At 40.4% G+C, this 72,089-nt stretch overlaps 1 protein-coding gene across 1 annotated transcript; it reads right to left on the bottom strand.

Moving 5' to 3' along the window:
• Positions 1-23,581: 23,581 nt before the first annotated feature.
• On the bottom strand, positions 23,582-71,304 carry calcrlb (calcitonin receptor-like b). Its single transcript, XM_055213551.2, has 13 exons — positions 71,151-71,304; positions 61,925-62,010; positions 58,084-58,228; positions 55,388-55,501; positions 55,189-55,301; positions 38,728-38,819; positions 28,340-28,466; positions 27,927-28,080; positions 27,776-27,836; positions 26,163-26,229; positions 24,764-24,982; positions 24,546-24,587; positions 23,582-23,820 (listed from the first exon to the last, which is right to left on the bottom strand). Exons 1-13 carry the CDS (start codon positions 71,278-71,280, stop codon positions 23,602-23,604), a joined length of 1,569 nt encoding a protein of 522 aa, XP_055069526.2. The 5' UTR covers positions 71,281-71,304; the 3' UTR covers positions 23,582-23,601.
• Between the last annotated feature and the right edge of the window lie 785 nt (positions 71,305-72,089).

Below are 72,089 nucleotides of genomic sequence, written 5' to 3'. Positions count from 1 at the left end.
AAATGCAAACCAGGCCTTCCTTACCTTGCTGTTGGTGCTAGTTTTGAAGCGGCAATAGTTTTGAAGTTTTAGTGGTTAGACTAATTTTTTCAGTGGAGGCGTGTTTATGACGTAATTACGCAGTGTTTTTCACATCCGAAACCCACTTAATAAAAATATAAACAAATAAATTACTTAAAATGTCCTTATATGCATAATATATATTTAATTTGTAATATATATAGTGTATTGTGTTTTTGTTGTTTTTATACCACTTGAGGTGGTGGATCCGCGCAGATAGGTACAGGAACAAAGACAGTCAAAAGCCGAGAGGTCCTGGATGTTGTTCCGGCTCAAATGAATCCCTACCCCCATCGCTTGAGAGCAGAATGCAACCTATTTTACAAGATTTTAATAATTTATTTTATTTACTTTCCGTTTTTTCTAGTGGCGCTTTTCCATTACATAGTACTCCACGGTTTGGTTTAGTTTGGGTCGGGTCAGCTTACTTTTGGGAGCTTTTCCATTGGGTGCAGTACGTAGTACCCGATACTTTTTTTCATACCACCTCGGTTGGTGTTCCAAGCGACCCGAGCTGATACCAAACGTGATGCGAAAACACTGTAGGTCACTGATTGGTCTGACAGAATCGTCACTGCAGCGTCATCGGTATAATGTAGATTAGCTTTACCTGTGCTAGGCTAGCTTGCGCTGTCTCGAGCAAATATTTTGTCATCTGTGCTCTGCTATAAGTTCCCAAACTCACGAACAAACATCCACAGTTTGAGAATCAGGGACACCATAACAGTTCTTTCCAAACTTGCAGTTTGTGGCAGAACATTTGCGACGAGCACGTCAGCATTATATGCTAAAATGCAAATTCAATGAGGCTCAGCGGAGCGCCGTCGACTGACGCCGCGGTGTTTGAACGGAAACTGTCATGTGAGACTGAGGTAACGTTAGTGATAAACGTGATGTGCAAACATCTATTTGTGGTGGCCAATTTTAATTTTGTGGCGGACTGAGAAATAATAAATGTATGGGAATGTACAACGCTCTCACTTGTATGGTGTCACAGCAGTAGGAAGCGCAAATATAAAGACACGGCTATAATCACTCCCACTGCGAAGTGTTACTAAACTCGATGGAAAAGCTAACCACGCCAAAGTGAGGTGAGCTGACCCGACCCAAACTAAACTAAACCGTGCGGTACTATGCAATGGAAAAGCGCCATAGGATTCAAATTTGGTTGGGTGGTTAAAATCACATTTAAAGACACACTATGCAGTTATTTTACCTTAATATAACAGCTTCAAAGTTATTTCAGTGGTAAACAAAGTCATAGTAGGGCGAATCATCCTCCTGTTGAAGCTCGGGGAGGACGCCGCTAGCAAAACCACCAATGTAAGCTTGAGAGAACCGCCCCTGACAAATCTCGCGAGAATCACGACTTGCTTTACGGCAACGACGTCACATACCTTAGGCTTGTTCGACTTCGTGTGGCGCTGCAAGAACCGACTGCCGGATGACGTCAAAGTACTGCGAGAATGATCCGAGACGGCACTTTGACGTCATCCGGCTGTCGGTTCTTGCAGCGCCCCATGAAGTCGATCAAGCCTATAACAACAACTGCACGCGCAAATTTGAGACGTGAGGCTAAACGATTTAAAAGTTAAGAAAGCGCGTTCGGTAGAGAGTAGGAAAAGGAAAAGAGAATCTGACCGCGTTAGGAACCGGACAAGAGTCCCACTCGGTCAGGCTTTTACTCGTTGGCGTGAGCTTAAAGACAGCACTGGATTCAACAGGGATGGTGATCTGGCGATCTTGTTGATGGACTAGTAAGTAAATCTCTCATTTGTAAACTTGTTTGCGGTCTATGTTGTATGTTGTTGCGCTTGCTTGTAGTATGTCATGCGATTATCATGACAACAGTTGTCAATATCTCACATAATTATCAGGACATAAATAAGCCTAGAGGTTGTAAATAGTGTAAACATGCACAATTTGCAAACTATTATGATAAATGGCAATAATCATGTATAGTGACATAACAAACAACGTTATGAAGTAATGCAACATACACAATTAACTTTGTCATAGCATTTTGTAATGTTTACTTGTGATTTAGCTGCAATCATGTAAAAACGCTATAAGCTAGCAAACACGGTACTTTATTATTATATGCACTCTACACTTGAAATAAACTTCTTATTATCCTATTATCATCATCTGTAGTTGAGTAGACTATGCAGTAGCCTAATATTTGTATGAAATTGTGAAACATTACCTGGTCATTATCTTCGAAGTACTAGAGTGGGAAATTACGACAGTTGCAAGTATTCTCCAGCAACTCTAGGGGTCGCTGTTTGACAAAAACGCTGAAAATGCATAGAGCGGCTTTAATAACTGACTTTACAGGGACTTTACCAAAACTAAAATAAAACAACAACAGCACACTTCAAACTAAAAATTATTTTACACAAAGCGCATGCAAATTTAAATAAAATTTAAAGTTTAATCCTTATACTGCATCCTAACCAAGCCAATGTGCAGAACGTCCTTGTTGAGGCCACAGCTGGTTAGAACAAACAATAAATAAAATCATAATTTTAATAATTTATTGTATAACTTCCAAAAAAGATAAAGCCTTCGTGTCGAGACATACAACAAACTTTATTCAGAAAATGTGAAAAATATTAATACAACACTGTTATGCAATAACTATGATTAATAGTGAAGCAAATTTGATATACAAAGAGTCAACGGTGTTTGAAGTGTATTGTGAAGAAACCAACAAACTTACGTATGAACAAAAAGCAATGCGCAAATGCAATATTGCAACGTGGGAGTCTGAGCTTTCAGCTGTTTAGTTCAGTACGGTTCAGCCAGTGTTTCTCGTTAAATAAATCAAAGTTAAATGTGCTGCGGATAACAATGGCTGGTTTGATGCCATAAAAGTGCAGCATGAAACGGCATATGGTAAACATGACTTCTTTCTGAGAATTAAAAAACTTGGTTCGGATTCTCCCAAAGCATTCACATGTAATGTGACAGACGCTTTTATCCAAAGTGACTTACATTGCATTCAAACCATGCAATTCATCAGTATGTGTGATCCCTGGGATCAAACCCATGACTTTTGCGTTGCCAATGTAATGCACTACCTGAGGCCCCTTCAGACATGGGATGGAAAGATTTAGGTCATCAAGTCCGTCTTCAGTCAAAACCCCACCCGTAGCCTTCTCCACCCGCACCCCGCCCCTCTCAACTGCCCTTCAGGGAGGTAAATAATTCTCGTTTCCCGGGGAAGTGAATATAGCAGTGGCTAAATTTGTTCAATCTCCGCCCGATTCCCAGGGCAGACTTTACGGCCTATCCACCATGGACTAAGCAACCCCACCAGGCCCTTCCTTGAGCCTTACCTACATTGACGGCAACCGTGCCTTTACCGTGCCACTGCTTGTGTGTGTGTATGCGTGCAAGCTTATGTGTGTGTCTTTTCCCAGCTACCCTCCTTATCCTTCCTGACTCTCAGTGCCCTGAAGAACTCTGGGAAGGACACTTTCCCACCCTCTCAAGGGGTTCACCTTTTGCTGCGTGTTTTGACGCTGTGCGGTCTGACTTTTTTGTGACTACAAAACATTTAATATGCGGCTGTATAATAAGCCCTGAACGCACGCCAGCTCTAAACATCTGTCTTCCGTTAAATGATAAAAACAAACAATGCTTCAGGGTTGTAAAATCTTACGTAATTTGGTGACTTATAACCACTCAATGTCTTGAAGGAGCTGAAGTGCGACAAAGAGCGGGCGGCTAGCGTCATCTTTACGGCAAAACCCAACTGTCAAGGGAGGATGTTTAAGTGCAGTGCTCTTCTCCAAAGGCTGTGTGGTAAATTCTCAGACAATGAGTAAAGCTTTCGATTAATTTCGGAAGAAAACTTTAATAGCTGGAATAGCAAGGGTTTCCCGAAATGAACCAACAATAAATGTGTGTGTGTGTGTGTGTGTGTGTGTGTGTGTGTGTGTGTGTGTGTGTGTGTGTATGTGTATGTGTGAAAGAGTGGAAAGAAGAGAAAATCAAAGACATAAATGCGTTACAGCCTCTTTTTTCACCTCCACATCTGTTTTTAAACGCCCGCACACAGCGCTGGCCATTTGTATGTCTTATTCGAAAAGGAGACACAATTTCATTTACGACTGTAACGTTTGCCATAACCGATATGAAACTAACTTGGTTTGACCTAAAAAGGATGCATCAGGCCCTCGAATGAATCCATTGGCTTTCTCTCCCTTCTTCTTTCCTGGTAAAAAAAAATGATTAAGAGAGCTGCGCCGTATTTCGGTCTGTAACACAACAGCATCAGCCTCATCTCCCGGGACTCCGGACCTTCATTACGAAGGTTAAAGTTCATGGGCGGCCCTGTCTATAGCTGTGGTGTTTGGCTGGGGTTCCCGCTGACAGACAGGAAAGACTGTGATTTAACATTCCACCTTTTTCCCAGATAACGCCACGGCCCTGGTGGGGCTTCGCAAGCCCAGCGCAGAACAATCGCAGGAAACCGCAAATGATGAAAACGTGCTCTCTCTCGAAGCCATACAGCGGGCGTACCTATGAGAGAGAGCATGGGAGGGAGAGACGGAGAGAAGAGCAAAGAGGGACGAGTGGAGAAAATGAGAGCATAAAGAGAGGAAAAGCACACTCTCATCAGTGGTAAAGGGAGGTGCATTATGGGTATCTGACAGCATGTGCTTAAACCGTCCTGTTCTCTCACCGGGACGAGGACTTCCTGCTCTGAAGATTCCATTTCCTGTGCTGGCTGACGGGAGAACGAGGATACAGATCTTCGCTTCTGAGCACACCATATGTTACGTGCTTTTATACAGTGGAAGAACCATTTTCGGCTGTATGGTTCTATGGAGAACCTTTCTGTTTCCCAAAAGGTTCTTTGTAGTAGATGAAGGTCATTCAGACTATTAAAGGGACATTCCACTTTTTTTGAAAATATGCTAATTTTCCAGCTCCCCTAGAGTTTAACATTTGATTCTTACCGTTTTGGAATCCATTTAGCTGATCTCCGGGTCTGGCGCTAGCACTTTTAGAATAGCTTAGCACAATCAGTGACTTTGCTGATGTAACTTGGCTGCAGCAGGCGTATGTTACACACTGCCCAAAAAATAGTCCCCTTGGTTACTTTCAATGGCAGAGGACTATTTTCGGGCAGTGCTTAATATTACTACGCTTGCTGCAGCCATGTTACAGCAGCAAATCCTTGATTATTACACCAGAATGAGAGTATAGTTCCTGGCCGTATCTGCCTAGAAAGTTGCAACTTTTAATTTCCATTGGTCTTAGTACACAATGTAACTACAGAAGAGTCAAGTTTTAAATAGGAAAAATATTGAAACTCTTTGGTTATTTTTTAGCGCGATGCTAATGGTCTAATCAGATTCAATGGATTGTGCTAAGCTATGCTAAAAGTGAATTCAACCTATGACCTTTGTGTGGCAAACTGTACGTAATGCTCTACCAATTAAGCTAAAGATCCAATAGCTATCCTATTTAGTTACACTTAGTGAGACTCATGTTTCTTGTTCTTATTGTTCCCTAAGCATACGCACACAAGCAGCAAATCGAAAGAATTCCTGGAAAGATAGAGAAAGTCTCACAAGGATTGGAAAGCTCCATCAGGAACTTATCAAGACAGAGGTTCTGTATGGTTCACCTCAGTCACTTGGGTCTTTGAGTTGTACTCATCCTCGCGCCAGATGTGGCCCGTCCCTGGCCGTGGAATTTGCTCCATTGTTCTTCAGGCTTGGAATCCCATTCCTTTCCTGCGTCTGCTTTTCCAGATGTGTGTTTGGTTGGTACAATTCAGTGGCATCACAGTATTTCGATTGTTTGTGGTTTACTCCAATAAATGTGTCTTAGGAATTTCTCAAAGTTAAAAATGATGAATATACACTGTATCTACTTTCTTGGCTACTAATGAACAATTCCAACATTATTGCCCAGGAAAAATGTGAAAATTTGTGAAAAATTGTCAACGGCTGTGTCTGTCGATTTTTTACCCAATGCTGGGTTGAAAAGAACCCAGGATTTTATATAGCGGCTTAAGAGGTCTCTTTGTTTTAGTGTCTCACTGAAGAAAGTTTATATATCAGAATTATACAAGACAGGAGATAAGGGTTTCCTGAAACGTTTCACATACTCAAAGGAAATTAAAGCTAAATCCTCTCAGCAAAGAACTTGTATTGGTAAACAAGAAGGCACAGAGCTAGAAAAGGTATGATCAAAGCAATTCATGTACAGTAATGTTATTGTGACAGTGTAATTTATAAGTTATTTGTAAGCTTTTCATCATGTTTATAGCTGTAAAAAGCAAAAATACATTTTAGAAGAAATAGTGGACTGGTGACACAAGAAAAAGTATACTAAGGATTATTGTGAATGGATGCCACATGTCCAAAAAATACCACATCTCTGGTCCCTGTTGACTTGGGAATATCTTGATGGAAAGATGACTGAATTGGTGATAGGTATATCAATTTTAAGGTCAGATCAGAAATACCACAGTTATTTCATCCTAGGCCTTGTACCTAGACAATGTAGCAACTACTATTGGTATACACCATCCTAAGCGGGTGTGCACACCAAAGCTTTTAAACGCGGCTGAAATGCCAGGTGGACGCCGGCTGCCAGCCATTTTTTCGCCGACTGACAGGTTTCTTCAGCTGAGGGCTTTGTTTGATGTGATACTTCTCCTTTGTTTATCAGTTGTTGTATGATGCACCGTTTGGTTGTTGTGATATTTGTCCTACCCCTCCTCCACTGTGATTGGAAGGCCGTGTGAGAACTAACATTGACGAGCTGAGCTTTTCACTCAAAGTTTAATATTTTTCAACTCTCGGCACTCAGCCACAGAATGCCGGCTTTCACTTTTTTGAAAAACACTACACTTCCACTGGAAACAATTGAAAACATATGCAGGCCGCTGGTGTAAAAGTTTTGGTGTGCACGCCCCCTTAGACCATGAGACATTTAGCCACTTGCTGATATATGCCTTTCGAAGATGCAACTTTTCAAAGCATTACACTTTTTTCAGTATATTCCCTGGTTTTGAACCCATGACCTTTTGCTCTGCTAACGCGATGCTCAACCACTGCGCTATACACAATGAGCAATAATGATTTACCAATGCTAAATCTCTGTAAAACAAACTAGAGAATCTTGATTTGCTTCTAAAATAAAAAATATATTGTAAATGAATGTGTTACCATCTCAGCTGCAGTCTTGAGGAACCACACTTCACATTTTAGATTCCCTTTGTAATCCACCTGATTCAAATCATCAGCACCATAACACAGAGCTCCATGAATATGAACTGGGTGTGTCGGAAACCATAATTGAAAACAAATACACTAATCAGGAGACTGGAATATGACAGTGTTCTCTTTGTTGGAAGCTTATAAAACAAGAGCTGGTTTCAGAGGGAATTACAGTATGGGCAACCCATCCACAATCATTCCTTCACTAAATTCAAGAAGAGAGGTGGGTGTGATAAATTCACACATTGCCTGCTCCTTTTTTTCAGCAGAGGAACCAAATTCAGCTCAGATGGATCAAAGAAGAACGTACAGTATGAGACCTGGAACTCCTAATAATGAACAAAAAGACATTTTGTGTCATTAAACATACTGATGTATTGCTTCATTTGTTTGCTTCATGTGATATTCAGTTTTTAAACCAGTAAAATCAAACCATCGGTAAAAAAGACACACATTTGTGTTGGAGTTTTGATACAGTTACTGAGATATAGTATTGTGGCCACTATGTGACAACTTACCCCAGGTCCTCCTTAATATACATGAAAGTGCGAAGACCAAATTCAAATCCCTTCTCAGTCCTAAAGAATATGCTTTTATGTTGCAATTGAGCTCAAAGGTTTACACATCCCTTGCAAAATCTGCAAAATGTTTCACAAAACAGATGCTTACATAAAAAACAGTTCAAAAGTTTACATCCCCTTGAGTTTTAAAACTGCATGCTGTTACCTGGTTGATCAACGATTGTTTTTATGTTTTGTGATCCTTGTTCATGAGTCTCTTGTTTGATCTAACTGGTCTTCAGAAAACTTCTTCAGGTCCTGCACATTCTTTGATTTACAGCATCTTATGCATGTTTAACCCCTTTCCAACATTGACTATATGATGTTCAGATTAACCTTTTATTCAAAGTGAAATGCAATATAATATACATTCTGGTCATATAATTAGTATATCATCAAAAAGTTGATTTATTTCACTAATTCCACTCAAAATGTGAAACTTGTATATTATATTCATTCATTACACACAGACTAATATATTTTAAATGTTTATTTCTTTTGATTTTGATGATTATGGCTGACGGCTGGGGAAAGTCCCAGGTTCAGTGTCTCAGAAAATTAGAATATTGTGAAAAGGTTCAATATTGAAGACACCTGGTGTCACACTCTAATTAGCTATTTAACTCAAAACGCACGCAAAGGCCTTTAAATGGTCTCTCAGTCTAGTTCTGTAGGCTACACAATCATGGGGAAAACTGATGACCCCACAGTTGTCCAAAAGACGACCAGTGACCAGATGACATATGCGGTCGACCAACCAGACTTCCGGAGAACACACCCGAAATCCTGTTTGGGACGTGTCGGGCGGAACTGGAACGAATGGCCAATCTACCAGTGACACCTTGCGAAAGGAGGGCAAGACACAAAAGGTCATTGCAAAAGAGGCTGGCTTTTCACAGAGCTCTGTGTCCAAACACATTAATAGAGAGGCGAAGGGAAGGAAAAGATGTGGTAGCAAAAAGTGTACAAGCAATAGGGATAATCGCAGCCTGGAGAGGATTGTGAAACAAAACCCATTCAAAAACGTGGGGGAGATACACAAAGAGTGGAATGCAGCTGGAGTCAGTGCTTCAAGAACCACTATGCACAGAGGTATGCAAGACCTGGGTTTCAGCTGTCGCATTCCTTGTCTCGCTTCTGGACTGCTGCTGAGTGGTCCAAAGTTATGTTCTCTGATGAAAGTAAATTCTGCATTTCCTTTGGAAATCAGGGTCCCAGATTCTGAAGGAAGAGAGGAGAGGCACACAATCCAGGTTCCTTGAGGTCCAGTTTAAAGTTCCACAGTCAGTGATGGTTTGGGGTGCCATGTCATCTGCTGGTGTTGGTACACTGTGTTTTCTGAAGTCCAAGTTCAACGCAGCCATATACCAGGAAGTTTTAGAGTACTTCATGCTTCCTCCTGCTGACCAACTTTATGGAGATGCAGATTTCATTTTCCAACAGGACTTGACACCTCCACACATTGCCAAAGCTACCAGTACCTGGTTTAAGGACCATGCTATCTCTGTTCTTAATTGGCCAGCAAACTCGCCTGACCTCCACACCATAGAAAATCTATGAAGGCCAGTTTCAGACCAACCTGGGCTCTCATAACACCTGAGCAGCACCACAGACTGATTGACTCCATTCCACGCCGCATTGCTGCAGTAATTCAGGCAAAAGGAGCCCCAACTAAGGCTACGTTTACATGGAAACGATCTGAAAAAACCCCTGCAAAAGCAGGGTTGCGTTATCACTTTTTATTCCGCGTTTATACGAGCGTTTTGAGGGGGAAATCTGCGTGCATATGGTGACGCAAAAGTGTGTGATATTCGATGTAGTATGCACTCCAGGCGGCTAGGTGGCAATGTGAAGCACTGACACACAAGAACACCAAGTCCGTGTGCCTGCGTACAACCTTGTTCCTGGTTCTCCCAGGTCTCGTCCAAAGCCGCCTGGTTTGCCTCAGACGAATTGGCGCCTTCTCTGATCAGTAATACTAGCTGTGAATATTTCGCACAACTGTTGGAAAGGCTTGTATATTTATCAGAGCTGTTATGGCAACTTGAAAATCCGACATATGGAAATAATCTGACATGTTTGTTGTTATTTTCCTGAACTGGCGCATGCCTGTGACGTAAACGCGTACCGTAAAACTTCAAATAATAGCCCGAGCTTTTATTTTCCCAAACCTGTCGTCACACCAGGCGTCTAAAAGAGACAGGCGTCTATAAGAGACAGGCTTTTAATTTAATTGTTCAAGCATGACAGCAGGAGTTTACCACACATTACGTTTTATTTATAATTTGAATGTGTTTAACAAATTTGTTCGTGTCAGAATAACAGTCTTAAATTATTGGCAGCATAAATAATGCAAACGAGGATATGCTTTTTTATTGGTTGTTGCATGAAATCTTACCCAGATACCACAGTGCTATTTTCTGATTGGCTGTTGTGTTGCCTCTTTTTTTTCTTTTTTTGATTGGCTCGCTCGACTAGAACTCCAGGGGAGACGCACTTGATAGAGAGAGCTGCAGCCAGATACATTTTGGGCGCTGCAGCATATTGAATATATGATAAATAGTGTTTCCTCATGAGAAATACAATGTGTGGCGGGAGTGCATGCATATCAAAAGAGTGAAAGCCCGGCTATTAGCAGCAGCCTCAAAACACTACCGGCCCACCGGGAAAAGTCCCGACTCTCCCGATTGCGACTTGGCTACCGGTAATCAAAACTTTAGCGTGTGCAATCTGCACAATAGAACTGGCTTAAACAGACAATCTGACGGGTTTTAGAAGATTAAATACAACCCGAAACAAAAAAAAAGACCAGGCCTTTATTTGAGACAGGCGTTTATTTACCCAAACCTGTCGTCACACCAGGCGTCTAAAAGATACAGGCGTCTATTTGGGACTCGGCTATTATTTGAAGTTTTACGGTACGCGACGAGAGCCACCGTGAGCAGACTTTTGCGTTTTTACTCTTTAGACGAGAACACAACAGTAGATCGTTTTTAAGATTTCCACTCTGAAGGAGTTTTGCGTTTTTAAGCCCCCAAAACGCCGTCGCCGTGTAAACAAAAGGCACATCCGATAAAATATTTGTACGTTTTCACCCTCGAGCGTTCTCGTGTAAACAGGCCCTAAGTATTGAGTGCTGTACATGCTCATACTTTTCATGTTTATACTTTTCATTTGGCCAAGATTTCTAAAAATCTTTTCTTTGTGTTGGTCTTAAGTAATATTTTAATTTTCTGAGGTACTGAATTTAGAATTTTCCTTAGTTGTCAGTTATAATCATCAAAATTACCTTACAAAATGAACTGTATTGTTTTTATTACCTTAGAATAATCTGTTTTTATCTACATACAGTGCGGGTCCCCTCACATGGAAGTCGCTGCCATGTTATACTGAGCGCGTTTCATGGCTACGATGTCACAGACGACGCGAAGCTACCGTAGCTTCTCTTTGCGAAAATCAGGTTGGTTGCAAATTGCAATCTCACCACTAAAAAACCCACAATGGACCTTTAAGAACCTGGGGTACAAAAACTGTCGAACAAGATGATCGGTGTAAATTGCTAATATTTTGTTTTCACAGAAATATTTTAGGTTCTGAAGGGCTTTACTTAATAAAAAAGGATCTTTAAACAAAATAATAACAATTAACACAGATCATCCTGTACAAAAGATTACATACAGGGGATGTAAACTTATGAGTTTAACTGTATGTCATTAAACAAATAAACATATATATTTCAGGTGTATCCTTGTCCTTTTTTCCCGAACCAAATTCATAAATGGTATCAATCAAAGCAGCCATTAGACTGGGAAGCATTTGTTATACAGCTGTTTTACATCAGGAAGGTTATAAAAGATGAAAGCTGTGCGACTACTGTGATCCCTGCAGCAAGGGTTCATGGGAAATATTCAGTGCTTTAGTGCACACACATTAATTAATCAATACGAAGGATTTAACAGGAAACTCGAGCACTTCTAAATCCTCTTTACTAAACAATGAGGTGGATGCTTACTAATCAGTGTTCTTTAAAAACATCACAGTTTGCCAGTAAGTACACACAATCAGAGGAAGATCATTTCTCTAATACGTTTTTGGCTGTATGATTTATAATTGATGCTTCAGATAAGGGGCATAAATGGACTGTAGTTTACTTTGAGCCCCCTCATCTTTTAAATGACCGAGGCTTCCCCTGCACGTATGGGCCTGTAAAGTGTTCCTGAATTGTGTTAGAAATGCCAAAGTCATGGGTTTGATCCCAGGGAACACACAACGACAAAATTTATAGATTGAATGCACTGTAAGTTGCTTTGGATAAAAGCATCTGCCAATTGCGTTAAAGCAGGGGCGTCAAACATATGACCCGCGGGCCGAACACGGCCCACAGAGGTGTCCGACCCATGTGATGATTTATTATTAAATATTACATACATATTTTAAAAACCTTATTAGGCGGGACACGGCAGTCTTTCTGCTTTAACAAGCCGCGATGGCAACATGCGACGAACAGCATGGGTTTAGGTTAGAAATGTTATTTACCATCCGGACCTCAACCAAAAATGACACCGCTGCGTTAAAGGGATACTTTTTACCAGATTAACTCAAACCCAAGCCATCCAGGATACACACGACCATATTCTTTCAGACAAACACAATCTGAGTTATATTAGAAATTGACCTTCCAAGCTGTCTTGGGTAACTGATGTGATTTTGTAGGAACAATATGCATATTTAAAACTTTATAAACTATAATGACTAGCTTCTGGTATCTTCCAAAGCGCATTCCGTACTGGACCAGGTCTATATTTTAAATGATCAGTTGGGATCGGGTCAGTCCCAGTTTAATTACTTCGGGTACTTGGTCTGATTACCATTGTGTGTTAAACCCGAGTCGATCTGAGAACACACGGATGTGAGAGTCAGTCTGTGCTAATGCGTTAAAACTCATTTAAGCTGCATTAAGACTAACCGTGCATTCACACCGCCACCGGCGAGAGCGTCAATAAAAGCTCTGGCTCCCACTATCAACACTATAAAAAAGGTGTTGTGGAAGCTCTTACGCTTGAATGCATTCTCTGGAATCCTCTCAAGCTGAGGTTTTCCGCCTTCCGATTGAACTGCCTTAATTCTACGTAGCATTGATTCAACAAGGTGCTGAAACCATTCTTTAGAAATGTTGGCCCATATTGATATGATAGCATCTTGCAGTTGATGGAGATTTGTGGGATGCACATCCAGGGCACGAAGCTCCCGTTCCACCACATCCCAAAGATGCTCTATTGGGTTGAGATCTGGGTACTGTGGGGACCATTTTAGTACAGTGAACTCATTGTCATGTTCAAGAAACCAATTTGAAATGATTTGAGCTTTGTGACACAGTGCATTATCCTGCTGGAAGTAGCCATTAGAGGATGGGTTCATGGTGGTCATTAAGGGATGAGCATGGTCAGAAACAATGCTTAGGTAGGCCGTGGCATCTAAACGATGCCAAATTGGCACTAAGGGGCCAAAAGTGTGCCAAGAAAACATCCCCCACACCAATATACCACCACCACCAGCCTGCACAGTGGTAACAAGGCATGATGGATCCATGTTCTCATTCTGTTTTACGCCAAATTCTGACTCTAACATCTGAATGTGTCAACAGAAATCGACCTCATCCGAAAACTGTCCAATTTTTGGTGAGCTCTTTTTTCTATTTGTAGTGGAGATGAGTGGTACCCAGTGGGGTCTTCTGTTGTTGTAGCCCATCCACCTCAAGGTTGTGCGTGTTGTAGCTTCACAAATGCTTTGCTGCATACCTCAGTTGTAATAAGTGGTTATTTCAGTCAAAGTTGCTCTTCTATCAGCTTGAATCAGTCGGCCCATTCTCCTCTGACCTCTAGCATCAACAAGGCATTTTCGCCTACAGGACTACTGCATACTGGATGTTTTTCCCTTTTTACTCCATTCTTTGTAAACCCTATAAATGGTTGTGGGTGAAAATCCCAGTAACTGAGCAGATTGTGAAACACTCAGACTGGCCCTTCTGGCACCAACAACCATGCCACGCTCAAAATTGATTAAATCACCTTTCTTTCCCATTCTGACATTCAGTTTGGAGTTCAGGAGATTGTCTTGACCAGGACCACACCCCTAAATGCATTGAAGCAACTGCCATGTGATTGGTTGATTAGATAATTGCATTAATGAGAAATTGAACAGGTGTTCCTAAGAATCCTTTAGGTGAGTGTATATACTGTATGTTAATATAAAAATATATAGTTTGAAATATATGTTAATATATGAATGTTAAAACTATATTTTATTTTCAAATTCAAAAATAAATTTAATAAAGCTTTACTTAAAATATATTTGGCATATATTTAATGGGCAAAACATTCAATAGGACCTTTTTTAAAGGCACCGTCCTAGTGACAAAAAGTACAACTTAGTACCTATTTTCTGAGAGTGCAGGGACTCAATAAACAAACATGACATTGACACAATGAACCCGTCAAATACTGTATTGCACTGAAAGATGTGCTATTAAATGACCTTTTTTCACTTTAGCAAAAATATGTATGAGCTTCAGAAGCTTTGGATCCATTCGAAGCACATAGACAATTATATTTTCTTAAAAAACACAGTCCTGCTAATAAAATCCCGAGGGAAACGTCTTTCCACAGCATCCTAGACATCCCAACAGCAAAGGTCAGGGAATGTAGATCAGCTGATGGAACGGCGAGCCAAGATGTTTTGATTTTGACGCCTGTGGTGTTTGGCGATAAGCTAATGACTGTTGTCCCAGTGAGACCAGGTCTTTCTCGAAGAGCAAAAGACTTCTGCGAATGTCGGACGGGTGCAAGAGTTCACGTAGGACAAATATAGAAAAGGAAGTCATGCAGTTCTCTGCCAGAAGATTTGATTAAAGAGAGGACTAAAGTGTGTTCTGAAAGTGATTACTGTACTAGTTTCTGTCTAGAATGATGATTTTTATATATTTTGATCATAACATAATAATGTTGGTTACAAATAATTGTTTTCTCAGCTTGGGCTGCATTATGTCCATGATTTTGATCATTTTTACTTTATTTTGCTGTTAACGCTGATAAGGTTATGATAAGGTTGTATTTGTTAACACTTAAAGGGGCCATGACATGAAAATCAGACTTTTTTCATGTTTAAGTGCTATGATTGGGTCCCCAGTGCTTCTATCAACCTAGAAAATGTGAAAAAGACCCAGTAACTTAGTTTTGGTAAACCATTCTCTACAAGCACATGAAAAATAGGTCGTTGAAATTTGGCTCTCCTTATGATGTCATAAGGAGGTCTTATTATAATAATACCACCCCTTAATCTGCACTCTCCAACCACAGCACTGCCATTTAGTGCAGAGAAAAGCACAATTGAGTTTTAATTGCAACAAACCACCATCATTGTGATCAGTGTTTGAATTTCAGCAGCTCATTTGCATTTTAAAGGACACACCCAAAACACACCTACAAATGGGCAAATTTAACATGCTATAATAAATTATTTATATGGTATTTTGATCTAAAACTTCACTTATGTGCTCTGGGGACACCAAAGATTTTTTTGACATCTTAAAAAAGTCTTGTGCCATGGCCCCTTTAAAGGCGGAGTCCACGATGTTTGAAAAACACTTTGGAAAAGGAGACCGGCCGACTACCAAAACACACTTACAGCCAATCAAATCAAATCAAATGTTGGGTTGCGTATGTGTGGGGTGGGTCTATCAACAGAAGGTCCAGATTCTATTGGGGTTTGGGCGTGTTTGTTTAGGTGATTTCAAATATCAACATTGGCTTTCAAACAACATGGACTCCGCCTTTAATGCATTAGCTAACATAAACTATCAATAAGGGCTGTCAAAATATTAATCTAAAAAGAAAAGTTTGTTTTTGCATAATATATTTGTGTGTGTATTGGGTGTAATTATTTTGTATATATAAATACACAAATACATGTATAAATTTAAGAAAAAAAATATTTATTTATATATATGAAGAGTTTCGTCCCAAAACGAGATAACTCCGATTTTAAAATTTTTGTCAAAACATGTTTATTATTGTGTTGTCATGTTATTATTTTGTTTTATGGTGCTAGCTGTATTTTTTAAGTTATGAAGGTTTAAATCAAAACATACCAACTGCAGTTTAATTGATATTAATTGGAATGCACAACTAAAAATCGAGATTTTTATATATATATATATACATTTAAATGTTTCTTAACATACATACATGCATGTGTGTGTATTTATATATACAAAATAATTAAACACAGTGCACACATACATATATTATGCAAAAACAAACTTTTTGTGCGCGATTAATCATGATTAATCTTTTGACAGCCCGAATAACCATGAATTTATCTTTGTTAATGTTAGTTAATCCCCAATGAACTGAAATAAATAACATTTGTGTTAACTCATACAAAATGCTGAAAGTAACATTAGCTAAGGTTAATAATTGCTGCAAAAGTATTATTCATTGTTAGCTAATGCATTAACTAATGTAACCTTAATGTAAAGTTTACCAATTTGTTGTTTATACAATTCACATTAAAACAGTTTTCATATGTGCATCATATAATTTTGCAACTTTCAAATCACTTTTAATCATTTGGGAAAGGTGCTTTATAAATATAACGTTTTATTTTATATTTTTATTATATTAGTTTATCTATTTTATTATCTATTGTCTATAAGAGTAATATGAGAGTGTAACGGCCTCTATACTTCATGTGACTTTGTCACTGTGTGTTGCACATCTTTCAATGAGGTGGTTGTCATTATTTTTTTAATTAAATGCTTGAAAGAACAGAAAAAACCATCATTGTCATTTAACAAGTAAACAATATGCCAGAGTCCAACAGTCTTTCAGTCCAGATTAAGTGCCAAGTCACAAATGAGTACCGTTCACTCCAGTAACTGACGTAAGAAGGATGGCGTGTCACATGCACTCCACTGCTTCGCTCTCATTGGCAGTCGCTTCCAAAAATCGCTCATCATTTGCATAAAGTTAAACTTTTCTTAACCTTCTCACATCGCGAAACTACCATTGAAATGAAGACGATTGCGTTGCTTTGCTACTGCTTGTCGCTGGCTCTCTGAACGGGGTGAAATTCGTCTGTTGGGAGGACAGCTAATGACATCAAAAAGCCCTTCCCACATTTGGAAGCAATGCCGAGCAGTCATAAACTCTCAGTTGTGATATAATAAACTGCAATATTTACAGAACAACATGTCTCACATCTACAAACAAGAGCAGCAAGACATCATAGTGTCCGGCATGGCAGCACCAAATCTGTAGCTTCTTCCTGTGCTGATCCCATATGGCAGAGACACATGTCAGCTGTCTGCTGTTTACTTCTACACTTTGTTTTTCACTGTGTGTGTGTGTGTTCATATGTGTATTAGTAAGGAAGCAGAACTTCCTGTTGGATCAGTTACAGGTCCTTTTGTGAAGTGACCTCCAACTGTATCTTTAGTAATCTGCTGCATGTAACAGAATATTTTTCAAGGAAATGCGCTCAGTCCAGTACTAACTGGAATAATGCCATCTTTGCTTAATATCTCTATCATGGTGACAGGACTATTACAGTACATACATACACATCAGGGACAGATTCAGATGCTTTCAACACTGTAAATGTGACCCGGGAGCACAAAACCAATGGTTTGTGAGGATATGACAATATTTGGCCGAGATACAACTATTTGAAAATCTGGAATCTGAAAAATATTGAGAAAACCGCCTTTAAAGTTGTCCAAATTAAGTCCTAGCGACACTTATTACAAATGATACATTTCATCATTTCATTTTTATCGTAAATTATACAAAAAATCTTCCTGGAACATGATCTTTACTTAACATTCTAATGTAAATGGCATAAAATAAGGGTTCCCACACCTTAGTTAACTTCAAATTCAAGGACCTTTCAAGGACTTTTCAGGCCCAATACCCTCAAATTCAAGGACTAAATGTGGGGATACATTTCAAGCATACCTGTCAAGTAGGCCTATCCCGTTTTGGCCGGAAAAAGTCCCGTATTTTACCTTTCCCGCGGTCCTCCCGTATTAGTATTTTCCCGTAAATCTCCCGTATTTGAACCTCCGTTATTACAAAAATAATAATGCTCGGGCGGCGGAGTAATAAAAACATTCCCAATCTATCTGAGCTCTGTCACTAGCCTCACGCAAAAGATCCACAGATTCCGCCAATCCACTTCGTGTTTTCCCACCCGCTCCGCAGCATCTCTGTGTTCACTCTCTGCCTGGAGAGCGAAGATGACAGTTTCTGAAGTTCGTTGCATTAACAGGTAGATTTATTACATTATATATCAGTTGTTAAACAGAATTACTCATTTGGAAGTATTTCTTCCGGCAATGATTTTCTGTCGGTGTTCTAAAAGTGCTAACAACTTAGCAAGTTAGCAACAACAAAATAACCACATTCTTAGTATTATCGCTTGTCTAATGGATTTAATGTTCCCGATCAGATCTAAGTTAATATAAACACTAAATTTGCTGTTGTTGGCACACTTTGAAGACAAAAAAAAGGTAAATCATATAGAATATTTATTGTCACGCTTTAATTTTTGTTATTTATTATATTTCCCATTATAATCACTTGTAATCACTTGTCTAAGTTAATGCTAGTAATATATATTTATAATACTTTATTAAAACCATACTAATAGTACCACCCCCCTTAGGGCCCTTTTTAGTTTGGGCCACTGCCCCATCTAGCATTTTCATTTTCTAAATGACTGTTCTCATTACAAAGAAAAGTGAATGGTTTATAAATAATTTTGCAATCAAGGTATAATGCAAAAGAAGTTAAATACAATCTAATCTCAGTGGGTTTTGTAAAGATGCTAATTTGTGTGTATAGTATGTACAGTATGAGTGTGACTTATGAAATGTAGTTTTCACAGAGCTGTGTGTTTCACTAGTTTTCTTGCTAATGAATTAGTTTGTTTAGTTAATTTTAACACAATTATCAGCACACTATGGTTTTAAAAAAATTTCCAGCCCTCACATCATGGCGTTATTTACCATCCGGCCCTCAGCGTAAAATAAGTTTGACACCCCTTATATATACCACTTTCTGTTGTTATTTAGTCTAGCACCAGTCTTAAAATGTAAGGAATACTGGAGCTTGTTTGGGTTGGTAGGACTGCTCGCAGTGGGCGCCAGAAAATTTCCCTTTTTTTCAAATCCAAAACTTGACAGGTATGATTTCAAGTGAGAGTAAGGTTACATCATGTTACCTTTTAAGATACATTGTTAAAGATTCCTTTCGAGGGAACTCGTGCTGCGTCACTACGGTAACACTTTGGGGATGCCTCCAGGGGTAAGTGCGTCTGAATGTGTATATCAAATTCAACCAATGGTGAGGCTTAACGACAAAGGCAGGGTGACACGAGAGCCAGGAAGTATATCGCTATCTGAAATATTGCCAAAGATGGCGTTACAGAGATGCAGAAAGTATGGCAAAGGAGACGCAGCGTCTCGTTCCCTTCTCAGGGAACAACAGTTACATACGTAACCTGAGACGTTTTCATTTGTTAAACACAACTATGCAAAAAAGCATTTTGGTAAGAATCAACATTGCATACAAAAGATATAAGCATTTAAAGTAAACAGTTTAGCACGTTTGATTAAAAAGTCTAGAATTTTTATGATATTATCCTACACTACATAGGGAATAATATGGATTTTTTTCCAGAAAACTTCTTGCATGAAAATAGATTCAAGCACCTTCAATTACCTGTATCTATGTATGTATATTTTCAAAAACTTTCCAGGGCCTTGAATTTTTTTACCCAAATTCACAAACTTTCAAGAATTGGGAGGACCCGTGGGAACCCTGTAAAATGTATCATTTTGACCCGTATAGTTGGCTATTGCTACAAATATACAACTTAAAGCTATATGTTGAAAGTCAAGTAGGTAATAATGCTGGTGATTTAAAAAAAAGATATCTCATAGCTCCAACAACAGACAGTAACACAACCTTGTAAGATGTTAAAAATCTGTATTTGTCTTTCAAGTGCTTATACTTCCACCAACTCGCAACTACAGTGACACAAACATATACTTTACAATAAAATAAAATAAACAAAGAATTACAATTTTTACAGAATTGAAGGGTGGTAGTGGTACATCTGAGTAGTTGCCATTTTGACTCACAATAATCAGTGTAGAAAATATAATGACATTTCCACATTAACACATGATGATCTGGAAGCTCAAAGTTGAAGATGCCCTACTGAATGAATTGGTAATACACATAAGAACGTTTATAAATATATTTATATACAACACAAACATTCATAGCACACTTATTAATACGTATGAATGTATTTACATCTCAAAATATGAATGTATATTTATCCAGCATGTGCACATAGACAACAGTGATGAAGCGACAAATGCATCTATATGTTCCAGACATAGAGACACTGTGGATTGAGACCAAATCTTTGTTTGTAGATCTGTTCCCCCAAACAAAACTCATATACTGTATGAGCTCTATACCAATATTCAACTACAGATAAATTAAACAATAAGAATGTTTCCATTCTGGCCCAGTACTGGTCTACCTGGTGAACCATGAATTAAAACTTTACTCAACCTCATGTTGTTTAAACCACTAATGAATAAGAACCCAAAGGCAGATCTTTTTAAAAAAGTACCACTACCATGGTAACCAGAAAACCCTTCAAGCTTCAAAGTGACCCAAAAATTAATAACATCACTCGACTTGTGTCATATATTTTAAAAGTGCCATGAAGACAATTACACCTCTACTTTCTTGCTGTGGATATTACTGTTGGTTCAGTTGTTACAACAGTTCAGTACACTAAAAGAGAAGCAACACTTTTTTTTAAATCTGCACTTGGGTTCACATTTAGACATGAGGGTGAATAAAAAAAGAATGATTTTTCATTTTTGGGAGAACTTTCCCTTTAAGTGGGTTGACCAATGGCGCTTCCAAAAAGCTGATTCAGCACTGACAATCTCTCAAAATGAAGCGTTTGGTTCCAAAACGCAACAAATCCATTTTGACTCATTTTGGTAAAAATGTGTTTTCTATACCAAGAAAGTGACAAGATGAAAACTATTTATTTTGTTACAAACTTTCACATAGCATCTTTAGGTTATAATAACATTAAAAATTCTAATCCATAATTTGATTTTCAAAGATTTATTATAAAAACGTTTTTTTTTTTCGCAAAATGCAATAAATCCATGCCAAGTTTTTTAAATCTATTGAATCAATATATAAATGTGCATTCATATTTGCCATGTTATATTCATTTAGTTGACTAGTGGTATACACTGATTTTAAAAAATAAACATTAATGGCATTAATCAAAACCCTTTGTCATATTAAGAACACTGTCATTGCGCTGTCATCGTTGTGACGTCATTGCTGAACTTTTTTGATAGCGATCAGCTGTAAAATGTTTTGGTCCTGCTCAATTTTCGTTGACTTCGAGTAAAATAATGGAAATTTTTTATAAGATCCACTGGGGTCAATGTGTTAGCATGACAGAAGCTTGATGCTGTCGGGAGAACAAACAACAGCTGGCATTTTTCCTTCGGCCGAGTGCCTCTTACGTAAATTATTCAATTTTGATAGCTTATGTTTCTTCTCCGCTACAGAAAGCCACCACAGGTTTATCAATGCCATCAAAATTACTATTTTGTTTGTGTTTGTTTGTTGATCACGAAGTACAAAGTAGATAAGGAAAACTAGGATTTTGTGTGTATTCAACGCACCGCCATTATTGTATACAATGCGTGGAATGGTGCGCTGTGATTTGTTAAGCGGATTTATTGCATTCTGCAGAGAAGGAGGACTGCCGTTTGTCGCAGTTTGGAAAAAAGGGAGAAAATATGACAGAATAGCACGGCGGATACCGGATTTTGCGTAAAAATGAATAATTTACTTTTTAATACTGACCTTATCGCATTTTGGAACCAAACTATTCAAATACAACATAGGCCTTTTAGCAGAGAAATTTATGTTGACAGTGAATCGTTTGTAGTTTCTTTAAATCAAACACGTGCACACAAACACACACACACACACACACACACACATTTTACATGGGGACATGCTATGGATGTAATGACTTTTATACTGTACACACTGTATATGTGGCCCTGAGATTTATATTATCTGAAAGCTGAATAAATGAGCTTTCCGTTGATGTATGGTTTGTTAGGATAGGACAATATGAGATACAACTATTTGAAAATCTGGAAACTAAGAGTGCAAAGAATCAAAAGTCCTTAGGAACACATATTACTAATGATAAATGCATTTTTTATATATTTATTGTAGGAAATGTACAAAATATTTGATCTTTACTTAATATTCTAATGATTTTTGGCATAAAAATCATTTTGACTAGTGATGCACCGATGTATCGGCCGCCGATATTTATCGGCCGATTTTTGATGAATTTGAAACCATCGGCATATCTGCAATAGCACGAGAAAGGCCAATACTGATTGTTTATTAATTAACTGCATAAAGAAATCCATTATATGTAAAAAAAAAGAGTTAATGTTGTGAATAAAATAAATGCTGAATAGCTAAAACCACCTTTGAAGGTTGTCATGCTGTCTTATTATATTTGTTTTAGTTTAATTTGTGCCTCTCTTATTATGTTGGTCAGTTGAATGTTAAGTAGATCCAATACATGTTCAGTAAAAATAATTTGATGCAGAAATAAACTAGCTAATAGACCAACTATATAGTATTGTATACAAGTGTTTAATATCGGTATCGGCCAGAAGTTGTCTGTTTAAATCGGTATCGGCCCAAAAAAATCCTATCGGTACATCCCTAATTTTGACCCATACAATGTATTTTTGGCTATTGCTACAAATATACCCAAATATACCTGTGTTACTGGTTTGTGGTCCAGGGTCACATATTCTATCCCCTTCAATTACCTGACCCCTAAACCAACAGTAACCCTTACAGAAAACTTTTTGCTATTTAAGATAAAAAAAAATTAATTCTGGTACATTTATAAGCTTGTTTCCTCATGGGGACCAAAATGCCACAAGGTAAAAAAATGACTTGTATACCCATCTATGCGGGAACAACACTGTAGGGATTCCCAGGTACACACACACACACACACACACACAAACAGAGGGAGAGAGACAAAGAGAGAGTGAGAGAGAGAGAATCAAACAAACAACAAGATGAACTTTCATGAAGTGCAGGACAATGTCATCAGTATCTTCTGGAATCAGATCATGTCATCCATTGTTTGATAACATGCTCACTAAACCAGCATAATCCACAGATTCTGGGTTTTCTTTGGTGCTTTATCATTCCCTGTTCAAGCTGGAAGCCATTTTGTTTGAGCAGTGGCACAGAAACCTGCGTCGACGTCCCTTAAACAACACAGAATCAGTCTGGGTCCTCTGAAGAATAAGGAATAAATTTAAAGTCTTCAGGCGAGAACTTCCTGCACGGAGCTCCACTGCGATCCGGGAGGAAATTGCTCATATTCCTTATAAAAACAGTACTTTCTCCAGTGAAAAACATAAACTGATAATTCCATCCGTAAAAGGAGCTGTTTAATATCAGGAATGAGTGTAATGCTCCTCAATGTCCATGTAGTCGGTAGAAATCCAGATGTATTTCTAGTAGGCCTAAGCTCCATTCGGTTGTCCTCATCCTTAAGGTCTCTCACATGTACAGGTTGTCTGATCTGAGAATGGTGGTCTCCAGATTGTGAAAGCTCTTGCCGTTCAGCGTGTCCATGTGGCTGTCAATGCTGTAACAACGATGAACTTCCGTCATGGAGGAAGCGGCGTAGGATGCAGAACGCAATGCATCCGTGTTCGCAAAAGTGCTGCCAAACTGGATTCTGTACTGGTTCCAATGCCGTCTTAACACACTCTGCACCTACAGGACAAATCATTGAATGGACATTTAAACATTAGTTATAAATACTTGAAATTACTTATCACTTAAAAGGGCACCTATTATGCAAAATCAACTTTAACAAGGTGTTTAGACATAAATGTGTGTTGGATGTGTGTGAACACCACCAACCTACAATGAAACAAATCCACCCTTTTCTTCATTTTTAATCCACATTAAACCAAAGCAGTCTCAGGCTGTTTTAAATCTCTTGTTAATGTGACGTCACACTGATAAAGCCTGAAAATAGTCCCCTTGGTAACTTTCAATAGCAGAGGACTATTATTGCGCCTTTTGCAGCCATGTTATAGCAGCAAAGTCCTTGATTATTATGCCAGAATGAGAGTATAGTTCCTAGACATATTTGCCTAGAAAATTGCAACTTTTTTTTTTCTGTCGGTCTTAGTACATGATGTAACTACAGATGAGTCAAGTTTTAAATAGGAAAAATATCAAACTTTTTGGTTACTTTTTGCGCAATGCTAATGGTCTAATCAGATTCAATGGATTATGCTAAGCTATGCTAAAAGTGGTACCGCCAGACCCGGAGATCGGCTGAATGAATTCCAAAATGGTAAAATCAAATGTTTAATTCTAGGGGAGCTGGAAAATGAGAATATTTTTTTAAAAAAAGTAGTGTCCATTTAACCTGGATATCACAGACATGGTCACATACTATGAAAGAAAGTTGGTCAAGAATTACTTACCTCACTATTAAAAAAGCAAAATATAGTGGCGACCAAGAGGCCCTGTAGAAAACAAACAGAGCATTTAATGAAATACTTTTTTTTTTTAATAAAACTGTGATTAAATACAGCTCTTTCTTTCACAAATTATTCATTGCTCTTATTTCCTGAAGATTTTCAGTATGTGGCACCAATGTAGCATTGCAACATCGCACTGTAACTGCCTTCAACAACAATACCTGGTAATGCATCAGTATGTTCATCGCGTGCATAAATATCTCAGAGGCAAGCCGTCCATCGGGTTTGTATGGCAGAAGCAAATGCTGAATGCCCAGCAGAGGTACCAGGATGAGAGTGGCCCTCACGGCCCTCATGTACAGACTGGATTCTGCCTGATGGGTCACCTTCAGCTTGGTGATCAGCACTCTCACAATGTTTAAAAGGAAGAAGAGATTGATCTAAAGAAAAAAAAATACAATAGTAAAATCTATTAACGCATAGACTACTTAAAGGAACATTCCACTTTTTTTTTAAACATACTCATTTTCCAGCTCCCCTAGAGTTAAACACCCGATCTCTACCCTTCCGGAATCCACCCAGCCGATCTCCGGGTCCGGCGCCAGCACCTCCAGCATAGCTTAGCACAATCCATTGAATCTGATTAGACCATTAGCATTGTGCTAAAAATTAACCAAAGAGTCTCAATATTTTTCCTATTCAAAACTTGACTCTTCTGTAGTTACATCGTGTACTAAGACCGATAGATAATTCAAAGTTGCGATTTTCTAGGCAGATATGGCTAGGAACTATACCCTTATTCTAGCGTAATAATAATAACAGAAGAGTCAAGTTTTAAACAGGAAAAATATCGAAACTCCCTGGCCACTTTTCAGCGCAATGCCAATGGTCCAATCAGATCCAATGGATTGTGCCAAGCCATGCTAAAAATGATACAGCCAAACCCGGAGATCGGCTGAATGGATTTCAAAATGGCAAAAATCAAATGCTCAACTCCAGGGGAGCTGGAAAAACAGTACATTTTTTTAAAAAGTGGAATGTCCCTTTAAGCCATACTAAATTTATTATGAATCAAGATTAAAGATATCATGAAAACATTCAAATTCTTTATCGAATCAGTTATGCATTCCCGAATCAGCCATGATATATTTGTTTCCTATAGATCCCATAAGGCCACCCCAGGTAACTCCCTAAAATTGCCGTTGGGAGGATGGCCTGGCTCTGGTTTAGAACCAGAAACGCTCCATGATGTATGTTGCCTGTATAGATTTACAGCCAAAGCCCACAGTGATGAATACATATACTATCTGAAAGAAGTACAGATAAAGTTATACTAATACACAAAACCTGCCTTCAGAAGTCTGTCCAAGTATGTGCTCAATAACGAATATTTTAGGAAATGCCTAACTAATGGCATTTGATCAGATGTGACCCGCACCCATACAACAAAGAAAAACACAATAATTTGATTATAAAGACTGCTTGATTGTTGTTAAAGAAAGGAATTGAGAACACACACACATTGCCAACGGATGATTGATAGAAAGATATTTTGTGAAAGATACTATAGAATAAAGAGAAAGAGAGGTGGAGTACAAAAAACACACCAAACAGACTTACCAACAGTGCTGCACAAATGGGCCCGTGTATAATGTAGAGCAGAGCCGTGTTTGAACTGATCCAACAGCTGCGGAGCAAAAGTTTAAAAAGTAGTTTATCATTGCCCGTGTTTATACAATACAATAAAAAAAAAATCACTCTTGTTGGTTGGGGGGGCAATAGGGTGGCTAGTGTCTTATTTGGGGGGGGGGGGCAATGTCCCCTTGCCAACCCCTTGGAGGTGCCAATGTACAGCCATTAACACACATTACCTATGTTTGTCATTAAAGAGCACCTATTTAATTGCTAAAAACAACGTGTGTTTTTTTTTGTGTATTTTGTATAATTAAATGTGTTCGCGTGGTTTATGGTTAAAAAACACATTATTTACCACATACCTAACATTTTTGTAGCTCCACATTTCACTCTTTTCCTGAAACGCATTTGAAAGCTCTGTGTCCATGATTGGCCAGCTAATCTGTATGTTGTGATAAGCCTGAATACCTCTGACGTCAGCCGGAAATGTGATGCTCCTTACCATGTTTGAAAGATTTAGTTGCTAACAGGAGTTAACTTACAGGCTGAGTCCGAAGCGGGAGGAATTATGATAATGTCGGTCTTGTCTACGTCACCAATCCCAGGAAGTAAACTGTTGCCTACAATCCGTGTGTTTCTTTGTAGTCCAAGAAAAGAGATTTACGTTGGAGACAATAACTCGCGTCATCATTTACTTTGGGGTATGTACCTTTTGCATATCATTAACTAATACACACTTACACACCAAGGAAATGTAAAAACGTGAATCGGACAATAGGTGCTCTTTAATAATATAGCTATGACTACTTTGATGGTTCTAATCTCTAAATGAGATATTAGCCTTTAAAGGAATAGTCTACTCATTTTCAGTATTGAGCTATGTTATTGCCTTGACTGGGAGTTGTTGGTGCATCCCTCTGTCGTCTGTGTGCGTGCGCGTGGGCGCTGGGGCGCGCTGCGGCACTTCGATGGCATTTAGCTTGGCCCCATTCATTCAGTGGTATCAGGCGGAGATAAAGTTAGAAGTGACCAAACACATCAACGTTTTTCCTATTTGGGACGAGTGGTTGTGCGAGCAAGTTTGGTGGTACAAAATAAAACGTAGCACTTTTCTAAGCGGATTTAAAAGAGGAACTATTTTATGGCGTAATAGCACTTTTGGGTGTACTTCGACTCGCCTGAAAAGTCCGCTCCCCTTCTCCCTCTCATAATGGGAGAGGGAGGGTGTTACTACGCCGAGTCGAAGTACTCCCATAAGTGCTATTACGCCATAAAATATTTCCTCTTTTAAATCCGCTCAGAAATGCGCTACGTTTTATTTTGTACCACCAAACTTGCTCGTATAACTACTCGTCTTAAATAGGAAAAACGTTGATGTGTTTGGTCACTTCTAACTTTATCTCTGATTGGTACCATTGAATGAATGGGGCTAAGCTAAATGCTATCGAAGTGTCGCAGCGCGCTCCAGCGCTTACGTGCACGCACACAGATGATTGATATGTTTTTACAAACTTTTCCCCAAGTCTGGGTCCTAACAGTCAACCAATGCAGGGAGGACAATTACTTTTTATAACGGTTATATGTGTTTTGTTACTCACTTGTCATTGTAGTAATAACTCCTGGCTATTGCATGAATAAACGCCGGTATTAATGGGAAACCTGAAAACATTCAAACAGATTTACAAATTAACATCGGTTAAACAGTTTGTAATATATTGGAGCTTTGTAGATGTATTTTAAGAGACGTACCCCATCCTAAAAGGTAATACCACATGAGATGCTGTTTCTCAGCAAAGACGGCCACTACAATGAGTGTGTGCAGATAAATGCCTTCACACAACATCCAGAAGTAGTTACAGCCCAGAAGATAATGATGGATGAACACAGACACCTTACAGCTGACCTAAGAGAAAACACATATTCATATATAAAATAAAAATAGACCTTATTTACTTTCTACATAATGTATTGCTAACATCTTTTTAACTGGCGTTCTTAGATTTCATCTCTTTTCCTTTTCAAACACGCAGTTGATTTTGCAATGAAGCTCACACTTTTTAAGACCTTTTTTAATTTTGGATTCAAGTTATGCACTTCAACCAGCTAAAAAGCAATACATCCTATAAAAGGGAACAGAGTCTCTGAAGGTTTTATATACTCACTGGGTTTGCTTGTGTTACTTCTTGGTTGTTGGCAACACACGATAGATAGACAATAGTTATTATGGAATTCAGCACAAAGGAAAAGAAGAGATTCTTATGTAGGGTTATCCTTTGGCAACTTAAGCTTCTGTATAAGGAAACAAAATGATATGTCAGATGACAAAAACAGTATGATACAGGAGATATTGTAGTGTTAATAATACACAATGGCCTGGTTTCACAAACAAGGCTTAGCTAAAGGCCTTAATTCAATTAAGATGTTTAAGCATCTTTTATAAAATGTAAGAAAGGGACAGCACTCACAGTTCAAGCTTCAAAAATAGCGTTTAATCGCCCACAACGAACGTTTCGGGCTGAGCGCCCTTCTTCAGCGTACTGGCGATTTCACAAATTAATCACAGGTGTTTCCTTAAATAAGGTGTTCACCTCTAACCTGTATACAATTCCTCTCCAAAAGAGGGAGCTCAAGATACAAGCAACCATCAAAATACATTTCTGAAAATGTACAAATTGTACAAATACACTGATATGCAATAGACAAATGAAAAAAATGAAAAAAATATAATATATAAATAAATTTACAATAAACAAAAAAGAACAAAGCAGGAAGAGATAGTAGGCGCAATAGTAGAATCCCACGGGGCTTACGGATTAAGGAACCTACATTAGGACGTGACAACGCTGAGTTTTGCAAGAAGTGGTGTGCCATTCTCAATAAATGTTCATTGGACTTGATGCTACTGGTGATCGAAAATGAAAACGAGAAACTCCTGAATATACGCAAAGATTTGGATAAGTTAACCAAAGATATGAAGGACACATTATCACCGGAGAAGTTCAAGGACATTATTGAGGATTGTGACAGGAAGATTGAAAAGTACAAATGCGAGCTGGAACGACATAAGATGTCTAAATATCGACGCGATGCTTTGGACTATCGAGATGGAAAGGTTTACTCTTGGTTATCGGGTAGAACCGCAAAACCACGACAATGGAGGAGAGCGGCACAGCCGGATAACACCAGCGCGTCATCGGAGGGGTTGAGTACGGATACCGAATCAACCAGTGGCCCTTTTTTACGCCCAAGACTCAGATCCCAATTACAACCCACTTCCCAACCGTCCCCAACGACAAGAGGAAAAAAAACAGGCGGGGGAAGAGGAAAAGCAAGGAACCGAGATTAGGAGTGTCCTCTGGAGAGGTTAACGTTATTAACATTTCTAGTGTGGATTTAAGTGATGATCAACAGCGACTGTTATCCCGAGGTCTGTCTTTTGTTCCTTCTAAAAGAGCGGACTCCTTCACCACTAAGGTAGAGTTGTTTAAGTTTTTTAGAAGTATAAAACTGAAGGCCTTCTACATGAAAGACACTAGAAACGCTGGGGAGTCCGGTAATATTCAAATACAGTCGATGGTCCCGAAAAAACGTTTTAAACCTAAAAGCACTTTTGTGCCTCAGGTCAATAATGCTTCCATTGACACTTTTTGCCGGTTGGTGGAAAAAGAAGCGTTGGACCTGTGTACACAGAGTGAGGTGAACACAGTATATCCCAATCTCTTAGAGTCTGAAAAGAAAGCATTGACGGAGTTAATGAATAATGATAATCTTGTCATTCGTAATGCAGATAAAGGAGGTTCAGTAGTTGTACAAGATAAAACTGCATATGTTACAGAGATTCAAAGACAGTTAAGTGATTCTGATGTTTACAAATGTCTCAGGTCGGACCCTACGTTGAAATTTAGTGACGAATTAAAACTGGTCTTAAAGACAGCTTGTCGAGAGGGGCAAATAAGTGATGATGAGTGTAAATATATGACTCCTGCTAATCCCAGGCGGCCGGTCATATATACACTTCCAAAAATCCATAAGAACTTGATGCATCCTCCGGGCCGACCTATTGTGTCTGGAAATGGGTCATTGACAGAACCCATTTCCCAATTTGTGGACTCGCATATTAAAGACTTAGTTTATGCACTACCCTCATACTTAAGAGACACCATGGATTTTTTGAATAAATTGAGTGTTTGTCAGGTGGATCAAGATGATGTGTTGTGTACTATGGATGTGTCCAGTTTATACCCAAGCATACCTCATGAAGATGGGATTGAGGCTTTGAGATATTATTTATTGCAAAGACCTACACAAGTTCCTAGCACAGACTTTCTGTTATGTTTAACTAAGGAGGTCTTGTCCAAAAATTACTTTAAGTTTCAGAATGAATATTATCTCCAGCTTAGAGGATCAGCAATGGGTTCCCCTATGGCCCCAAATTACGCAAATTTGTTTATGGGGAAATTTGAGTTGGATTTTGTTTTCAACAATAATCCATATTTCAAGTTTATAAAATACTATTGGAGATACATAGATGATTTGTTTTTTATTTGGAGCGGCAGTGTTGATCTTTTGCTAGAGTTCCATGAACATATGAACACGAAAATGAGGTCTATAATATTCACTCTTATATATGACAATGAGAAAATCGCTTTTCTGGATGTGTTGGTGAAAAAATTGGGTAATGTTTTAGACACTGAATTGTACAAGAAAGAGACTGATAGGAATACCTTCTTACATTATAGTAGTTATCATTCGCCTGCTTTAAAACAAAGTTCCCTTTCAGTCGGTCACTACGACGTCACGTCGTGACCGACGAATTGGGAACTCGCTTAGAGAGACCAATCTGCTTCGAATACTACAAAAAACGCCAATGAACTTGGCATTGAGATATTTGCATAATGCTGGCGCCGCCCCGCCAGGTGCGTATATAAGGCGCACGTGCAAATGAGGAAATCAGCTTTTTATCGCTTCGAAAGCCGGCAGTATCTGCTACTGAGAAGCTACTTTACTCTGTTGGGATCGATTGCGGAAGTTGGTTGGACTGGCAGTACCACAGCGGACGCTTCGCAGCATTCCACAGGCTCTGCATCTTTTTGTTTTGAGTTTAGTGTGTGCGTTGCCTTTCCCTGTGCGCATCATCAACTGAGCATCTGAGTGAATTTCCCTAAAAGAGTGATACGAGAGAGCTTTGTGCCTTGTTAAAGGCAGCCACTCTCTCGTATATCCGGCGATTAGCGTCCTTTTCAGGATGGTTTTTCGTCCGTGTGATCTTGGATGCGGGAAGTATATGGGTCCGAAGGACGGTCACGAGCGTTGTCTTTCGTGTTTGGGCATCGAGCACGCAGAGGCAGCGTTCGCTGGGGGTAAGTGTTCTCACTGCGAGAACATGTCCCTTGTGGATTTGCGGAGACGGTTGTCTTTCCTCCGGGAAAAACGCAACCCACGTCCAGCGAGTTCCGAACGCCGCCACGGAGCGGCCGTGAGGCTCTCAAAGGATGACCTCCGCATCACTGTGCTGAGCCGGTCGGGGGATTCGTCCTCCGGCTCTCAGCCTCCTCATCCACAGCCGGTTGATGTGCCGATGGAGACTGCAGTCGTGTTCTGCGATGTCTGCAGGATCTGTCATGCCTCCCTCCGGGTCCACGGAGACCGCAGCATCCGAGGGTGGGCCCTCTCCCTCTGAGGATCCGGATGTCCTCCCCCCTTCCGGACGGGTCGTGACGCCGGACTTCGATCCAGAGATGGTGGCCGTGCTCTCTCGAGCGGCGGAGACCGTAGGGTTGGAGTGGGTTCACCCCCCACAGCCCGAACCGTCCCGCCTGGATGATTGGTTCTTTGGAGCTGCCCGGGTTTCACAACCCTCTCCGCCGGTACCATTCTTCCCCGAGGTGCACGAGGAGCTGACTAGGACCTGGAAGTCACCGTTTTCTACTAGATTACGGTCTTTTCAGCCCTCCCCCCTCACCTCCCTCACCGATGGAGCTGCTAAGGGTTATACGGGGATCCCCCCTGTAGAGCGTGCGGTCGCGATGCAATTGTGTCCGGCCACCGCTCCCTCCTGGAAGGACCGCCCAACCCTACCCTCCCGTGCTTGCAGACAGTCTTCCGGTTTAACGGGGGCTGCCCACCAGGCATGCGGAGAGGCGGCTTCAGCCCTGCACGCTATGGCGTTGCTGCAGGTACATCAGGCGAAAGCTTTGAGAGATCTGCATGAGGGAGGACACGACTCGCCTGTGCTTTCGGAGCTCCGGGCCGCGACGGATCTGGCCCTTCGTGCTACGAAAGTCACAGCGCAGGCGATCGGTCGTGCGATGTCCACGATGGTGGTCCAAGAACGCCATCTATGGCTCTGTCTGGCGGACATGTCGGAGGCGGAGAAGAACAAGTTCTTGGATGCCCCCGTGTCCCAGGCGGGTCTTTTCGGCGAGTCGGTGGAGTCTTTCGCCCAGCAGTTCTCCGCCGCCCAGAAGCAGACGGAGGCGATCGCTCAGATCATGCCCCGGCGCAAGCGACCTGCATCTCGCCCTCCAGCGCCGGCGGCCCCGTCTGCTCCTCGCCGAGGGCGCCCTCCGGCGGCTGCCTCCGCCCCCCCCCCGCTAGAACATCTTCCAGGCCACGGAGGGGGACCAGCCGTCGGCAGCCCGCCCCGCCCGCTCCACCCGCTTCCCGTGGTAAACGGAGGTCGAAGCGGCCCTGAGACGGGCGACCTGGATTTGGATGGGATCACTCTACGGGAGTCGGTGATGGCACCACTCCTTCCACCGGTAGAGGGCCGGGTGGAGAATCTTTGGTTTCGTTTTGTTTCTGTTCCGCCGGCTTCTCAGCCGGCACACACAAAACCACAAAAAGATTGCATTCCTATTCCTTCTCCAGGTCTCCAGAGGATCGAGAGAGATGTGAGCGGGCAGTCAGATGCTCTTCCTCCCTCTCCTCTATCGCCAGCGGGTGTTCTGGCGAGTTCGAGTTCTCCACTGCGGAGACCGGACCACCAGCATACCCTTCGGAGTCTGCGTCCTCCGCTGAGGAGACCGGACGACCGTCTCTCTCAGCGGGCTCAGGTCAGTGTCACACACACACACACTGTAGATGCTTATGCTGTCACGGCAGACGCACCGGCAGTTCCGCCTGTCCCGCCTCGCTGCCCCGCCGCGGGTTCTCCGGTTGTGCCGCTAATTCCTCTCGTACGGTACTTGGGAGCTTGGCTTCAGCTTCCCAACCCGTCTCGTTGGGTTTTACGCACGATCCGCCTCGGTTACGAAATTCAATTCAATCGGCACACTCCCAAATTTGCGGGCGTACGTTTCACCACGGTGAAAGCGTCCGATGCACATGTACTGCGTGCAGAGGTCGAGGTCCTGTTGGCGAAGGACGCGATCGAGCCGATCCCTCTTACCGAGATGAGATCGGGTTTTTACAGCCCGTATTTCATAGTTCCCAAGAAAGGCGGTGGGTTACGACCGATTTTGGATTTGCGTGTCCTGAACAAATCTCTTCAGAAGAGGTCTTTCAGGATGATTACACCGAAACAGATTTTCAGTGCAATACGCCCCCACGATTGGTTTGCAGCGATAGACCTGAAAGACGCGTATTTTCATGTGTCCATTCTTCCCCGTCACAGACCGTTTCTCCGGTTTGCGTTCGAGGGTCGGGCATATCAATACAAAGTTTTACCGTTCGGGCTGTCTCTCTCTCCCCGTGTGTTCACGAAAGTGATAGAGGCGGCGTTACAGCCCCTCAGAGAGAGCGGTGTTCGCATAGTGGCTTACCTCGACGATTGGCTTATAATAGCGCATTCTCGGCGGACGCTGTGCGAACACAGAGATCTAACACTTCAACATCTCGCCCGTTTGGGTCTTCGGGTCAACTGGGAAAAGAGCAAACTCTGCCCCACGCAGAGGATCTCTTTTCTCGGTATGGAACTGGACTCGATCGATTTATCGGCGCGTTTGACAGAAGAACGTGTTCAATCAATTCTGACTTGCCTCGGGTCATTCCGAGGGAAGAATGCGGTCCCTCTGAAACAATTTCAGAGACTCCTGGGGCGTATGGCAGCAGCAGCGGCCGTGACACCGCTCGGACTGCTCCATATGAGACCGCTTCAGCGTTGGCTTCACGATCGAGTCCCGAGGAGAGCGTGGCGCGCCGGCATTCACCGTGTAACCATTACACCTGCGTGCCGCCTAACATTCCCCCCGTGGTCAGATCCTGCGTTTCTCAGAGCAGGGGTCTCCATGAGACAGATCTCCCGGCATGCTGTTGTACACACAGATGCCTCCGACACGGGCTGGGGAGCCACGTACGGCGAGCTCACGGCTTCGGGGGTGTGGACAGCACCCCAGTTGCATTGGCATATCAATTGCCGCGAGTTGTGGGCAGTATATCTGGGACTCGTACGCTTCGCGACGGAGCTGCGAGGGAAGGATGTACTAGTACGCTCAGACAACACTGCGACTGTAGCGTATATCAACCGTCAAGGCGGTTTGCGCTCTCGTCACCTGTCGCATCTCGCTCGTCATCTCCTCCTTTGGAGTCAGAAGCATCTGAGGTCCCTTCGTGCCATTTACATACCGGGTTCGCTCAATACAGCGGCAGACGCGCTTTCCCGAGCAGCGCGCCCCGGCGAATGGCGACTCCACCCCCAGACGGTCCAGCTGATTTGGAGGAAATTCGGTCGAGCGCAGATAGACCTATTTGCGTCACCGAACAATACTCATTGTCGCCTGTTTTATTCACCGAGGGCAGCCTCGGCGTGGATGCGTTGGCACACAGCTGGCCGCGGGACCTGCGCAAATATGCGTTCCTCCCAGTGAGTTTAATAGCACAGATTCTGTGCAAAGTCAGGCAGGACGAGGAGAACCTTTTAATGATCGCCCCATATTGGACGACCAGGAATTGGTTTCCGGAATTAATGCTCCTCGCGACAGCCCCTCCCTGGCGGATTCCCCTGAGGAAGGACCTTCTTTCTCAAGGAGGGGGCACATTATGGCACCCGCGCCCCGACCTGTGGAATCTCCACGTTTGGTCGTTGAGCGCGCGCAAGGTTTAAGTGATTTACCCCAAGCGGTATCTAACACTATTGACGCGGCACGAGCTCCGTCTACGAGACGGGCCTACGCGTTAAAATGGAACCTTTTCGTCACCTGGTGCTCTTCGCAACGCGAGGACCCCAGAGAATGCCCTATTAACATTGTGCTTTTATATCTTCAACATAGGTTAGATGGTAGGCTGTCACCATCCACTATTAAAGTTGATATCGCCGCTATTTCTGCGCATCACTCACTTATTAACGGCAGATCAGTGGGCCAGCATAATTTGGTTGTTAGATTCCTGAGAGGCGCTCGCAGGCTAAACCCCTCGCGCCCTCCTTCTATTCCTCCCTGGGACCTGTCCATGGTGCTGAAAGCACTACAGAGTCCTCCGTTCGAGCCTTTGCAGTCTGCGAGTCTGAAGCTTCTATCCATGAAGGCTTTGACCCTAATAGCATTGGCCTCGGTGAAGAGAATAGGGGATTTACATGCATTCTCTGTTGACGATTCGTGCCTTCAGTTTGGTCCTTCTGTCTCGAGCGTGACCTTGAGACCCAGACCAGGCTACGTGCCCAAAGTTCCCACTACTCCCTTCAGAGATCAAGTGGTGAGCTTGCAAGCATTGCCTTTGGAGCAGGCAAACCCAACCGAGGCTTTGTTGTGCCCCGTACGCGCACTGCGATTCTACGTGGACCGCACGCAAAGCTTCAGGACCTCAGACCAGCTCTTTGTTTGTTATGGTGGCCAGCAGAAAGGGAAAGCTGTCACTAAGCAGAGGATGTCTCATTGGATAGTTGATACTATCGCCCTAGCTTACAACTTGCAGGGCATTCCTTGCCCCTTTAATTTGAGAGCGCACTCCACACGGAGTGTTGCCTCTTCTTGGGCATTAGCTCGTGGTTCCTCGCTGACAGACATTTGTAGAGCTGCGGGTTGGGCGACACCTAATACGTTCATTAGATTCTACAATGTTCGTATCGAGCCTGTATCCTCTCGTGTTCTGTCCTCACCAGGGAGGACACGGCGAGCAGACTCGCAAGTCGGCTTGCAGCCTCCGACTGAGGCTCCAAATTGAGTGTTCAGTATGGAAGGCTAACAGAGCACAAATGCGTCATGGTTTGATTTGCTCCCTCCACTGCCTTGACAGCCTTTGTTGCGGAGCATTGGCTGTCAGCCTTTCACTAGTTGTATTCTTACGAACCTACGTGTTTGGCCAGGGCTCCACATTGCGTCCCAACGGGTTCCTTTGTGAGTATTATTCCGTGGGGTTAATCCTACTAGCCCACGTTTCCCTTAGCAGAGCACTGCTTTGCTTACACAGCTACGGCTGTCATTTATACCTCAACTACGGTTGACTTTCGCCCACCAATAGCCCTTAACGGGGCGGTGGCTTCCGCAGCGTTCCTATTCCGCTCTGGTAGGGCGCTTCCCAGTTGCTGGCACTACTGTGGGGTTAAAGGAACATCTAGTGCCCGGCCTTCTGCCTTAAAACCTAATTCTCCTTATCCTTAAGTGGAAACCGGAGGGCTTTACGCAGACACTGGAAGAGGTCAGCCCCTAGTGGCGTTTTGGTAGGGATTCCCAATTCGTCGGTCACGACGTGACGTCGTAGTGACCGACTGAAAGGGAACGTCTCGGTTACGGATGTAACCCTCGTTCCCTGAAGGAGGGAACGGAGACGTCACGTCCCGTCGCCACAGGTGCTGCCACCTGCTGTTTAGGCCGGTCACCTTCCGGCTTTCTCAGCGAACAGAAGCTGATTTCCTCATTTGCACGTGCGCCTTATATACGCACCTGGCGGGGCGGCGCCAGCATTATGCAAATATCTCAATGCCAAGTTCATTGGCGTTTTTTGTAGTATTCGAAGCAGATTGGTCTCTCTAAGCGAGTTCCCAATTCGTCGGTCACGACGTGACGTCTCCGTTCCCTCCTTCAGGGAACGAGGGTTACATCCGTAACCGAGACGTTTACCTTACAGTCAGTTTACACGCGTTAAACGTATTTGCGCTTCACAAGATACGTTTGAAATACACGCAAAAAACTTGTGGGACGGCTTTAATGATAGGGGGTATAAGAATCCAATACTACAACAACATCTTAGTAGAGTAAGACAGATACAAAGAACAGATTTATTACAGCCCAAACAGAAGGATGTGGTCCAACAGAGCTTACCGCTGGTCTCCACGTACAGTCCTATTTCAGAGTCTTTAAAACATATAGTAAGAAAACACTGGCACATCTTAGAGACAGATCCACAGATTGCAGCTTGTTTCACCAGTCCACCCAGACACTTTCATAAAAGATCTCCAAACTTACGTGATGTTTTAGTAAAAACAGATCTATCTACTACACGTTCTCATTTTTTATCACACATTCCTAGTGGCAATTTTCCATGCCATAACTGTGTTCATTGTTACGCTATGATAAAAGGAAAAATTTTTAAGCACACCACCTTGGATAAACCATTTGTGTTAGAGGTAGGATTACTTGTAACACAAAGTATGTGGTATACTTGTTAAAATGTCCATGCGATTTGTACTATGTTGGTAAGACCAAGCGTTAATTGAAGACTAGGATATGTGAGCACAAGTGTTCCATCCGTAAACATGATGAGAAATCACCGGTGGCGAGACATTTCAACAGTTTAAAACATGATGTCAGAGAGTTAACATTTATGGGTATTGAGGTCGTGCATATGCCACGTAGGGGTGGTGATCGAGACAAATTGTTACTACAGAGAGAAGCGTATTGGATTCATTATTTGGGTACAATAATTCCCTCTGGGATGAATGACGAATTGGTCCTTAGCTGTTTTCTGTAACTTTGTTAATATGATACAACTTTAAGAATGTTTTTGTCTCTTCCTGTCTTTTCTGACTTTGTTAATATGATACAACTTTAAGAATATGTTTATCTCTTCCTGCTTTGTTCTTTTTTGTTTATTGTAAATTTATTTATATATTATATTTTTTTCATTTTTTTCATTTGTCTATTGCATATCAGTGTATTTGTACAATTTGTACATTTTCAGAAATGTATTTTGATGGTTGCTTGTATCTTGAGCTCCCTCTTTTGGAGAGGAATTGTATACAGGTTAGAGGTGAACACCTTATTTAAGGAAACACCTGTGATTAATTTGTGAAATCGCCAGTACGCTGAAGAAGGGCGCTCAGCCCGAAACGTTCGTTGTGGGCGATTAAACGCTATTTTTGAAGCTTGAACTGTGAGTGCTGTCCCTTTCTTACATTTTATGACATTATTCACATTGAGGGATTCAGCACCCAGTTTTATTGACCCCATTATCAGTAAGTGTGAGCGTGTTGTTGCACAGAAGATTAAGCATCTTTTATAAACATGTCTTAGAAAAGACGTTGCAAGTGTGTATAATGAGACAAATCAATGGCACTTGTATTTTTTTAGAATTTATGATCTGACAGTGCAGTTGAGACAGCTCAAACGTGTTTTTATCTAAGACTAGCCTTAAGCCTTGTCTGTGAAACCGGGGGAATATATTTGACACGACTTACTTAAAATAGAAAAATATCCCCAGAGAAATGAACAAAGATATCAGGGACAATCCATGACCAATCATAGCCAAGTAGTAGAGATTAATTGCTGTCTAGAAATTAAAAAAGATAAAAAAAGAAATAAATTACACATTCAAGTATATTTGAAGAGTTTGGTTCCAAAACGCGATAAACGCCATTTTTGGAAAAAAATTAGTTACTGCCAGAATCAGTATTATATCAGGTCAGTATTAAAAAGTAAATTCTTATTTTTACGCAAAATCCAATATCCGCCGTGTTATTCTGTCATCTTTTCTCCCTTTTTTCCCAAAATGCAATAAACTTCACTCCCCCTTTTCTACAGAATGCCATAAATCCGCTCCACAGATTACAGCGCACCATTCCACGCAATGTAAACAATGGTGGCGCGTTGAGTACACGGAATCCTAGTTTTCCTCATCTACTTTGTACTTCGTGATCAACAAACAAACAAAAACAAAATAATACTTTAATAGCATTAATAAACCTGTGGTTGTTTTCTGTGACGGGAAAGAAATGTAAGCCATCAACATCTAATAATTTACGCAAGAGGCACTCGGGAGACGGGTGCTTTTTTGCCCGGGCCGACAGCATTAAATTTCTGTCATGCTAACACATTGACACCAGTGGATCTTATGAAAAACTTTCCATAATTTTATTCAAAGTCAACGAAAATCGAGCAGGACCAAAACATTTTACAGCTGATCGCTGTGAAAAACGTTAAGCGACAACGTCAAGCATAACCAAGCAATGACAGTGTTCTTAATATCACAAAGTAAGTGTTTTAATGTTTATATTTTTAATTAGTGTGTACAACTGGTCAACTAAATGAATATAACATGGCAAAGATGAATGCACATTTATATAGGCTATTGATTCAATAGATTTATAGCATTTTGAATAAAAACTTAATCAAGAAAAAATAATCAGTTTTTATAATAAATCTTTGAAAATCAAGTTATGGATTTGAATTTTTTATGTTTTTATAACCTAAAGATGCTATCTGAAAGTTTGTAACAGAAAATAGTGGTTTTCATCTTGTCACTTTCTTGGTATAGAAAACGTCTCGGTTACATATGTAACCCTCGTTCCCTGAAGGAAGGGAACGGAGACGTCACGTCGTGACCGACGAATTGGGAACCGCTTCGCGGGTGACCTATCTGCTTCGAGAAACCTTTAAAACGCCAATGAACTTGGCATGCAGATAATTGCATCTGCCGGCGCCGCCCCGCCGCACAGCTATTTAATGAGCGGCAGGTGCAGTTATCAAATCAGCTATTTTTTTGCTGAGAAAGCTGGACAGAAGGAAAGGGTCCGGCCGATATCAGCAGTGGAACAGCAAACTGTGGCGACGGGACGTGACGTCTCCGTTCCCTTCCTTCAGGGAACGAGGGTTACATATCTACAGATGTGGCCTTTAAAAACGCGCGTTTTCTCCCGCGGCATTCGCCAATTCGTCTCGCAGAGTCCCGCAGCATTCTGCAAGTGCTTTCGGGGGGGCTGCTTTTCCCTTTCCCTTAATGTGTTTCGCTTCAAAGAATATCCACCAGGTGGCGCATAAAAACATTGTCATTGCCGTTGTTTCCAGAAGTTAATAAGGGCATTGCTGAATATTTTACATTGAAAACAGCAAAGTGATATGTCAACCCCTTTTGCCAGCATAACAGCGCATACAAATATTAAGATGACTGTACGTGCAATGCGCATTTATAGTAAGTGCAACAGATAATTTAGTGTGAGCCTAATAAACGCGACTCTATTTACAATGAATATCTTAATTATTTGTGTTGTCGAATTTTGACACCGTTTCATTGTTTGTTCATAATATTTATAATTGTCAGTTTTTCAAAAAGTATCAATATTTTAAAGAGATTAATGTGGTATGAAAAAGACATGTTTTAAAGTTTAAAATGTTGTAAAAATATAGTAGTTTTCTTATATTTTAAGAATAACAATATGATACATTTATACTGCGCTAAAATGCTTTACATATGGAAAGAGGAATTCTTCTCAGAACAGATATTTTTATGTTATTATTAAGACGTAGGCTACATCTAATAAAATAGCGAACAGAGAAACTGTGCCTTTTGCGGACGAAAAACACCTCCGAAATATTGAGTTTATGAATATTTACACTTACAATATGTACTTTGTGAAATGTGTGTGTAAAATAATCAATTTTATAACATGTGGCTGTAGAGACTAACACGCTGCGTCGCCTTTCAGATATCTTACACGTTCGCATTCAACACTTTTCAAAACGTATTTATATTAAATCTAATGAATAATTATAAATTATGACATGAGAAAATTAGAAGTGTGCAAAAGAGCACAGTTCAGATATTGTTAATTAAAGCGGTTTTATACACCTTTCTGCCTTGTTTAAATTAACAAGCATTTTATTTGCCACTGTCAACACGTTTTGTGATTGATTTAATGATTTATTACAGCAACTTCTATGAAGCAAAGCTATTGTACTAAGCATCTCTATATATATATATGTTATAAATGTTGTAAAAAATATATTAGTAGGCCTATTCTTATATATTAAGAATAAAAATATGATACATTTATATTGCGCTAAAATGCGTTACATATGGAAAGAGGAATTATTCTCAACCACCACCAATAAAGTTTAAACATTATTTTTTAGAAAAACGCCTCGGAAGTGTTGAGTTTATGAATATTTACACTAACAATATATACTTTGTGAAATGTGTGTTTAAAATAATAAATTTCATAACATGTGTATGTTGCAACGTAAAGACAAACACGCCGCGTTGCATGATTTTATAAATACCGAGGTCCATATAAGTATTTTCTAGGGCATGCACCCCAGGAAAAAAAACTTCTTATTTCCCTGCTCTACATATATGAATTTTAATAAATCAGAAAACCAAAGAATCAAATACCTATAGATTTCAAACCATATTAGTATGCAGAAAACTTTTGTTGGTCATTAGGAATACATTGTAATAATTATTTTACCATCCTGGGCACACTGCTGCACACTTTCTCTTCTTTTGTTATTTAATTAACTTTAATGACTTCAACAGGTAGGCCTTAGGACTAAATGCAATAAAATGTTCAAGCCAAAATGAACATTTAAACTCCGTGCACGCGCACTACGGGTGGATGAAGCGTTGTACCGCGCACGTGATGCATCGTTTTCAAGTTCAAGCTTAGCAGCAGTCCAGTACAACACAGTGAATCTAATCATTATACAGTAAAAAAACATATCTTCAAGAATTAAAGGGTGGCGTTGAATTTTGTTAATAAACACGCTGAATAACGGAAAGTGAATTACTGGAGGGAGTGAAAGCAGCGCATTAAATCTGGACACCCATATGTGCTCAGCTGCAGTAATGTTTCTTGTCCTGTCACCTTGACAGTCACTGCGGTTTCACATTTCTCGTCATTAAACTGCTGTATATAATAGCCAGCGTTTGATTACTTAGGCTACATCTTTCTTGCACTACCACTAACTGCGCATCTGACCTCTGTGTTGCACCTCTGTCTGACTGGTTTGATTTTATTGGTCATCTCGGTTTCATTTTGACTTTATCTTAAAACTTAATGGACCCTTTAACTGTTTGTACACAATGATGACATTGCACCGTATGCGTGCGCATTTGGGCAACGGAGCTATGGCAAGAATCAGCAGCAACTGACCCATTTCACAAAAAATTCACACGGCCGCGCCGCTCCATTAGCATGCTACACTTGCTACTTTAGCGGGTTGAAATGCATATACATATTATGCTATATATTTGGTGTGTTTGACTTTCTGCCGAACTGCGCGATCCAATCGGCATATGAAATTACTATAGCGGCGCGAAAGTGACTGGGGAGCAGACTGGTGTGGCGCTACAAAAACCCACAGCCGAGTGACAGCAAAGTACCGCGAGAGCGATTCCAGTTATCACGTGGAGAAATCCGCTTTGAATCGCTCTCGCGGTACTTTGACATCACCAAGAGGTCTCTGCTTAGAGCAAACTTGTGACTTGCATAACAATGACTTTGTCCCACCTCTGCTAAGACGTCACATGCCGATCGGTCTGCGCGGTGCAGGAAGAAGCCACACGAGCGCTGAGCGTTGAGTCAAATTATAAGACGAGCGTAAGAAAGTGATCGAGGTCTGGTCAGGGAATTAACCCAACACAAAAGTGAAAATGATAGCAATGACTCTAAGATCTATAGACATGCACATTAGTGTTTTATTTGTGTGGAGAAAAGGACAATTTGAAATAGTGTCCAACACAATACTCTACCATTATACTCAAATAAGTAGGGCCTACATGCACTGCTCCCAAACGTGATGTGTTTTGGTGTTTGTTTGTTGTAATCTGGAACTTGGTGTATTTCAAATGTATTTGTTAAGTGTCTCCACATGAAAACGGAATGCCCTCCCCCCGCACAGTCCTGCAATGAGAACCAGAAAAAACGGTTTCTAACCATTTTATTTACATGTGAATAGTGAGAGCACCCCCTCAGGAGCTGTAGGAGGGTTTTTTATAAGCGTAAGCCAGGACTAAGCCTTAGTTTAAATAGAATATAAAATTAGTTTTAACAAACATGCCTTACTAAAAACATTATTTGTCTGCATTTTGAGGCAAAACAAAGGGCATGGCCGTCCGGACCTCGGTAATTTTCTGACGCTTGTCTTATTTGACTCAATGCTCAGCGCTCGTTTGACGATCTTGCGGCGCCACGCAGACCGATCGGACGGCATGTGACGTCTTAGCACCGCGAGACAGTAGGCCTACAGTATGCTTTTGAATAGATCTCGCGGTAGTGTGATGTCACAGGCCAACGGGTTTGCGCTGCGCCCCATTAGGTAAAATAAAGTGATAATTATTCCTAGATGACCAATAAAATCATACCAGGCAGACAGCAAAGGAGTACGGATACCTCAGTTAGTGGAAGTACCAGAAAGATAGGTTAAATTGGGCCGGAGCACAGCTCCGCCTCCTCGGGTCCACAACACACCTTGCCGGAGCTCCGGTCCGTCTCCTTCAGCAACAGGGTTTGGTAAAATATAAAGTGTATAAAGTGTGCAGTATACAAAAAATGCAAACAAATTATTTCTAAAAGTAGCAATATTTTAAAGAGATAAATGTGGTATAACGAAAGACATGAGAAAAGTAGAGGTATGCAAAAGAGCACAGTTCAGATATTGTTAACTCAAGCGGTTTTATACACCTTTCAGCTTTGTTTGAATTGACAAGCATTTTATTCGGCACTGTCAAAACATTTTGTGATTGATTTACTGATTTATTACAGAAACTTGTTGTTAGAAGCAAAGCTATTGTACTAAGCATCTTTATATGTATGTTTTAAAGTTAAACGTGTTGTAAAAATATATGAGTATTCTCTTATATAAAGAATAACAATATGATACATTTATATTGCGCTAAAATGCTTTATAAATTATTCTGCAATATAAATTATTCTCAACCACAACCAATAAAGTTTTAACATTATTCTTTAAAAAAAAACGGCGTTTAAACCCGTGGAGCGAACAAGAAAACATATGTTTATATGCTCATTCGGCATATCATATGATATTTTTTATTTAGTTTTACAGTTACGAATCATCTTCGAATTACGGGCTGTTTCCCAAAAGCTTCGTAACTTAAGTTGCACTTGAAAATCATCGTAGATCTACGAGTGCTCTGGAGTAATCGTTCATTCATAAGTGCTTTTGGGAAACCGGGCCCAGACCTTGATGCTTTGTGTATTCGACTTTAAATGGTGCGGCGCTGACTGGTCGGCGTTTGACATCAGAGTACCGCGAGAGCAAAGGTAAAGTCGGACCATTTGTAACATTTCGACTTGCTCTCGCGGTACTTTGATGTCTTCGGTGCCGAACTGTCTGCGCAGCGCCACATAGAAACGCCCTTTGACTCTTTACAGCAGAGTACGAGCAACATGAGAAGTGGTGGCACGCAAAAGAAAGTGAAGGAACCCAGTACGCTAAAATATAAAGTGTCGGTACTGCGAGCACTGGTTTAGTTATTTACATCGTGTAACCCGCGCACTCGCTCTGTAGTTTGTAGCTCGCGCTCCGGCTTCTGCAAACAATGGCCGTTTCTCAATACCAAGTAGGGGAGAGTGGGGCAAAATAAGCCAGTGGGCAAGTTGACCCACCCCCTTTATCTAGGCAACCATACAGATTTGTAGCCGTGTGACCAATACAGGTATAAGCAACCATAATTTCTATTTGGCTATGTTAAAGAGAAGGACACATTAAAGAGTTATGATTAAAGTAATTTTTTTTTACAAAAAAAAAAACAGTTTTTATCCCATCAAAGTAAAATTTATACATACCAGGTATAATGGTTGTTATGTCAGAGTAGATTTATCCATGTCTAAATATTTATACCATAAATATTGGGTATAGGCTAATGTATAAAACCATGTGAATGATTTAGCTAAAGATTAACCTTAATTATATAAAAAAATATATTTCTGTGTAGTTTCGCACAACTGATTTGTTTATTTTTAAACATTTTTGAAAACATATCATGCCAAGACATTACAGTATTACAAAATTTTTATTTTATGCATTTGGCGTTTTGGTCCATACTGAAAAAACAAACTTACCATTAAGAAACGTCCATTCTCCAAACAATAAGTTGTTCCTCAAAATCTGTATTTCCATCTGATACAGACTCAAACATGAGTGGATGACATCAGAGTACCGCGAGAGCGATTGAAACCAACCTCCTCCGCCTTATTTCTCGCGGTACTCTGATGTTATCTGCTTGTCGGCTGCGTAAAGTTGACCACACCTAAAAACCGTACTGCTAAACTCGACAGAAATGCTCTGTGTATACCAGCACCTCCTTTATTAATTGTATAGCAGGAAAAGTTCTATTTTACTTATCAGCGTGAGAAATAGCTTACACGGTTTGGCGTGTGACCGTGAACTCACAGAAATGCGCGTGTCTCATGATGGCGAATGCGTGGGACTTGAGAGCCCAGGTTATATCAACATATGTCAAATTACGTTACCCGATATCCACTTAATTTTAAAAGTTATAAACATTCATTTAAAATAACTTACAGGGTATGTAGTAGGCCTAGATTTGCATTTAAACAAAGGAACTGCAAGGGTGGGAATTGAAACGCCACACGCTGGTGAAAACTTGAAAAACCGGTTCCCTGAGAGGTGATCGATTAGCATTGGGGGTTGTCAAAGAATTGGCAGACCTGGGGGTGGGCGGTTTTTAATTTCTTGACTCTAGTCTGTGTCACTGGTAGCTGCTAAAACTAGCAGCTAAACAATGTGCAATTAATTACATTTTGGAATTAACTTCCTTCATGTCGTTTTATTTATACACTGTAAAAAATATTTTCTGAATTTGTAAGTAAAGTTAGCATTAAATATGTTTTACAATTTTAAATGCATTTTTGCTTTTATTATAATTATAACTTAAATAACTGTAAATATTTATTAAAAATAATACACATTTTTTTTTTATCAAAAAGACAAATAACTTGATTCTCATTAATAATAGGCATGGAAAACAAACTTCTCATTTTCAAAGCCTCGTACAGCTTGTGCCTATGTGCGTTGAACTTGAGAGCGCTTTAAGCGTTTATTGTGTCTTTCACATATGTGTGTTACATACAGTATGTTACCCATTCTGTCTAAATGATGTTTTCAAATACTCTATTAATTAAACATCTAATACGTTTTCTGAGAGTAAAATGATTAATACTAAGATGCGTGTCATGTCTGACATCTTGGTTTCGGTTTAAAAACATGCAGGAATTTGAAAATAAAATGCAGAACTTGCTTGATGTTTAAAGAGTTAAGAGAGATAAAGTTCGGGACTGATTTATGTTAAAAAGTTATTAAGATCAACAAGATTCGCGCTGACTGACAGATCCGAAACGCAACGCACAGACACGCAAGTACCTGACTGACAGAATAGTTAAAAAACATCTGTTTTGGCAAGAATTTACGAAAGCATATTAAGCATTACAAAAAACTTGCTAAGCTCATTATTAAATATGTCCATAGCCTACAGCGTTTGCGCGAACAGAACGAATTGTTTAAAAAAACTCTCTCATTAATCTTTATCTAAATAAATAAATAATCAGATATTCGTTTAATATTTTAAATAACAGTATGCTCTATTATTTAAAAGTCAGATTTGACTTGGTTCAAAACAAGCAAAATGATTTTAAACAATAAGGTAATTATAAAGATGTAATTCAAATGTTTCAGTTGTTATTTACTAACTTTATTTTTATGTTAATTGCAAGTCATGCCATAATAATCTTCAGTATAAATTTTGCTTTTAAAATGTTACATTTTCATATTTTTATCTATTTACTTGTTTATTTTATATTCACCTAGATTGACAATGAAGCTGGCTTTAACTTGAACTAGTTAAAAGATCATCTGTGACCGAAGTCACGGAGACACGGAGTTATTAACGAATATTTTATTATCAGAGTGCAGCATTTTATCAAGGTTTTCTGGTCTTGTGTAATTAAATAAAATATAAAAAACTAAAAGGGTAATTTTTTACAGTTGGATTAAAAGAAGTTTGATATTAGCAGGGTTTTAAAACTAATTCCAAAACATCTCGCGTTTCCAAATAAGGGACGCGCAGAAAATGTCATTCATGTAATTTTATAGATTACACTCATTCACTTAACACACATATTATGCGTGCTTTAAGGGCTTTATAATTTAGCTGTAAACACTTGATTATGTCTGGCCTAATATTTTTTCTGTAATTCGGATGAATTCGTTATTCGTTTTAAAGCCATTATCCGTGCCCTTCCGAATAACGTATTTAGCTTCGGGCACATCCCTAATATATATATATTTGACGAATGCTTATCAGTACATTACTTTTTTGTTTCTTCAACTTTAAAGATGAATATTCTCCTTTAGAGTTGGGCAATTTTTTGCAATAGCACATTATATTCAAAATTTTGAGCTCATAAAAAAGATTTTTCGCTTATTTAAATTACTTGTTTATGTTTTTGTGCACGTTTAGTTTTGGTGCAATTTCCCAAAAGCTTATAATTAATACACACAACGCGCTTAACTTATATTTTCTTATATTTCTACTTATATTCCTACTGTTCAGTAATGCAGAAAAGCGCAACACAAAGCTATTAAAACGTTCAGATGCAAAAAATGAACTAAATGTAAAATTAGATAGTTAATGATATTGCGTAAATGCGCTCGGTCTCTTCAAAGGTCTTCGCGAGTTATTTTGTTATAAGACTCAGTTATCATACATCACGTCTCTTCTATTGTAAGTACACGGAAAATAATAAGACAAATGATGCGCGTTTGAGTCGGATGAAGAATATGTGACTGTTTATGTAACTGGCAAAAGAAAACTTCGCCAACGAAATGTTTGCCAAAAAAGCGTGCATTTGTATGACATCAAAGTCTATTGCCTAAACACAGAAAATCCGTGTCATGTTACTTCAATATCATACAGTATACGCTCAGCATGAAGTCAAGCACACAAATTGTCGTCAGTATGGCCTACATGAAACACGACTGCCATCTACAGGTTTTTGTATTTCCTGCGTCCCTCACCGAACCCCCCTTCTGTGGGATCTCGCAGAATTTCGGAAGTGCTCGCGGCATTCTGCTCTCAGAAACGCGCATTTTTAAAGGCCACATCTGTAACCGAGACGTTCCCTTTCAGTCGGTCACTACGACGTCACGTCGTGACCGACGAATTGGGAATCCCTACCAAAGCGCCACTGAAGCTGACCCTTCCAGTGCCTGCATAAACCCTCCGACTCTCCTCTTTAAGGGAACGGAAATGGGGTTGAAGCAGAGGCCGGTCACTACTTGTTCCTTAACCCACGATAGTGACTAGGCGAACTGGGAAGCGAACTCGTCAGGCGGGACTAAGATCGCTGCGGAAGAAAAACCCTCTAGGGGTCTACCACTAAGGTGATGGATAAAAAGACACGAGGTCTATAAAAATACACTCTCTTAGCAACACTAGAGAGGCGCGGAACGAACTCCGCTAAGGGAAACGTGGTAAATCATAAACTTTCCACGGAAATACTCACAAAGAAACCACTAGGGGGCGCAATGTGGGCGCTAGCCTCACCCAGATAGTCAAGAATACATCTAGTGAGAGGCTGGCAGCCGATGCTCCGCAACATCGGTCACCAAGCGGTGGAAAAGACAAAAAACATTTTTTGTAACGTTTTTGCCTTAATGGCCTTCCATAATGGTGCGGTTTCTGCGCAGCCAAAAAGAAAGGCTCCAAGCCGACACAGGAGCCGTTCCTCGATGTTCTCACTGATCTGACGAGAGAACTCGAGAGGATACCGGCTCAACACGAACACTGTAGAATCTAGTGAACGTATTAGGCGTCACCCAGCCAGCAGCTCTACAAATATCTGAAAGCGAGGAACCACGAGCCAAAGCCCAAGATGAAGCCACGCTTCTGGTTGAATGGGCTCTCAAACCAAAAGGGCAAGGAATGCCCTGTTTCTCATATTTCAGGGCGATTGTGTCTACAATCCAATGAGACATCCTCTGTTTAGTGACAGCTTTCCCTTTCTGCTGACCACCGTATCAGACAAAGAGCTGTTCTGAGGTCCGAAAGCTTTGAGTGCGATCCACATACACACGTAGTGCACGTACAGAACATAACAAAGCCATAGCTGGGTCTGCCTCCGAAGGCAGCGCTTGAAAAGTCCACCACCCAATCTCTAAAGGGAGTGGTGGGAACTTTAGGCACGTAGCCCGGCCGGGGTCTCAGTTTAACGCTGGATTCAGCCGGCCCGAACTGAAGGCACGAATCGTTGACCGAAAATGCATGAAAATCCCCTATCCTTTTAATAGAAGCCAATGCGAGGAGCGTCAAAGTTTTCATAGTGAGAAACTTGACGCTCACCGTCAGCAGAGGCTCGAAAGGGCAGTGCTGAACTTTCAGCACCATGGACAAGTCCCAAGGAGGAATAGAGGGAGGCGCGAAGGATTCAGCCTCCGTGCCCCTGTTAAAAACCTAATGACCAGATCGTGCTGACCCACAGATCTACCGTCTATGGGTGCGTGATGCGCGGATATTGCCGCGATATCTACTTTAATAGTAGATGGTGACAGCCTCTTCTCCAAGCGGTGCTGGAGATATGAAAGCACAATACTGATCGAGCATTCTCGGGGGTCCTCTCGCTGAGAGGTACACCAAACAACAAACAGGTTCCATTTCAGCGTATACGCCTGTCTCATAGACGGTGCTCGCGCTGCAGCGATGGTGTTAGATACCGCCTGGGGTAAACCACCTAAAACCTCCGCGCCCCGTCCAAAGACCACACATGGGGGTTCCACAGATCGGGGCGAGGGTGCCATAATGTGCCAAGGAGTCAGCCAGGGAGGGACTGTCGCGAGGAGAGTGAACTCTGTAAAACCAATTCCTAGTTGTCCGGTACAGCGCAACTAATAGAATGCGCTCCTCGTCCTCCCTGACTTTGCACAGTGTCTGCGCAATAAAGCTTACTGGGGAAAACCCCGCGGCCAGCTGTGTGCCAGTGCATCCACGCCGAGTGTTCCTTCGGATAATGAATAAAACATGCGACAATGGGTTGTTTCTGAAGAAGCAAACAGATCTAACTGCGCTCTGCCGAAACATTTCCAAATCAGCTGAACCGACCGGGGGTGGAGTCGCCACTCGCCGGAGCGCGCTGCTCGTGAGAGCGCGACTGCCGCTGTGTTCAGCGACCCCGACATGTGAATGGCACGAAGAGACCTCAGATACTTCTGACTCCAGAGGAGGAGAGACGGGCGAGATGCGACAGGTGACGAGAGCGCAGACCGCCTTGGCGATAGATATACGCTACAGCCGCAGTGTTGTCGGTGCGCACTACATCTTAAGCATCAAATCACGTTGACGAAACGGACGAGCGCAAGATATACAGTGCACAGCTCGAGGCAATTTATGCTAATGTCGCTGGAATGTCGAATAGACCCCCGAAGCGACGAGCCCGCCGTACGTGGCTGCCCACCCCGTGGTAGAGGCATCTTTCCCAACAATAGCATGCCTGGAGACCTCTCAGTGGCACCCGCACCCTGAGAAACGCTGGGTCTGACCACGGGGTGAAAGTGTGACGGCATCTCGATGTAATTATAATACTGTGAAAGCCGGTGAGCCACGCTCTCCTCGGGACTCGGTCATAAAGCCAACACTGAAGCGGTCTCATATGGAGCAGCCCGAGCGGTGTCACGGCCGCGGCTGCTGTCATATGCCCCAGAAGTTTCTAAACTTATTTCAGTGGAACCGCAACCCTGCCTTTAAATGTTGAGGCAAGCCAGAATTGACTGAACACGCGCTTCTATGAGACGTGTTGTTAAATCGACCAAATCCCGTTACTTTCCGAGAAAAGAGATTCTCTGCACGGGGCAAAGTTTACTCTTTCCCCAGTTGACCTGAAGACCGAGACGAGCGAGGTGTTTAAATACACGATCTATGTGTGTGCACAGCATCTGACGAAACTGAGCTATTATGAGCCAATACGCCAAAACGCAAACAGCGCTCTCTCTCTCAGGGGCTGCAGTGCGCCATCCGCAACTTTCATGAAGACACAGGGAGAGAGAGAGAGAAAGCCCGAACGGTGAGACTTTGTACTGATATGCCCTCCCCTCGAACACAAAGCGGAGAAACGGCCTGTGTCGGGGGAGTATGGAGACATGAAAGTACGCGTCCTTCAGGTTAAAAGCTGCGAACCAATCCTATGGGCGGATGCATTAAAATATGCCCCTCTGCGTAAACATTTTGAACAGCATGCTGTGAATGTGAATTCTGTGAATTCTCGATTCAGTACGCGCAGATCTAGGATCGGACGCAACCTGCCACTCTTCTTGGGTACAATGAAGGGCTGTAAAGCCCCGAATTTATCTCGGCTGGAGGGACCGGCTTGATCGCGTCCTTGCCAATAGGACAGCAATCTCCGCACGCAATACGTGCGCATCGACAGCCTTCACCGTGGTGAAGCGAATGCATGAATATTTGTAAGGTAGCCGGGCAAATTGAATGCGTAACCGAGACGGATCGTGCGTAAAAGCCAACGCGACGGGCTGGGAAGCTCAGGCCCCCAGATACCGAGCGAGAGGAAATTACCGGCACGATGTGTGTACCCGTGGCGAGCGGAGACGGGGAACTCAACGACGCGTGCTCTTTGGCCGCATTGTGAGATGTTGTGTGTAATGAAACACTCACCCGAAACCGCTGATGGATGCTGAGCAAAGGCTCCTTTGTAGATGTCCCGCTCGATACATCCGCTGGCGAAAGAGGAAGAGGAGAACTCAGGGTTTTGAGCCCGTCCGAAACTCCTATATGCCTCCGGTGATCTGGAGAAAGAAGAGGAATTCGCTCTTTGAGGTTAGTGGGTGCCGATTGAAGTCGGCGGAACACAAAACGAAACCAAGGATTCCCCACCCGGCCCTCCTCCGGGGTGGGGGGGAGAATGATGCTTTCACCATCTCCTGAAGAGCGATCCTCTCCATCTTCAGATCGCCCGACTCAGAGCCGCTAAGTTTCATTTTCCACCTCTGTAGCGGGCTGAGTGGGCGGGTGTACTGCTTACGACAGGTTCCTCAGAGCTGCCGGGATGAAGGAACAAAAAAGCCGTAGCAGGACGCCCTCGGCGAAAAGCAGACCAATATACTGACGTAACGGAGGGGGCAGCTAGGCTCCGACGTGGCATGATGCCTCAGTCTGCTCTAAAGCGGCCGATCATTGTTGGACACTCTCAGCCGCGTCGCCGAAATGGCTGGTCTAAAATTGAACATTTAGGACGATTATTAACGACCTACTTAATGCCCGCAAGACACAACCAGAGATGGCGTTCCTGGACCACCGGGGGTGGGCATAGCACGTCCGGCGGTCTGTGGGGTGAACCCAGTCGCACGTAGCGCCAGGTCAGAGCCACACAGGATTCTTTAGTTGCCGGACCCTCACCTCTGCAGATCCTTCAGTGCCTTAGCCTGGCGGACCTGCATCACGCCCTGGCGCGCACGGCAGAGGCCGCCTCTCACAAGCCCGTGGGTCTGTGAGCGGAGGGAGGCTGGTCTCTTGGAGCAGCAACCTTAGCGGCCCCGCCGTCAGGAGAGGTGAGAGGTGATGGCTGAACGATCGGTTCCGGGAGGAAAACGAGTTTTCCACGACCGTGTCAACCAACATGCACCCCGGGAAGAAAGGCACAGAAGGTCGGGGCTGTTCTTACAGTCCTGAAGTGCCAATCATCTAGGCGGGACGGTGCGGTGGGGGAGGAGCTCTCCGCTCCACGCAGACCGTCTCCGCGCTCCCGAGCGTACATGGCCGCCACTCGGGGTCGAGCACGGAAGCCCCTACCCAACCCGAAGGCGGGAGTGGGTCCGAGTCGGCGACCGAATAGACGACCCCCTCTCCGATGCTGTGACAGACATAGAATCCTCGTGAGGACTGAAAGAGGACGAGAGCGCGTAGAACACGCGCCACCCGTCTCTTACGGCACCTCTGGCTGTGGATGGGGGTGCTGAGAGTCACTGGACGAACCAGCTAACCGATTCAGCACCGTTTATACGGAGATAAGATTTCCGGAGTTTTGCCACCGCACCTTTAACGGGGCTCCGCAACGGAAAAACGGGGGTAACGTTCCCGGAGGTACGAAACCCGTCTCCGCCATCCAAGAGGTTCATGCTCTCTTAGGAGTATGAACCCTCCACGATCGCAGCCTCAGCATGCACTCTTGCGCACGAGAGAAAACGATCGTGGCCACCCGGGGACCCATACATTTGCTGCATCCAGAAACACGGACGGAAAGACATCTTTAAAAAGACGCTCCCGTCTCAGTGCAAGTGAAATGCTGTCTTTAAAAAGACGCAGAACACCGCAATACTCTTTTAGAGGAAATACTCTTTTAATGTGCTGATGTTGATGAAGCACACAGGGGAACGGCTACGCACACACTCAACTAAGAGTGAGAAAAAAATCAAAAAATTAAAAAGAGAGGTGGAACACCCGCGAGCCTCCGCTGAAATGCCTTTGCCCAACCAAATCGAACACGCAGAGTTCTCCAAAGAGCAGAGAGTAGCTTCTCGTGAGCAGTCAGTCTGCCAGCTTTCGAAGCTAAAAAGCTGATTTGATAACTGCACCTGCCGCTCATTAAATAGCTGTGCGGCGGGGCGGCGCCGGCAGATGCAATTATCTGCATGCCAAGTTCATTGGCGTTTTAAAGGTTTCTCGAAGCAGATAGGTCACCCGCGAAGCGGTTCCCAATTCGTCGGTCACGACGTGACGTCGTAGTGACCGACTGAAAGGGAACACGTTTTTATCTAAATTTGTCAAAATGGATTTATTGCGTTTTGGAACTCTTCATTTTAAACTTTATAAACATTAACTTTTTGTTAAGAATTCCATTGATATTAGACTTATTTTTTTCTCATATTTGTACAATATGTGTGTAAAGTGCAATTTATACTTCTGCGTCGAGTGTACGACATAGCCCGAAGTTTAGTGAACGTACGCGCCCCGTCGAACGCACAGCATTGCAAAGCATAGTATATTTGACTCGTACCTGTAAGCAGACGTTCGACGCATGCGCATTGTGACAAAATGCAATGCATCTCCTGGGCTACATACTACATGCGCATGTGCAACCTACACGTAAAAAGTTTGCACGGTTACAAAAATTCAGTGGTTCGCATACTAGGGCTGCAACAAACGATTATTTTGATAATCGATTAATCTATGGATTATTAGAGCGATTAATCGACTAATCATCGATTATTTCAACGACTAATTATTCAGCTTTTTCAATTAGTTAAAACATTAAGTTATACATATTCTAACTAATAAATAAAAAAAGAAAATCACTTCAGCATTGGAAATAGTTGTTTTAATAAACTTTAAGCAGGGGTAAGTTTCCCGAACAACGACGCAACTCGCTGCTGAACCACCATAGTATGATGCATAGTTGGAGAAACTAACTACCTTATCAAAACTGTTTCCTGAAAACATCGTAACTTTGTCACACATTCGTCGTTTGAACCATGTTGGTTCAACAACATAGTTGATGATGTCACGTAGGAGGTGGAGTACTAATTAATCTGTTCAAATCGATTTAATATCAGATTACTGTTGCGTTAAATAATGAATAATCGTCTCCCAAAAAATTTGCGTCTGAAAGAGAAACTCCTAGAAATGCATATGCAATAAGGTAAATCGCAACAATAACTAGACTACCCCTTTTCAGCGCTAATTTTCCACTGAGCGTCTATAGTAAATCGTAACATCATTGTTTAACGTCATTGTTGCTGGCGCAAGCTGTTACTAAATCTGGCCCTAAGTGTGTTGTCCCTAAACTAACACTGGTTGTGTTTTTTTAACACATCCGTTCTAAGAGTGTATATGAATTCGGAGGATACTGTAGCAGGAATTATTTTAAAGTAGATCTTACCTTCTTGTGATCATTAGATATTTTTGTACATCCCGTATAATTTGTCCATGTTCTGTTACTATCTGGGTGAACAAACCATTTACTTGAATTGGTGCAAATCTTTGTTGCCATTTCTGAAAAAACACAATTTGGAAATTAGTAATAATAGTTACATGTATTCAATTAAAGTTTAAAATGTTTAAACATGTGTTGTTCTTACCTGACGTGTCGAAGTTATCATAATAGCCTGGACAGTGCTGGGCTGATGTATACCCTCGTTCTATTTCTTCCCAACACATCCACCCATCCCAGGTCCGTTTACACATGGAACCATCTGCAATGAAGCCATTTACAGTTAGGACCAAATCAAGAGTCTTATCTTACACTTCAACTGTTGGGTTTGGAGTCTTTGCCTTGGTAATTGTGACCTTGGTCCAGCTTGGTGTCATGAGTTGCACCAGGATCACAGCTTATAATCTTGTAAACCGTTTTGACTACAAAATTCTTGTTGTTTTGTGAACAAGAGAAAATGTCCGATAACACGTTGCTTTCCGACCTATTATTTCTTGCCATCTTTAACTCTTTCCCCGCCATTGACGAGTTAACTTATCAATTAAGAGAAAATGCTTCCTTACAAATGACAAATTTTTCCGGCAATCAGAAGTATTTCCTTTGAGCAAACACTTCAAACTCTGTGTATGTTTTGATGATCGCTCTGAATCTGATCTCTATCAAAAGTCCTTCACAAAAACGCAATAATCTCAGCTTTATGCTCAAAAATTGAATATTTTTGAAGAAACCTACCCATATTTGAGAGGTCAAAGAACAAATAAAGGTAAGATAAAACTTTTTTTTTTGAAAGCAGAGGGTCTGTTCTTTCATTTGATATATTGCATGTTTATATCAGTGGTGACCAACTCTGTTCCTGGAGATCTACTGTTGGAGTTCAGCTCCAACTCCAATCAAACACACCTGAACCTGGCAATCAAGGGTCATTTCAGGGCTACCTAAAAAATTTGAATTAGAGGCAGGTGTGTTGAAGCAGGGTTGGAACTAAAATATCCAAGAGGGTATAGATCTCCAAGAACAGGGTTGGTCACCCCTGGTTTGTATATTTAAAGAAGAACATTTTAAACTTTTGTAAAAATAAACTTTTTAAAAACAACGTGTAATGTAATCAAGAAGGCGAACTGGCGACTGCCTGGAGTGACAGAACCTGCCATTCGAGGACCAAAAAAATGCTGGTCGTTTTGTTGGGACATTGTGATGTGTTGCAGACGCAGCTTTTATTGTTGTCCACTGTGTCACTCTCTAGTCTAAAAAATAAAAAAGTTCTTGTGTCACAATGCCCAAAATCAGGTAGTCTCAACTACACTACACTACACTACATTTTCCAGCTACTGTTATTTTTAAGCAACACAAAGAATTGAGACAGTACCATAACGGTTATAAAAATCTGCTTACAACCCCTGGACAACTGAGATTTGAGTCTCACACACAGCCTTAAGTCTTAAATCAATGGCCAGACAGCTAAAGCTTTTTCAAATGAGACACACCCCATAGATTAGTTCCATTCGATCGTCAGCTGTCAAGAGTCCTCCCATAAGTAGCTGGATGATGTGGCGTCACCTTCGCCTGTGATTTCGGCCCCATGTCCCCTAATGCTCCCTTAAATCATGAGGAATATAAACTGCACCCTTTAGGCAATTGTCATGACTATCAACCTCAAACAATAGCAAAAGCCCCCTAAAAGTGTGTCTACTAAAACAAGAAAAAGTAAGTTTGTCAGGATAAACTTACTGCATGCTGAAACAGCCCTTGTATGAGTTTAATATGAATGTTCAAACATCAAACCAGACTCGGAACTCAATGTAATGCCACGGTCACAAAAGACTTTTCATTCCCCTTACTTTCACTCATACGCATGCAAATGCGGGAGACCAGAAATGGAAGCTCCTACGAAAAACTTTTTTGCAAGAGAATTCCAAATTCAAGTTTCATAAACTCTGACTGGAAATTGACACATTGCATACATGACCTTTTCAGAAAAATGATGTAGAACTCATTTATAGTAGCGGTATCAAACAATTTGAAAATCATGTTATTGTTGTCTATATGTCTATGTCTATATGTCTATGTGATGTTTTAAGACAAGCCATGTGCAAATTCATCATTCAACAATATTGTTATTCCCAAGGTTTAAAATTACCTTGGTTTCTAACTGCTGAATGTAGCATCTATTTACATATATATCTATGGCCCAAAGTGGTGCGAAAGCGTGAAGGCAGGGACTAATTTGTATATTCATATCTATGGTCCGAACTGTGCTAATGAGTAGAATATAATCATAGAGTGAGGCCATTTTCACCAACTTTTAGGAAGAGTCAAAAAATAGTTGGAATTACAAAAAGTCATCAACACACAATGTTATTTGGGCATTTTAAGAATAATTCTAAACCAATGTAATCAGTTTAGGCGGCTGGTAACCTCTTTTTCGAGGGCGCACAATGCAAAGCTTATCAAAACATGTATTTAGCCCGTCCTGTGTGTGGCGCTTCATGTCAAAATATATGTTCTGCGGTCATGTGAACCTATCTGCATCTTGTGTCATGTCAAAATACATGCCTGCTGCAGATACTTTGAAGGGGTTTATGATTAAAGAGATGCTCGCATTTGCCAGATACTCAATTAATCTCATGTGTAATCAGAGTTAGTGGTAAGTAAGTGATGCGTGTGCAGCAGGCACGTATTTTGCCGTGATGCATATAGGTTCACATGACGCACCAAACATATTTTGACATGACAAGTCAAACACGACACTCGGAACACATATTTTGAATTGCGCACCTCGGAAGAGAAGTCACCGGCCACCACTGGTAATTATCAACATAAAGTATGGAAATACAAAGATCTCACCTGTTCTGTTGTGATTGGTGTCTTTCATAATCCTCTGGTAACATTCAAACTGGGCAGTCAAAATATTGTGACGAGTAAAATCTATATCATGATGGGCCTTTTGCGCCGTACCTTCAGTGCTATTTTCTGAGAGGACCACCACAAACTGTTCAAAGGTATCAAGAAAATAAAACTGGATCAATAAACACATTAGCATCGCTTTATAACATTATATAATATTTTAAAGATGACAAAATTATTCATTTGGCAAATGCATTTATCCAAAGCAACTTACGGGATTCAGGTTATACATGTATTCCCTGGGATTCAAACCCATGACCTTAGCAGTGCTAACGCTATGATCTGCCAGTTGAGTTACAGCATTATCGACTCGTTAAATTGCATAGCTGGTGTTCATAAACGTTTAACATGTATAATTTCTATAACTTTAATAACTATTAAATGTTAAATCTGTAGGCGAGGTCCAAATTCACAGTTAATATAATAAAAATATCCGAATTCTAATTCTAAAGTGATTTATGCACAAATAAATATTTTTCCTTATTTAATTGTACTTAAACAACACATGTAAAATATGGTCACAGTTGTTCTCATAACATCATAGCTCAAAGGACATACGGGTCACATGACAATGAAAACATACGGATAAGGTATGTATGAAATGTATTTATACTGCACCCAAAAATACTATATAAACGTACAAATGTACTTTTTAAAAATAAAGCAGAAGGTATTTCATCTTATTTAATTATTATTTAATGGGAGGAATTGATTAAACCTTTTCATAACTGGGTGATTCTCACAAAACCATTGAAACACCACGGCACTAATGATTTTAGCTTTAAAATGTGTAATATAGTAACATTAAAAAGCATCAGAAATAACACAATACTGTGTTCTACCTTGCACAATGTGTGATTTCAACATAAGAATTTATAATTGTAAATTTTATCTCATTTTCTACTGAAATTCTCATTACCGCAATGTGTCCGGCTGTGTTTGAACATGCGTTATGTTGTAATTTAATCAAATTAACACAAAAATATTAAGAAAAAAATAAATTGATGTTTTGCTAGACTACTTTAGATGACAGAAAAAATATTTACTGAATATTCATGTATAGTAATAATGAAGAAAAATCTCATCCTCCGCAACACTTTTTGAGAACAGTTTAAGCACACATACAGAATTTTAATAAAGTTTGATTTTGAGTGACCAAGCACATGGACCAGTTACTTCAAGATGGCTACCAGGTAAGATCATTTTTTTACAGTTAATTTGAAATTTTGTCTGGTCAGAATGCTTACACGACATTTTGATTATCATTACCGCAACAGATGCTTATTAAATGTGAATTTAATTAATAGAAGCATAATACTTTGATTTTAAATGCATGTGCAGAATCTCCAAATTATGTTCTTTCAGGTTTGTCATGTCATTTTGAAAATATGTCAGTGTTAATGTTTTTTGACTGTTGCGGTAATGAGATTTTTTAGGACAAATTTTTTAAATTATGTTACAAAAAGTGTTAAATGATAAGTAAAAGTTTTTAAATGAATGTTCCCATTTACTCCAGACTTTGTTTTTCAATGTCTGGTTGCAAAAAAAGTAAATTTAAGCCATTTTTAAATTTTCATGCTTGACATTTTTAAAACCAAGTTTTCGTGAGAATCACCCAACTATTACTTAAAGCTATAACACTTTACAATAAGGTTGTATTTGTTAACATTAGTAAATGTATAAGCTAACAAGAACTAAAAATTGCTGTTTCCATCCCACTGCTTTTATGCACATCAGAAACGAGTAATGGAAATGCCAAATTTGAATAAAAAGTTCCTTAATTCGCAAAAATAGTTTTTATGCTTGCTTGAAGTGGTTTTTGTTTTGTGCGAAAAAGAGTTAATGCAAATAATTGGAAATGGAAATCAAATGCGGAATAAATTCTGATGTAGCGAACGTTAAACACACATGACCAATCGTCGGCATACGTTTTTTGCGCTGAGAGTTGAAAACAATTTCAGCTTTGGGTTAAACGCTCAGCTCGTCAATGTCACTTCTCACTCTGCTGTCTAATCACATTGGAGGTGGGGCGGGGCAAAAATCACAACAACCAACCAGCGCATCATTCAACGTATGATAAGCAGAAATATCATAGCCAAACCAAACCTAAGCGCTCAGCTGACATTTTCAGCCGCCTGACATTTTCAGACGCGTTTAAACACTTTGGTCTACACGCCCGCTAAGAACTGGATGAAAACGCACCTAATTCGTTTTAAAAAAGTATTTTTTTATGTTTTTGTCAGAGGTGGGACAAAAGACATGCACAAGTCATATGTAAGTCTCAAGTCTAGTGGCGGCCGGTGACTTCTTTTTCTATGTGTTCGGCGTGTCATGTGAACCACGTGCATCATGTGTCTAACAAAAAAGTGTCTGCTGCGCACACGTCCAAAGGGTTTATGATAAAAGTGACGCTCGCATTTGCCAGATACTCGCTTAATCTCATTTGTAAGCAGAGTTTAGTGTTAAGTTAGTGTCTTGTAAGTATTTTGTTAACTTGAGCGTCTCTTATATCATAAACCGCCTTGATGTGTCTGCAGCAGGCATTGCGTTTTGCGATCGGAGTGGCCTGACGTGCTTCCTAGCTGATTAAGATGTTCTTAACGCACCGCGCACCAGAGGAAACCTGTTAAGATAATCGGTGCAACCACTAAAACAATCAAGACTCTACCTAGGATTGTCGTAAGCCGCAAGGGGAAAAATCGTCCCAAATTCAGCCTAAGTCTAATTTCAACCCATAACAACGTTCAGTGGGGGCTCTTGAATGCTCATCCCAGGGGCGCAAATTCAAAATAAGTGTTCGGAGTGTTATGTGTGTTGCTTGTATTTTCAAAATATGTGTTCTGCGTGTCAAGAGATCCTTTGTGCATCACGTGTTTTGTCAAAATAAAGGGGGTTGCACACCGGACGCACAGCTCAGCACCGCGTCTAGAGGTACTCAAAGGAATCGTAAACCAGAAGTGCACATTAAATAGCGCGAGCTTCGTCAGATAGCATCTACTTCAAAATGCAAAATATATGTTAGCAGCCAATGTTAATCGTTAATGATTTGGGACAAATATGATGTTATTTAATGTTAAACTATGTGAGTGGCGCTGTGTGGTGTGACAGGGATTTGAGCAACTTCCTGAGTCAAAGCTAGGCGTCGTGGACAGGCGTCACCTGTCGGCGCCGGTGTGCGTACACTCATAGAAAACAACGTGTTAGATTTTTTTTGCGCATCCGGTGTGCGACCCCCTTAAGTGCCTGCTGCACACGCGTCAAAACCGTTTATGATATAAGAGACGCTCACGTTCACAAAATACACGCAAGACACTCCCTTAACAGTAAACTGTGATTACATATAAGATTATACGAGTATCTGGAAAACGTGAGCGTCACTTTTATCATAAACCCTTTAGACGCATCTGCAGCAGGCACTTATTTTGACAAGACATGTGATGCACATAGGATCACTCGACGCGCAAACCACATACTTGGAAATTACGAACCACACACATGATGGGCTACATACATGTTGTGACGAACTTCGCATCGAGCACCCTCGAAAAAAGAAGTCACCGGCCGCCACTGACAACTTTTGATTTTAAAAATGTATTAGTAAATGAACAAATATTAATAAATGCTGAATGCGTATTGTTCATTGTTAGTTCATGTAATCTAATGCAGTAACTTGTTAACAAATGCAACCTTATTTTAAAGTGTTACCCTAAAAACATATTGAAAAACTCAAAAAGTTCTGATATAAATGTTGTACAATTACAAACACAAACAACTTAAATACCTCAGAGGTGGTGGACAGTAAGAAAAATGAGGTAATCCAACATCTAAACATGGTTCCTTTTCTTGGTCTTTTCATATCCAAATAAGCTGAAAGAAAGCAGATACAATATGAAGTATTATTGTACATATTAAGAACAAACTGTGATGAATTAATTGCCGTAATAACAGATGAACAGATCTGTTATTACATATAGCTTGAATTTACGATGCAATATATCCAAAGCATTATAAAGCGCACATTTTCTCAGTATGTGTTATGTTTGTTATGTTTCCCTGGGGATCGAACTCATGGATCTTTTGCACTGTTAATGCATTGCTCTACCAATTGAGCTATATGGTTTAGGTTTACTTGTTTAGCCATAATAATCCATCAGACTTGTGTCGTTCTCAGGAGGGTGTAACAGCATAATTTGGAGACAAGTAGAAAGAAATCAAAGCCTCTTTATCAGATAAACCACAAACATTACATGGTTCGCTGTGGTTGTTTTGGCTCAATAATAACATAATCAGTTTCAAAGCTAAGGAAGAACTAATATAGCCACAATAAAGTTGTTGGTAAAAAAAAAAGAAATCACTATTTTTACATGCTAATGTTTAATGACATCCTGGACTACAGACTTATTATTCACAGCCCCGGTTTATTCTTTTTATGGCGTTCCATGTGGAACCATCAGAGCATTCCAAAACATCTTTAACATCTGCCTCGATTCTGTTGTTATTTCCTTTTTAAATCAATACCTGTCGGTACCGACCATGGCCAAGGGCTGGAACGACATGTGATTCTTTTGTTCGGCCTCCAAACATTTCCTGCTTGGATGGGGACAGAAACCACATGACTAGACTCATGTGTGGAAAATTATCCATTTGGTTTTGTCTTTAGTCTGGGAATCAACATGCTTCCAAGTCAATTAACGTACATGTGCTTTTATTTATAACTTCCATTTGGATAGGAAATATTTTCTCAATGCAAAATCTCAATGATGCTTTTGAAGAAATGTTTGTGGAGCACCTTACGCGTGCATAACTCTGAAAATGTCACATTTTGGTTTAAAAACACTACTAAATGTATTGTTTATCAGCAAGAGTGGCTAAGCAATCTTAGAAATCTCAAAAAATGCAAACCATCCCGGGCTGAAGCATCACAAAGTTAAAGTTTGGACAAAGGAAATGTTTGCAGACATGAAAGACACACTGTGTGTCATACAGGGTTACCAAAAAACTAATTATAAATAGAAATGTACCGATCGACCAGTGTTGGGTAAGTTACTCAAAAAAAGTAATTAATTACTAGTTACTAAATACATCTTCAACCATGTAATTAGATTACTTTACAAATTACTCTCTTCAAAAAGTATTTAATTACTTATTACTAATTACTTTCTAAATCCTATTAGTACATGATACAAGGATAGGCTTGAAATGGCTCAAAGAAATAATAAATGAAAGTATATAAATTATTCTGGTCCCACTTTAGGGTCCAATTTTCTCTATTAACTAACTATTAACTACTTTTGCCTCAATATACTCCAACTACTGCTTATTAATACTAAAGTAGTTGTTAATTTTAAGTATTGGTAGGAGTGGGGAGGGTTAAGGATGTAGAATAAGGTTTTGCAGAATCAGGCATTAATATGTGCTATTAAGTATTAATAAACAGCCAACAGCTCATTAATATGAATCAACCAGTTAATAGTGAGAATTGTAAACTAAAACCATGTTAAATCCACTATTGTATTTTAGTATACATAATTGTTTTACAGTCCATACAGTATTTAATTACATCAGAAGTAACTGTAATTAGATTACAATAAAAATAAGAGTAATCCCTTACTTTACCTTTTGAAGGGAAAAGTAATTAAATTACAGTAACTAATTACTTAGTAACTAGTTGAACCCAACACTGCGATCGACAGGCAAATTTTATGCATGCTTGGCCCAGACCGATAACCGGTCGGTCAGTCTCATAACTTTCCGATTCCGAGCCGGTCCACTGTCTATCCCCTTGGAGGTGTTACTCATTATCAGAAGCTAACTGGACCAAACTTAAATGCAAAATCATCCAGATCAGGGGTGTGTTTCTACTACGATGATGTAATTCACTGCTTGACTACCATACTACAAAGCATCATTGGAAAATGAATGACGTGTTCACAACTGCTCCCTAAATTTGTAACAGCTTTGTCCCACTTCCATTAGTAAAACCACATTGTTCTGGGTTCAGCAATATCAGAACTTGTAAATAATAAACTTCAAAAAAATTCAAGGCCCTGGAAAGTTTTTGAAAATATATATGCATAGATACAGGTCATTGAAAGTGCTTGAATCTATTTTATGCAAGAAGTTTTCTGGAAAAAATCCATATTATTCCCTGTGTAGTAGGATAATATCATAAAAATTCTAGTCTTTGTAAGGACACATGCTAAACTGTGCGAATGTTCATTCATTCCAAAATGCTTTTTTGCATAGTTGTGTCTGACAAATGAAAACGTCTCTGGTTACGTATATAACTGTTCCCTGAGAAGGGAACGAGATGCCGCATCTCTCTTACCATACTTCCTGCGTCCGTGTAAAGCCGTCTTTGGCAATATTTCAGATAGTGATCCCGTGTCACCCTGTCTTTGTCGTTAAGCCTCACCATTGGTTGAATTTAATAAATACATTCAGACGCACTTACCCCTGGAGGCGTCCCCAAAGTGTCACCACAGTGACCCAGCGCGAGTTCCCTCGAAAGAGAATTGAAATAATGTATCTTAAAAGGTAACACGATGTAACCTTGCTCTCACTTGAAATGTGTCCCCACATTTAGTCCTTGAATTTGAGGGTATTGGACCTGAAAAGTCTTTGAAAGGTCCTTGAATTTAAAGTTAACTAATGTGTGGGAACCCTGGATCAGGGGATCATTTTGGTATTTTCCCTCTGTAGTTTTGTACATGTGATGCCATTGTACATCAATGAGTATTAGCTCTTTAGGTTCACTCATCATACTATCTTTCTAACCAAGTAAAGAGAAAAGTTCCAATCACAACTTTCCTAAAGTGTTCTTTTCCTTCCTGGTTTAAGGAAAACACCACATCACAGAACAATGCTGATACAGTAACTGGAGCTTTTTGGAGCGATTAACTCTTTTTGTTGGACCATATAGACAACCCCTACACTGTAAAATGTTTATAGCTGCCTTAATGTTTATAGCTGCCTTGTTATTTCTTTATTCCTCACACAATTTCAGCATTTATTCATGGCGAAAAATGTATAGACAAGTTGATTCACACACAGGTTGGGGGAGGGCAATCTGGTATCTATTTGGTATTGACCTAACTTGAATGTTTTGGAGTGTGGGAGAAAACCCATGCTGACAGGGAAAACATGAAAACTCAACACAGAAAGACCACCTGACCTAGCCAGGGCATCGAACTGGGGATGTTCTTGCTTTGAGGCAACAGTGCTACCCACTGAGGTGCTGAGTTTTAAGTGAAGTCATAAAAACAAGTTGAAATTGCTTAACTTCATTTAATAAGTTAATGTGTAGTCAAAGTTTAAAATAGTAAGTTGACTTGCACGGCCAATGTGTCCACTGTGATGAACATAGTAGGGAGATGGAAGACCACAGGCACAGTTCTTGTTCATAGATATGTACACTAGATGTCGCCTTGGCTACAGCAGTTCATTGGACCGAATGCGTCAAACAGAGCTGCCATCTTGAAACAGGGGAACCCCGCATCAGCGTCATTGTAGGCAATCGTGTAACAAAAAAAAAATTACCATAAATCGTCGTGAATGCGATTTTCTTGTTTTGGTTCGTTTCAACAGTCAGACATGTATTTAGCATTTAGTACAGGAAAAAATTAAATCTACTTTTTCTTACATATATGGTGCTAGTAGCCCTAACATCCATACGCAGCACAAAAGTCCGGCATCGTCCATGAATTCAAAGTACAGGCAGACATAACAGCTTTACCTAGATACTTCTAGTGACAAGACCCCTGTTCTAAGATGGCGGCGGTTTTGACGCATGCTAAGAACCCCAAGGCGACATCTAGTGTATACATCTATGGTTCTTGTTAAGGCCAGAAGTGGCAGGCCAAGTAAAAATATTGGAGAGGCAAAGGCGAAGGATGGTGAGAATGCTCAAAAACAGCCCACCTCCAAAAACCTACAACAACAACTTGCTGCAGATGGTGTCACTGTGCATCGTTCAACAATTCAGCACACCTTGCGCTTTGATGCGAAAGTAGCCTTTTCGGCACACACGCCACAAGTCGCTTGCGGTATGCAACAAAGATTCAGTTATTTGCTCATAACAAGGACCGTTATGCATGGCGGCAAAAGAACACAGCATTCGAAGAAAAACACTTGCTTGCTACCCACAGTAAAATTTGGTGGAGGTTCCATCATGCTTTGGGGCCGTGTGGCCAGTGCCAGTACTGGGAATCTGGTTAAAGTCGAGGGTCTTATAGATTCCACTCAATATCAGCAAACTCTTGAGAATAATGTTGAGGAATCAGTCACAAGGTTGAAGTTACGCTGGGGCTGGATATTTTAACAAGGCAACAACCCAAAACACTGCTCAAAATCTACTCGGGCATTTATGCAGAGGAACAAGTACATTCTGATATGTTTTGGATCTGGAATGGCCATCCCAGTCCCCAGACCTGAATATCATTGAACATCTGTAGTGATTTAAAGCAGGCTGTCCATGCTCGGCAACCATCAAACCTAACTGAACTGGATATGTTTTGTAAGGAGGAACGGTCCAAAATACATTTATCCAAAATCCAGAAACTCATTGCAGGCTATAGGAAGTGTCTTATTTCTGTACTAAAGATTGATGTGATTTTTCTGTTGGGGTGCCCAAATTTATGCACCTGTCTATTTTTTTTATGCATATTGCACATATTCTGTTAATCTAATAAACTTCATTTCACTACTGAAATATCACTTTCAGTTATTTGATAGATCAATGAAATTGCTGATCCAAACACACAAATATTTATAAATAAAAATCGTGGAAATTGTTAGGGCCAGGGGTGCCCAAACTTTTGCATACGACTGTAGCCACCACAGGACAAACATGTCATCGTTTGAGTACATAGTGACCAAACATGCTCTGTAGAGCAGTTTGTCCGTTCAGGGCTACTGTAAAAACATGGTGGTGCGAAATGGCGACTTCCATGTAATGGGACCAGCGGTGTATGCAGATAAAAACGACTCCTTCTAAGGTAATAAAAACATAACAGTTTATTACATAAGGTCTTTATAAACCACTAAAAATATAGTTATGCATATTATACTTTATTTCTGTTAAGAGATCCTCATAAAAGTTACACAATGCACCTTTAGGATATAAGCTATGTTTCTAATCTACTGTATGTTTACACTACATTTCTAAATATAAAAATACTTTATATATAACTCTTTCTACACATTGTATAATAATTATTTTACATACCATTTTGCCCATCATGTAACTGCACATACACTCCCCCAAAAGATAATTAGGAACACCGGTCAATTTCTCATTAATGCAATTATCAACCAATCACATGGCAGTTGCTTAAATGCATTTAGGGGTGTGGTCCTGGTCAAGACAATCTCCTAATCTCCAAACTGAATGTCAGAATGGAAAAGAAAGGTGATTTAAGCAATTTTGAGCATGGTTGCTGGTGCCAGACGGGCCGGTCTGAGTATTTCACAATCTGCTCAGTTACTGGGATTTTCGCACACAACCATTTTTAGGTCAGACTAATTCAAGCTGATAGAAGAACTATGACTGAAATAACCACATGTTACAATCGAGGTATGCAGCAAAGCATTTGTGAAGCCACAACATGCACAACCTTGAGGCAGATGGGGTACAACAGCAGAAGACCCCACCGGGTACCAGTCATCTCCACTACAAATAAGAAAAAGAGGCTAAAATTTGCTATTGTCTAGATTTCTGTTGAGACATTCAGATGGCACACCAACCCTCCCGGTGACATGACAACACCTGCCCTCGTTGCCAAAAAAATAGACCGGCCCACCAGGAATCCTCACGGTTCTCCCTATGGCCAATCCAGGCCTACACTGTACTAAAATGGTCCCCACAGTCACCAGATCTCAACCCAATAGAGCATCTTTAGGATGTGGTGGAAAGGGAGCTTCGTGCCCTGGATGTGCATACCACAACTGCAAGATGCTATCCTATCAATATGGGCCAACATTTCTAAAGAATGCTTTCAGCACCTTGTTGAATCAATGCCATGGCAGTTCTGAAGACGAAAGGGGGTCAAACACAGTATTAGTATGGTGTTCCTAATAATCCTTTAGGTGAATGTATTAAATTCCCACCAAGATAGCAGGGTGGACTATAGAAGACATGATAAAGTGCTACCAAAGCTCAGGAGTAGGAAGTAAAGTGTAAAAGTCAATCCAAGCTATGAAATATTAGCACCAAATAACACCATGAGCTAAACATTCTCGAACTATTTGCATGTCACCATGTAAAAATGTTCATCTTCATTAGAAACTCCAATAACAGACCTTGAAAGTGCTTATTGTAATTTTAAAGTGTATAAAAACAGCTATAAATCTTTCACCATTTAGGTGTTGACAGCAGGCATAAATCATTTGATAGATGCTATTCTAATAGGAATGTGAACACAAACTGTTTTCCTGGGCACTGGAAGATTGGACTATTCCCAGTACTTGGTGGAAAAACAGAGGGAGATGATAACATTTTGCCCTTCCTGTAAAAACTGAAGGAGTGGATATCGATGTTACATTCCTAGAGACCTCCTCTCATACTCAAAATCTACCCTGCCCCATGTTTCTCTCTCTCTTTTCTCCACATTTCCTCTCTCTTGTCACTCAGTTTCTTTTTTTTTAACAAATATTTGTACATGATGAAGCAATTGTAGAATAGAGCAGACAGACCTAAATGAAAATGGCATGAAACAACTTTAAAGGATTTCAAATGTACAAGTACATAATCAAAAAAGTCACTTTCTCTCTTCCTCTTGGTCGCAAAAAGCCAACGTCCAGATCTTAAATCAAGAAGCCCGTGTCAGCCACTGAGAGTTACAGTAGTTTAACTCATGTCTGTTTAGGAAACACCCATGGATATCACACAAAATGTTTCCACTCTTTACTCAATTAAATTTATCTTAAAGAGACAGCGCGATGCTCAGTTGTATACTGAAATCAACAGATATGAAAAAACTCAACTCAATAGACATTTTGTATCATTCAGTAAATAGCTATAATCTTAATCGTCTGTCCTGCATGTTTCAAAGGTTTGTCACATTTTTTTCCTCATGCGTATTACACTGCATCACACAAGCATAAGTGTTGTTGTACTGAATATCATCAACAGAATTTCTAGCTATGGCCCTGATCACAGTCATGGGAATATTCACTACAAAAGCATTACTGGAAAAACTTAAACCAACACAACCAACATCAACTGTTGCATGTCACACAGCAAAGCTGACTGCCTACACTCTTAAAAATTAATGTTCTTTGTCAGACTATGATTCAATAAAGAACATGTTGCACAAAATGTTCATTATAGTGGAAAGATTTTCTAAATGTAATGAAAAGCTAAGAAAAAAATTGTTACAGTGCAGTTTAATAGTTCTTCTATAGCATCGCTTTGGGGAACCCTTTGTGGTACCTTGTTACCTGGTTGCCTTAAAATTTTGAGTTAATCTGACTTAAAATTAGTAGTTGACACAACATATTTACACTACTTTTTTAAGTTAAACCAACAAATCTTTTTTTAAATCTTTACAAATCTTCATAGTAAAAAAAATCTTTGCTGCCTTCATTTTTATGTTGAATCAACTCAGATTTACAAGTCATGTCAACATACTATTATTTATCTTGACAAGAGATGAGTTGCTACAATTATAATAAAGTTGATTTTTTCCAACTATATTTAAAATGCAGCATTTTTTGTCAAATCAACATATATTTAAATGCTACTTTAATTAAAAAAATTAAGTTAAACAACTTTAACTAGTTTTTATAAGTTATGTCAACTCTTCACAGGTCCAAACTTAAAATAGTATGTTGAATTGACTTGCAAAACCAAGTTGTTTTAGCTTCAAACTGAATTTTTTACAGTGTAAGTTATACCAACTTATATGTAGTTATAACAACTCATCTTGAAATAAGTTGAAATAATTAATAAATAAATCTGAGTTGATTCAACAAAAATTAAGGCAGTAAAGAATTTTTTACAGTGTTTATATTGACAAAGTACGGTCATGTCAAAGATTGAAATTAAAAGTGAAATCAACGATTGACAAAATTTAGCCTGGATTTCACAGACTGGGTCACATTTTTTTTAGCTTTTCACCAGAAATTTCTAAAACCTGCTTTCTTAAAGGGATAGTTCACCCAAAAAAAATGAAAATTCTGTCATAATTTTCTAATTTTTATGTTGTTTTAAACCTATATGAATTTATATTTTCTGATGAAGACAAAAGAAGATATTATGATAAATGATGGTAAGCACACAGCTGACTGTAACCATTGACTTCCATAGTAGAAAAAACAAATCTGGTGGAATTCAATGGGTACCGTCAACTGTGTGCTTACCATCGTTTAGCAAAAATCTTCTTCATCATTTATCACAATATTTCCATAATATTTGTTTTCCTACTGTGGAAGTCATTTATCAAAATATCTTCTTTTGTGTTTATCATAAAAAAGAAATTCATACAGATTTAGAACAACATCAAGATAAGAAAATGGGGTATACTATCCCTTTAATATGTATTTCTTCATTTATATGGTTTTAAATAAATATCAAACAGACATATAAAACAATACTCAATATTTACAGAGCTTTTTAAAAGTTCACTGTCCAGTTACAAAATATCTCTGTTACCGTCTATTAAAGTATCAAAACTATTACATTTAGCTATTAAGTTCAAGCAATTCTGCATAGAAATAGCCCTAAATGTGTAACTGAATAATTTTTAAACGACGTTTTAAAATCCTCACTGATAAGAAGCTAAATACATACGACTTTATTATTATTATTAACGTTATTATTTTTTAATGCGAAGTGATACAAAGCATTGTCTTAAAACACAAACTGTGAGCTATGACATGGCAGCATGAAGTTTGCTCAAGCTTTTTAATTCATTGCGCAATGAGTAAAAAGAAAATCTCAGGAAAACAAAAGTTTGTCGTTAAATAAAACCGACAAGTTGACATGTGTTTAATAATGTCTTCCTTACCTCGTTTGCTCGGTTCTCCGCTGTGTAATGTGTAGTGTATACTGAGAGATGTGTTGTAGGATGAGCTGTTGGGGCCCCTAGCAGAGCAGTGTGTGTGTGTGTGGGTTTCCTGTGACATCACACAACACATCTCATGGTGAGTGTCCCGTTACATTTCCACGGAGAGTTTTCTAGTCCTCGCGTACACGATAAAGTATTGTGGTGTGTTCGACTGGATGTGGCGCTGCGCACACCGACCGGCTTATGATATCAAAATACCGCGAGTGCGATTCGAAAGCACACTTCTCGCGGTACGTGATGTCATACACCGATCGGGCTGCGCAAAACGCATCATTTGATTAGAACTGAGCATCATCTCTTTTTGTTTTTATACAAGCTCTCTAATCTTATGTACATGAAAATTATAATAAAACAAACGCACTGAGACTGCTGTATGTCACTTTACCATACATTATACAAATAAGAAAGAACAAATATAATTTATTCCAGTGTAAATAATATGAAAATAGCATCGGAGGTAAAACTATAGCATCTAAGGTAATGTTTTAATCGTGATATTTCATCCAAAAGGCATTATCCTGCATTGTAGGCTTTATAAGGATTAAACTACTCCTATAGCGCCTCCTGGTGTATATATGTGTTTGCCTAAGTAACTTATTGCCATTGGGTAAAACTTTTTTGAACCATTTGCACAGCTTTTAATAAAAGGTTCGAACCTAGGGAACACACATAAAAATGTACATTTTGCAATGCACTGTAAGTTGCTTTGCACGAACGAGTCTGCCAAATACATGATTTTAAATGTAAAGATTAGGAAAAATAAATATATTCCTTAAATGTTCCCTACAATACAATTTCCCTTAATAGAGTCTCATCTAATAATTAAAAATATTAGTAAACAGACTTGTGCTCTATTTATTATTGAAGTGAAGAAGAAAG

The sequence above is a fragment of the Misgurnus anguillicaudatus genome, chromosome 8 (genome assembly GCF_027580225.2).
Source record: "Misgurnus anguillicaudatus chromosome 8, ASM2758022v2, whole genome shotgun sequence".
Lineage (NCBI taxonomy): Eukaryota > Metazoa > Chordata > Actinopteri > Cypriniformes > Cobitidae > Misgurnus > Misgurnus anguillicaudatus.
The sequence above is the reverse complement of the archived record's forward strand: the minus strand, read 5'-3'. Positions and strand labels throughout refer to the sequence as shown.

Coding starts and splice junctions, on each gene's coding strand:
- calcrlb (XM_055213551.2), bottom strand. CDS start 71,280: ATGTGTTGTGTGATGTCACAGGAAACCCACACACACACACACTGCTCT. Junction 58,229..61,924: donor TACTGTCCACCACCTCTGAG/GTATTTAAGTTG, acceptor ACCTTTGAACAG/TTTGTGGTGGTCCTCTCAGA. Junction 26,230..27,775: donor AGTTATTACTACAATGACAA/GTGAGTAACAAA, acceptor TTTGCTCCGCAG/CTGTTGGATCAGTTCAAACA.